The sequence below is a fragment of the Oncorhynchus nerka genome, linkage group LG18, assembly GCF_034236695.1.
Source record: "Oncorhynchus nerka isolate Pitt River linkage group LG18, Oner_Uvic_2.0, whole genome shotgun sequence".
In the NCBI taxonomy this organism is placed as follows: domain Eukaryota; kingdom Metazoa; phylum Chordata; class Actinopteri; order Salmoniformes; family Salmonidae; genus Oncorhynchus; species Oncorhynchus nerka.
This window is the reverse complement of record NC_088413.1, coordinates 26155253-26212538: the sequence shown is the minus strand read 5'-3', so window position 1 is coordinate 26212538 and position 57286 is coordinate 26155253. Positions and strand designations below refer to the sequence as shown.

General features: G+C 43.3%; 1 protein-coding gene across 1 annotated transcript; it reads right to left on the bottom strand.

The window, feature by feature from the left end:
• Positions 1–21423: 21423 nt before the first annotated feature.
• Positions 21424–31409, bottom strand: LOC115123532 (ATP-binding cassette sub-family E member 1). The gene is made up of 19 exons (XM_029652878.2): positions 31274–31409; positions 30255–30408; positions 29950–30035; positions 29731–29828; positions 29491–29608; positions 29103–29240; positions 28918–28987; positions 27218–27314; positions 27037–27126; positions 26529–26650; positions 24844–24917; positions 24438–24585; positions 24297–24356; positions 23856–23914; positions 23491–23601; positions 23074–23216; positions 22744–22866; positions 22248–22359; positions 21424–22106 (listed from the first exon to the last, which is right to left on the bottom strand). Exons 2-19 carry the CDS (start codon positions 30355–30357, stop codon positions 22059–22061), a joined length of 1800 nt encoding a protein of 599 aa, XP_029508738.1. The 5' UTR covers positions 30358–30408; positions 31274–31409; the 3' UTR covers positions 21424–22058.
• Positions 31410–57286: the final 25877 nt, after the last annotated feature.

The window sequence follows — 57286 nt, the reverse complement described above, 5'->3', positions numbered from 1 at the left end:
GATTCATCAAACCATCTCATTAATACTGCATGCTAATGCATGAAAATAGACGTTAGGGTATCAGGCAGGCAGCAGGCAGGCTGGAGGACAGGAACATTAAGTTTAATTTCCTCTCTCAGATTTGTGTGAGAGAGATGATACTAGACTGCAGACATAAACCCATTTTATATGTATTGACTGAATTGATAGATAGGCTCAATACATAGGCTAATAATAATTACTGATAGTTTACAATTGTGGGATAGTGCACCATAGCCAAGCCTACATCTGGAAGCCTGTAAGAAAATGAAGCAAAGAAGAATAGAATACACTAGAATATGACATGATAGACTACAATATAATATAACATACTGGAATAGAACAGAATAGGCCTATGCCATGATGACAGTGAACCTGTCATTATCATAAAATTACCATTGATATAATTGATTAGAAATAGGCTAAAATAGATCTTCCTTTTAAGATGAATGATGATAAATTTCGTAGAATTTTTACCGGTCAAGTTTGACATGATTATTTGGCAAATTGGAGGGAATAGCCAGAGACAAGCCGGTGGAACTAGATTCTCCTCAGGACTACTAGCCGCGGAGGAAAACCGCTGAAATTGGAAGTTACTAGCGCAGGTTACGTCACAGGGCTGGCGACAGAATGTCTGAGTGAGGCGAGAGCAAGCTGCACGTGAACGTGAAGTGAAATCTGGGAAAACAGTGCGATGCGCGAGCGTGTTGGGAGCAGTTGAGGAGGAAAGACAAGGACTCTCGGAGGAGCCCTGAATTAGAATAAAATTGTCTGCAAATTTGATTACTTTGCTGTTTTAGAGCAGCAACAGTGTCTGTTTGCTCTTTCTTGTTCTGTCTGTAATTTTACAGACTGCAACTCACTGTCCAAATACTGTAAATGAATTTGTTTGCAAAGCTGGCAGCCACCCTTAGGCAAATATTTGCATTATGGCACCATCATATCTGATAAACACAGAGATAAAACAATGCACATGTTCTGTTCCAGACAGACTATCAGTGTCAGCATAATTGTAATCTATTGTAAAGTGGCTGTTCCACTGGATGTCATAAGGTGAACGCACCAATTTGTAAGTCGCTCTGGATAAGAGCGTCTGCTAAATGACTTAAATGTAATGTAAATGTAATCAATTTATCAAACCTATTTGAATCAGAACCTTTACAAGTTATTTTGATGACTTGATTGCAAAAGAATGTGTGCATTTGCTGATATACACTATATATACACAAAAGTATTTGGACACCCCTTCAAATTAGTGGATTTGTCTATTTCAGCCACACCCGTTGCTGACAGGTGTATAAAAATCATGCACACAGCCATGCACTCTCCATAGACAAACACTGGCAGTAGAATGGCCTTACTGAAGAGCTCAGTGACTTTCAATGCGGCACCATCATAGGATGCCACCTTTCCAGCAAGTCAGTTTGTCAAATTTCTGCGCTGCTAGTGCTGCCCGGGTCAACATTTAAGTGCTGTTATTGTGAATTGGAAACATCTAGGAGCAACACAGACTCAGCACGAAGTGGTAGGCCACACAAGCTCACAGAATGAGACCACCGAGTGCTGAAGCACGTAAAAATGGTCTATCCTCGGTTGCAACACTCACTACTGAGCTCCAAACAGCCTCTGGAAGCAACATCAGCACAATAACTTTTAATCGGGAGCTTCATGAAATGGGTTTCCCAGGCCGAGCAGCCGCACACAAGCCTAATATCACCACACGCAATGAGTCGGCTGGAGTGGTAAGCTCGCCGCCATTGGACTCTGGACCAGTAGAAATGTGTTCTCTGGAGTGATGAATCACGCTTCACCATCTGGCAGTCTGACGGACAAATCTGGGTTTGGCAGATGCCAGGAGAATGCTTCCTGCCCAAAGTATAGTGCCAACTGTAAAGTTTGGTGGAGGAGGAATAATAGAATGGGGCTATTTTTCATGGTTCAGGCTGGGCCCCTTAGTTCCAGTGAAGGGAAATCTTAATGCTACAGCATTCTGTGCTTCCAACTTTGTGGCAACAGTTTGAAGAAGGCCTTTACTGTTTCATCATGACAATGCCCCTATGCACAAAGCAAGGTCCAAACAGAAATGGTTTGTTGAGATCGGTGTGGAATAGAATGACAGACTCCTAGATTATGGCGGTCGGTATGACACTGGCCTTTCATGGAATGTTTGACTCATCCTAATTTTGATTAAACTCATTTGTCTAATCATATAGTCAATGGATACCATATATTGTTCTTCAGGAAACTGTTAACACAAGAAAAGGAAAATGCATCTGAACTGTAATATCATAGTAAAAGTCATTAGAGATTTAATGAAAGCAGGACTACGGGAAGAACTGGGAAATAGAGTCAACCCCCTTATCTTCCATACGCTGTCTCACCACCACTCTTTCTAGTGATGTGTGTGTGTGTGTGCGTGTGTCTTTTTCTTTCCTGAGATGTTCTATGACAGGTCCTATTGTTAGGTCATCACACAGCTGGATACCTCGGAGTGACGGAGAAGAGAAAAGATCTATTGGAGAGGTCGTCACCTTCCCATCTCTCTTTACCACACAAACACAGGCACGCACGCACACACACACACAAACACACACTGCCTGTGTACTAAATAATGGAAAGTGTTGCTTTCTAAGCACAGATCTAGGATCAGCTCTTCCCGAGATCAACTCTAACCAACAAAAAAAAGGTTCAATGCATATCTGACCCAGACCTAAGATAACCTACTACATCTGACTCAGTCTTAAACCTATCTGACCACTCCTTAGTGACCAGTGACCACTGATCTAAAATAAGACGATAGGTGGGTAACCAAAGGTGGGAACCAATGGTTAGTAGTGTGAGTCATTGACATCACTGGTATAGTGAGTCTTATGATCCTGGTACACCTGTTTTCATCTTAAACCTGTCCGTCCACTCCTTAGTGACCACTGATATAAAATGACTGAAATTAGACGCGATAGGTGGGAACCAATAAGAGGTGGAACCAATGGTTAGTGACTGTGGGCATTTAATATCATACACTTAATGTTGTGGGCGCATGGCCAGCCACTTTGATTTCACTTAGTTGTTTGAGATCAGAGGTCATGAGGACAGCCGTGCCATTGGCCCATTTAAAAGCATTGGAACTCAGCCTGTCTCTAGGCTAGACGGCATGAGGAAGAGCATAACTGGAAGGTTGGATTGCAGCACAGCGTTCCATAGACGTCCATGAATTGGCACGGGCATCAGAATGCTCTACGACGAACGATGACAGACATGTGTTTAGATGAGAGTGAGAGAGACCGGGCGGGCGGTGTGAGTGGGGACGTTGCTCCCCCCCCACCGGAGGACTTTGGCAGGCCTGGTAGGTTTTTCAGTAACGACAGGCATTCTGGCAGGCAGTGTATCAACCAGCTCGCATTTCAAACGGGCGCCTCTCTTGACGCAGCTTTCCACTAGTCCTTCTAGAAATAATGTTGGGAGTGGTAATATTAAAACTGTCTCTCTACGGGCTGAGGGATTACTATCTCCATCCAGTCACTGCACAGCACAATGCCCTAAGCCTTCCTCAGTAGCATACTGTAACATTCAGGTGTCACTCACTCATGTCAGTGACCACAACAAGCATATTGCTGTGTATATATCATTGGCTATTGTCATCATGACATTTACATTTACATTTAAGTCATTTAGCAGACGCTCTTATCCAGAGCGACTTACAAATTGGTGCGTTCACCTTAAGACATCCAGTGGAACAGCCACTTTACAATAGTGCATCTAAATCTTTTAAGGGGGGTGAGAAGGATTACTTTATCCTATCCTAGGTATTCCTGAAAGAGGTGGGGTTTCAGGTGTCTCCGGAAGGTGGTGATTGACTCCGCTGTCCTGGCGTCGTGAGGGAGTTTGTTCCACCATTGGGGGGCCAGAGCAGCGAACAGTTTTGACTGGGCTGCGCGGGAACTGTACTTCCTCAGTGGTAGGGAGGCGAGCAGGCCAGAGGTGGATGAACGCAGTGCCCTTGTTTGGGCGTAGGGCCTGATCAGAGCCTGGAGGTACTGAGGTGCCGTTCCCCTCACAGCTCCGTAGGCAATGATCGATCATCAATCATGACTCTCTAAATTGCAAAATAACAAGGCAGATTCATGCACACACAGCTATGTACTGACACGTGCACACACATGGGATGCAACAACAGAATGCATCAGTAGTACCCTACTATGTCACTTCTCCAGTATGACTCACACCCCAGCCTGTAAGGACACAAACACACACACACACACACACACACACACACACACACACACACACACACACACACACACACACACACACACGCCACTCCTCACCCCTCTGATCTGATCACAGGTCCGCTGGTGATTGCCGTTTGTCTCTGAGGACAATGTGCTATTTGTGAACCCGCCGTATGTAAACTGAGATGGCAGACTATCGGCTGTGTCTAAAAATCACGGTTGGGGCTGGTCCCCTGCCCCCACCCCCACCCAACTACCCCCAGAAGAGGCCCCAAGGCAGGGCACCATGGAGGGTGGTCTGGGCTGCCCCTGTCCCCAGGGTTTGGCGGGTTGGGGGAGGGGGGGGTAACTTTTGGGGAGAAGCGTCAGCTGCCATGGTCACTTGGTGGATGAATGGAATAGTCAGCATCAGACAGCAGCTCACGGCTGTCAGTCAAGGATGCACCCTGAAGCGATGGGTTTGTGGGCTACAACAGAGAAGGGAAGGTGACACACTGGGCCTCTCCTAACTGTGAGATGTGTTGTATTTTATTAGACACATGCTGGTGAATTCTCAGATAGACCTTCACTTTCAGGCATCCATCTCATGACCCATCCACGTTTGGTGTTACGGATGTGATTAGAAGACCACAGAACATTCTTCAAGGCCTTTGGAGAGGACACAACGCGGTAGCACACAACGCTCATTCAGAAGCTGCATTAAGGGGAATGGGGTAATGGATATAATTTACGGAGGGTTATACACAATATTCTTGTGAGGTGATGTCAGGGGTGACAAGATGTACCGTGCAAGGTTCTCCTCAACCAGTTAATGGATCTTTAATAGAGGAAGTGGAGGAAATGGATGATGTAACTATAGCCTTGTGATGACAGAACACCCTAAAGCTAATCATCTCATACTGTACATCCAGCACTATTCTATCTCTGATATAAACACAGAACACAACACTGATATAGTACAGTACTGTATGCCATACTAAATATGGATCTGCTTTCATTGTAGGGGTCACAATGGGGCAAATATTCGAGCTAAATCTGCTAGATTACATAGATGTTGTTTTAATGGAGTGCAGTGATGAGGTCATCTCTCACGAGACACGCACGCACGCACGCACGCACGCACACACACACACACACACACACACACACACACACACACACACACACACACACACACACACACACACACACACACACGTGTACATCTGGGAGTTGAGAGAGAGCATTGTAAGCGATAGCATCATGACGTCACCTCCTTTCCTGGATTGGCCTCCAAACACCAGAACGTACTGTAACAGCAGCGGGCAAAAATAGATCACAGTTCCCAAACAAAGCGGTGATGACTGAATTTAAAAAATGTAAGAATCACTCAGGCAGTGGTTGGAATTAGATCATTAGGGTACGTTTGGGGTCGACGTCAATGAGTACAGAGTAACACAAGGAGAGGGGCAGCTGGGGAAGTCATTAGATATAAGTTACTCATTCAAATGGATCGTGATACAGATTTAGCTCAATGAATGAAAAATGATTTATTGTTACAACACAATGATGGTCTTGGAGTAAGTACACCCTGTCCAGTCGAAAATAATATCAGGTGATAACTGCACCATCTCAAAGCAGGTCTGGTAAGACAAACAAATAAAAAGGGCCGCTGATTTCCAGAACTTTGAGGCGCAGCACACAATTAAGAGGCATACAACCGAACGGTTCAATGAACATTATTACGTTTCACCTATCATGAAATGCCTGTTAAAATGTCAGTATGTGTGGGTATAGCAGGGCTGTTGAATTGAATACTTGTTAAAGAAGCAGGTGCTTGGGGACATCCCTCCCTTGCTTTGTTGACCTTTAGGGGGGAGAGAGAGAGGCGAGCTGCACCCACCTACCCAGACTGAATGATGATGTCATGCCACCCACCTCCAGACCAGTGGTGAGTTGATCTCTGTAGCACCACACCTTAGCCCCCCTTGGCTGCATGTAGCTGTGTCCTCACTGCCCTGCACCCGAGGGAGGCAGGTGGAGGAACTAGGAGGGAGGTGGTCGTGGGGTTAGGGTCAGGGGTAATGTGGTTACAAGCTCAGTTAACTGCTCCAATCCAATCGTTATTGATTAGGGGTTGTTGCATCATTTTACTCCCTCCAGGGCAGACAGACCACCACTCTTTCCTCCCTCGCTACCCCCTCCAATAGTCTAGGTATTCACCCCCTCTCTCATCCTGTAGTATCTCCCCCCTCTCTAGTATCTTCCCCCTTTCTCTCTCTAATATCTTCCCCTCTCTCACTCTTCCTCTATCTTCCCTCCTTCCCCCTCCCCCTTTCTCTCCTCTAGTATCTTCCCCCTTTTCTCTGTAATATCACCCCCTTCTCTCTCCTCTAGAATCTTTTCCCCATTTCTCTCTCTATCTATCTTCCCTCCTCTATCCCCCCTCTCTCCCTCTAATATCTTCCCTCCTCTATCTTCCCCCTCTCTCGCTCTCTCTAATATCTTCCCTCCTCTATCTTCCCCCTCTCTCGCTCCCTCTAATATCTTCCCTCCTCTATCTTCCCCCTCTCTCGCTCCCTCTAATATCTTCCCTCCTCTATCTTCCCCCTCTCTCGCTCCCTCTAATATCTTCCCTCCTCTATCTTCCCCATCTCTCGCTCCCTCTAATATCTTCCCTCCTCTATCTTCCCCCTCTCTCGCTCCCTCTAATATCTTCCCCCTCTCTCGCTCCCTCTAATATCTTCCCTCCTCTATCCCCCCTCTCTCACTCTAATATCTTCCCCCTCTCTCGCTCCCTCTAATATCTTCCCCTCTCTCTCCTCTAGTATCTTTCCCCTCTCTCCCACCCTCTCTCTCCTCTAGTATCTCCCCCTCATATCTTCTCCCCATCTCTTTCCTCTAGTATGTCCACCCCCCCCCCCCCCCCTCTCTCTAGCATCCACTCCTCTCTCCCACCTCCTTCAGTGTGCAGCGCCTAGGCCTAAGGGGGAGACCCGTCCCATCGATCATGGCCAATTACCACAGCAACCCTCTCAGGACAGCACAGTGACAGGCAGACCTGGGTTCAAATACTATTTGAAATTTAACATTTAACATTTAAGTCATTTAGCAGACGCTCTTATCCAGAGCGACTTACAAATCACTTCAAATGATTTATTAGAGCGTTATTGAGTTTGCCTGGAGTAATGGAACCAGTAGAACAGTCGCACAGCTGTAAACCCAGTCCATCTAGAACCACAGGCAGGCCAAATCAACAATTAAGTATTTGAAAGATTTCAAATAATATTTGAACCCAGGTCTGCTGTCTACAGATCTCCAATAACCTCTCGTCTACTGTATACTTCACTTTATGAGTCCTCTGAGTAGAATGGAGAGGATGGCTGAGAGATCGGTTGGTTAGTCCCCATAGGACAGTGATATGGGGGGGGGGGGGGGGGTCACCTTCTGTAAAATGACAGTGGCTGCATCTGAAATCCCACCCTATTCTCTGTACAGTGTACTAATTCATGCGAGCGGCCAAACAACCAATCTCTCCACAATCTCACCCAGACTCCATTTCAAATCAAATTATATTTGTCACATGCTTTGTAAACAACAGGTGTAGGCTAACAGTGAACTGCTGACTGATGAGCCCTTCCCAACCATGCTGAGAACAAAAGAAATAGAAAAGAAATGGATAGAAAAAAAGCCAAACAATTCAGACAGTGTCACCTTGTCGTGTACCAAGCTCAGAGTTTCCAAATGTTTCCTCCCATTTTCAAAGGGAGGAATCCCCTAGCCCTCACTCTGCTGTGTTAGTCATCTTCATTAACGTCGAACATAACGAACATCAACGCAAAACTCTATTTCTTAGTGTTAGTGGCTATTTAGCCCCATCTAGTGGTTGATTGCATGGTTGACTTTTAAACAGTACAATATAGAATTCTAGTTTGGATATTCTGTAATTTGCACCTTTAAAAGGAAAGATTCACCCATTTTGATTGTTATATTGTTTTTGTGCATCTGAGTTTGAGTTTATTTTATTTTTACAGGGACAGTGCACATTAATCAACGTTTCAGTAAATGTGCCGCAGTCCCTGGGTGGGTTATTAAAAACAATTACAATATAGACAATCATTGAGCAGTGAGCACACGCAGAGCAACATAGGACAAGCAAGACGTAGCATGCAGACAGAGCAACATGGAACAAGCAAGACGTAGCATACAGACAGAGCAACATAGAACAAAAAGCAGCATGACAAAATTCATATAAACAACAAAGTGTTTCCACACCTCACAAGCTACAGACAACAGACAACATGGAAAGAGGTAATACACAGCTAGGGATTATGTTCACAATTCTGATAGGTCTTTAGCCATGTCTTCATGCATTTTGTGAAAGTGTGACATGTGATGCAGCTATGTGTGTCTGATGGCAGTGTATTCCAGACATGGGAAGCTCTCACAGAGAATGCAGATTTACTAAAGGTGCTTTTCCTTAGGGGAACTATACAGTCACCTCTCATGGCAGACCTTGTGGATCTGCTGCCATATGTTTGGGTTTTCTGTTTAACAAAAATACTGAGTGGAGGGGGAGCCAGGCCATTTAGGATCTTGAATACAAGACATGCGTTGGTGTATTGCACAAGATTTCCCAACTCAGGAGCTCATGCTTTCTGAGGATGTAACAGTGATGATGGCGGTTGGGAGCCTGTTTGTTGACAGACTGAATGTGTTTTAATGTTGTACAGCAAGCTTGGGCCCAACTAGTCAAGCAGTATGTTAAGTGGGGGAGTATCATAGATTTGAAGTACAGTTTTGCTACCTCTGTAGTCAATTTCGTATAAATCTGAAAATAGCTAGGTTGAATTTGGTTATTTGAATTACCTTTTTCACATGCTTTTTAAAAGAGAGGTTGATCAAGTATGATGCCAAGGTACTTAAAATCAGATATCACCTGGAGCTTCTCCCCTGACACATAGACATCTGGCTCAGTAGCATCTGTTGCCCTCTTTGTGAAGAACATGCAAAGATTTTTTTTCACATTGAGATGCAAACACGAGTCACTGAGCCACTTTGTAACTTGGACCATTACCCTAGTGAGTTCTTATGCAGCTTGTTGTTTGCTCTTTGTATGCACATACAGTGGGGCAAAAAAGTATTTAGTCAGCCACCAATTGTGCAAGGCCCCCCACTTAAAAAGGTGAGAGAGGCCTGTAATTTTCATCATAGGTACACTTCAACTATGACAGACAAAATGAGGGAAAGAAAATCCAGAAAATCACATTGTAGGATTTTCAATGAATTTATTTGCAAATTATGGTGGAAAATAAGTATTTGGTCATCTACAAACAAGCAAGATTTCTGGCTCTCACAAACCTGTAACTTCTTCTTTAAGAGGCTCCTCTGTCCTCCACTCGTTACCTGTATTAATGGCACCTGTTTGAACTTGTTATCAGTATAAAAGACACCTGTCCACAACCTCAAACAGTCACACTCCAAACTCCACTATGGCCAAGACCAAAGAGCTGTCAAAGGACACCAGAAACAAAATTGTAGACCTGCACCAGGCTGGGAAGACTGTATCTGCAATAGGTAAGCAGCTTGGTTTGAAGAAATCAACTGTGGGAGCAATTATTAGGAAATGGAAGACATACAAGACCACTGATAATCTCCCTCGATCTGGGGCTCCACGCAAAATCTCACCCCGTGGGGTCAAAATGATCACAAGAACGGTGAGCAAAAATCCCAGAACCACACGGGGGGACCTAGTGAATGACCTGCATAGAGCTGGGACCAAAGTAACAAAGCCTACCATCAGTAACACACTACGCCGCCAGGGACTCAAATCCTGCAGTGCCAGACGTGTCCCCCTGCTTAAGCCAGTACATGTCCAGGCCTATCTGAAATTTGCTAGAGAGCATTTGGATGATCCAGAAGAAGATTGGGAGAATGTCATATGGTCAGATGAAACCAAAATAGAACTTTTTGGTAAAAACTCAACTCGTTGTGTTTGGAGGACAAAGAATGCTGAGTTGCATCCAAAGAACACCATACCTACTGTGAAGCATGGGGGTGGAAATATCATGCTTTGGGGCTGTTTTTCTGCGAAGGGACCAGGACGACTGATCCGTGTAAAGGAAAGAATGAATGGGGCCATGTATCGCGAGATTTTTAGTGAAAACCTCCTTCCATCAGCAAGGGCATTGAAGATGAAACGTGGCTGGGTCGTTCAGCATGACAATGATCCCAAACACACTGCCCGGGCAACGAAGGAGTGGCTTCGTAAGAAGCATTTCAAGGTCCTGGAGTGGCCTAGCCAGTCTCCAGATTTCAACCCCATAGAAAATCTTTGGAGGAGTTGAAAGTCCGTGTTGCCCAGCAACAGCCCCAAAACATCACTACTCTAGAGGTGATCTGCATGGAGGAATGGGCCAAAATACCAGCAACAGTGTGTGAAAACCTTGTGAAGACTTACAGAAAACATTTCACCTCTGTCATTGCCAACAAAGGGTATATAACAAAGTATTGAGGTACATTTTTGTTATTGACCAAATACTTATTTTCCACCATAATTTGCAAATAAATTCATAAAAATCCTACAATGTGATTTTCTGGATTTCTTTTCTCATTTTGTCTGTCATAGTTGAAGTGTACCTATGATGAAAATTACAGGCCTCTCATCATCTTTTAAGTGGGAGAACTTGCACAATTAGTGGCTGACTAAATACTTTTTGCCCCACTGTATATTACTGTATCATCTGCATACATTTGAACTTCAGACCCAGAACAGACAGAAGGCAGATCATTATTGTACAGGCTGAACAGGAGGGGCCCCAGTATTAAGCCTTGGGGCACACCCACATCATAGCTAAGAGTGGGTGACAGCTCATTGCTCACTCTGACACACTGAGTTCTGCCTTCAAGGTATGATTTCATCCATCTCAAGGCATCTGTGGAAAAGTTGAACTTGGACAATTTTGTGATGAGAATCTCATGGTTAACAGTATCAAAAGCTTTCCTTAGGTCCAGAAACACAGCCCTATCAACACCCTCTTTGTCCATCTTGGACTTTCCAGAAGAAAGCAGTTGGCCGTTTCTGTGGAGTGTTTCGCTCTGAAGCCAAACTGCATGGAGTGTAATGTGAAGGGGCTGTTGTTGGGGTGGGCAATCAGTTGTTCTGCTACACACTTTTCAACAACCTTTGACACCACAGGTATACTGATGGGCCTGTAGTTACTCACGTTAGCAGGGTCGCCTGATTTAAAGATGGCCGTTATTATGGCCGACTTCCATACCCTTGAAACACCCGAGACCAATAGATGTGTTGGTGACCTTAGTAATGGGGTCAATGAGTGACTCTGTACTTTTTAAGAAAGGTAGAGTCCAGCCCAAACACATATTTGGCTTTAGAGTTCTTTAGTGAGCTAATCACCTTGTTCACCTTTGACTCAGAAACCTCCCTTATGATGAAGACAGGTTGAGCGTCATTCACTAGTACTGAGCCCAAGAAACCAGTGGAGGGGTTCTGTGTCAGTACCCTGACAGAGTCAATAAAGTAGGAATGAAGGCGATTGCTATTTCGACTGCATCCTGTGTTAGATTGTTATTCACCATGATTTCTAGTCTTTTTGCAGTGTTACTATGGTATTTCCCTGTTAACATTTTTAGATTCTCCCAGATCAGTTTAGAATTTCCCTTTGCTTCACCAATTATGTTCATAAAAAAGTTTGCCTTGGCCTGTCTGATTTCTTTCATCACCTTATTTCTCAATATGGTAAACCTACAACTGTCATGCTCTAATTTGGATCTCAGGGCTATTTTTAGAGCATAATCTCGTTCTTTCATCAATTTCCAGATTTCTCCATTTAGCCAAGGAAGAGTGCACTTTTGGCCAGGTTTGGATTTGATTTTCTTTAGGAAACCATTTATTGTAGTCTGGATTGTGGATAGAAAAACCTGACTATCAGCTTCCACGTCTATATAGGACAAGGGATCATTCCAGTTAATTCCCTTAATTGCCTTTTCAAAATAGTTTAATTCACTCTTAGGTTTTCTTAGTTGATCTGGCTTTCTAACAGTAGAGAGGTTAAACCTGCTCTTAGACAGCTTTCTGGCTATAAGTGTCAGATTATGATCAGATAGCCCAGTAACCATATTGAATGATTTAGTCACTATCTCTGGTTTATTACTGAACACCAAATCAATGTGTGTTTTAGCGCAACAGGTCACCCTGGTTGGCCCTTTAACTAGCTGTGTAAGGTCAAAGGTATTAGTGATCCGTTTGAGGGTTTTCCTACAAGACTTGTCTTCATAATTAATGTTAAAATCTCCCATTAAGATGACCTCTTTCCCAAAATCCCATTCCCTAAGCATGTTATTAAACTGATCAAAAAACACACTTTTGGTGGAAGGCCTGTACATTCCAATAAGGGTAAAAGACATTTGGGGAGACAGGGCGGCAGCGTAGCCTAGTGGTTAGAGCGTTGGACTAGTAACCGGAAGGTTGCGAGTTTAAACCCCCAAGCTGACAAGGTACAAATCTGTCGTTCTGCCCCTGAACAGGCAGTTAACCCACTGTTCCCAGGCCTTCACTGAAAATAAGAATGTGTTCTTAACTGACTTGCCTGGTTAAATAAAGGTAAAATAAAAAAATAAAAAAATAAAACGTTCAGGCCAATACATTCTAGTTCATTATCACATGACCACTCAATTGGTTTACATCGGATATGTTCTTTAATGTAAATCATCACACCCCCTCCTCTTCCTTCAATCCTGTCTCTCCTGAAAACATTGTAGCCAGGCACAATCAAAGCAGCATATGGAGAGGTTTTATGGAGCCATGTCACTGAGAGGCAGAGGAAGTCAAGGTTGGAGTCTGTGAGTAGATGTTTAATTTGATCACTTTTTGGAATGACACTGGGAATGTTCAAGTGCCCCCCTAGTAGTCCCTTGGGCTTAGCTCGTGGGTCCCAGATGACTCGAGAGTGATTGACACATTGAAAAAAGTTAAATGTTCTGTGTTTTCTGATGGCTGGGTTTAGGCCGTTTTGTTTCGTTTAGATTAGGGGCAGTTCTGTAGCACAATTAACAATCCCTCCCGCTTGCACTGGATGCAGGGAACTACTTAAAACAGCTTGCGTACCAGAAGCAGAGTCAGGGATCGCATATAGCGACTTGGGTATGTTTGAAGAGTCAAAATCTATTCTAGAGCCGGGTGAGTCGAGAGAAACCATGGGACCATAGCACTCACCCACTTCCACAGCGGCGACGATCAGTGGGCGAGGCCATCCACCGCTTTCCACTCCGGTGAGTATCGCTGGCTCGGTGATGTTAGGCCCAGGATTGAGTTGCACTTCCCCGGAGAGCTGGAGGGTATTATTACTTGGCCATTATTCAGAACATGAATTAAAAACCATCTCTGAGCGATGTTCTATCTATGCTGGAAGTTATTAGGAATACAACGTTTTGATCATGAAAACATATATCATACATGTCCAGGGTTGGGTAGGTTACTTTCTAAATGTAATCCATTAGTTACTAGTTCTCTGTCAAATAAAATTGTAATCAGTAACGTAATTTTGGATTACCCAAATTTAGTAACATAATCTGATTACATTCTGTTACTTTTAGTTTACTTCCCCCTTAAGAGGCATTAGAAGAAGACAAAAATGTATGTTACTAATTGATTTATCCTTCAATAGATGTCGTTCAACATTAAAGTTTACATAGCTGGCCATATATGGATGTAAAATGTTACTTTAAGGGGTTGGTTGTGTAGGCTTCTTCTAACCCATCACTTGCTACTACATATATCAAGAGTACATTATATATTTACATTTAAAACCAAAGTCTATCAGAATTCCAGTCATTCCAATAAATGTTATACCCCTTGATTTTCAAGAATAGGACTTGGAAATATGGAAGTATAGATTAGGTCAATTGTTTTAACTGAACTACAGACTTATTAGCCAACCCTACTCTGTTTATGATTTTGTTGTCAAGGAGGACAGATTTGGCTCATTGATTGGAGTTGTTGAGCTCATGGAATGGCATGCTTTGAGCACTACTGAAAAGTCCCATTTACATGTGAAAAATGAATGCCATATGCTGCATTTGCTATAGGCCTATTGTTGACCTTTTTGTTGGTGACACTTTGATAATATGCAGCTGTTTAAAGGGCAAATACACAGATGAAACAATAAAATTGACATCCTGCCTCTGTTTTGGTAAAAGGCTGTGGGATGGGCCTGGAGAAATGTAACCACTCTCAGATTAATAGACAGAGCTATGGATGCAAGTGTAACAGATGTAAATCGTACTCTCCTTGCATTGCGTTGTGTTTTCTCCAAATAAATCACATCAGCCAGTGGTCCCATTTGAGCATCATGTATTTCTGTTGCTGTTGTTAAATGGGAAACAGCATGTTAGTTGTGCAGGGCTTAACGATATTGATGGCTGTCGATGGCAAAATCTGTAGCATGAAGACAACTGTGTTAGCAGTGGGCTTATGTGACCATTACATCGGTGTATTTATGGCAATCATATGCCAAAGCACATCCCAGAAAGCCCCTCAATCCCTAACAGGTACCATATACCCACACATGTATAAATCAGTAACGTACAGCAAACTTGTACACATTGTAAAATAGAAAACAGTATTCAGCACGTGACCTACCCCTTGCTTCAGATTTTCATACTGGGAAGACCTGATGTTCGCGATCTCCCCCTATCTGCAACCGGGGCCAATCACAACACACCTTATTGTCATCAGAGTTGAACGAACCAATAAGAACGCTTGAACATTAAATACACATTTCTTTAGAGGCAAGTGGAAACATAACCAACCCTGTTACATTCTCCCCTGCTGAATTACACTTGCATACTATAAAGAAACAAAAGGAGGTATGCAATATCTTGCAATACATATGTCACCAAACATTCCAGTGCAAAGACTATTCTCTAAAGATAATTAGGTGAATTCAAAGACCACGTAGGAAAACATTGATATATTCTATTTCACCTTTATTTAACCAGGTAGGCAAGTTGAGAACAAGTTCTCATTTACAATTGCGACCTGGCCAAGATAAAGCAAAGCATTTCGACACACAACACAGAGTTGCACATGGAGTAAAACAAACATACAGTCAATAATACAGTAGAAAAATAAGTCTATATACAATGTGAGCAAATGAGGTGAGATAAGGGAGGTAAAGGCAAAAAAAAGGCCATGGTGGCAAAGTAAATACAATATAGCAAGTAAAACACTGGAATTGTAGATTTGCAGTGGAATAATGTGCAAAGTAGAGATAGAAATAATGGGGTGCAAAGGAGCTAAATAAATAAATAAATGGGCTATGTACAGGTGCAGTAATCTGTGAGCTGCTCTGACAGCTGGTGCTTAAAGCTAGTGAGTGAGATAAGTGTTTCCAGTTTCAGAGATTTTTGTAGTTCGTTCCAGTCATTGGCAGCAGAGAACTGGAAGGAGAGGCGGCCAAAGGAGGAATTGGCTTTGGGGGATTTACCTAGCAGGTTCTTGTAGATTACCTGGAGCCAGTGGGTTTGGCGACGAGTATGAAGCGAGGGCCAGCCAACGAGAGTGTACAGGTCACAGTGGTAGGTAGTATATGGGGCTTTGGTGACAAAAACGGATGGCACTGTGATAGACTGCATCCAATTTATTGAGTAGGGTATTGGAGGCTATTTTGTAAATGACATCACATATGTCAAGGATCAGTAGGATGGTCAGTTTTACGAGGGTATGTTTGGCACATGAGTGAAGGATGCTTTGTTGCGAAATAGGAAGCCAATTCTAGATTTAACTGTGAGTCTGGAAGGAGAGTTTACAGTCTAACCAGACACCTAGGTATTTGTAGTTGTCCACATATTCTAAGTCAGAACCATCTAGAGTAGTGATGCTGGATGGGTGGGCAGGTAGCGATCGGTTGAAGAGCATGCATTTAGTTGTACTTGTATTTAAGAGCAGTTGGAGGCCACGGAAGGAGAGTTGTATGGCATTGAAGCTCATCTGGAGGGTTGCTAACACAGTGTCCAAAGAAGGGCCAGAAGTATACAGAATGGTGTCGTCTGCATAGAGGTGGATCAGAGACTCACCAGCAGCAAGAGCGACATCATTGATATATACAGAGAAGAGAGTCGGCCCAAGAATTGAACCCTGTGGCACCCCCATCGAGACTGCCAGAGGCCCGGACAACAGGCCCTCCGATTTGACACACTGAACTCTTTCAGAGAAGTAGTTGGTGAACCAGGCGAGGCAATCATTTGAGAAACCAAGGCTATTGAGTCTGCCGATGAGGATGTGGTGATTGACAGAGTCGAAAGCCTTGGCCAGGTCAATGAATACGGCTGCACAGTATTGTTTCTTATTGATGCTGGTTAAGATATCGTTTAGGACAGTGTCCCAGAACTTTTTGGAGTTTGTGTTGCAGGAAGCAAATTTCTGCTTGAAAAAGCTAGCCTTGGCTTTTCTAACTGCCTGTGTATATTGGTTTCTATCTTCCCTGAAAAGTTGCATATCACGGGGGCTGTTCGATGCTAATGCAGAACACCACAGGATGTTTTTGTGTTGGTTAAGGGCAGTCAGGTCAGGAGAGAACCAAGGGCTATATCTGTTCCTGGTTCTACATTTCTTGAATGGGGCATGCTTATTTAAGATGGTGAGGAAGGCATTTAAAAAATAAATAACCAGGCATCCTCTACTGACGGGATGAGGTCAATATCCTTCAAGGATACCCGGGCCAGGTCGATTAGAAAGGCCTGCTAGCTGAAGTGTTTCAGGGAGCGTTTGACAGTGATGAGTGGAGGTCGTTTGACCTCAGACCCATTGTGGATGCAGGCAATGAAGCAGTGATCGCTGAGATCTTAGTTGAAAACAGCAGAGGTGTATTTAGAGGGCAAGTTGGTTAGGATGATATCTATGAGGGTGCCCGTGTTTACGGCTTTGGGGTGGTACCTGGTAGGTTCATTGATAATTTGTGTGAGATTGAGGGCATCAAGCGTTGATTGTAGGATGGCTGGGGTGTTAAACCTGTTCCAGTTTAGGTCACCTAGCAGCAAGAGCTCTGAAGATAGATGGGGGGCAATCAGGGTCCAGAGCACAGCTGGGGTCAGAGGGTGGTCTATAGCAGGCGGCAACAGTGAGAGACTTGTTTTTAGAGAGGTGGATTTTTAAAAGTAGAAGTTCAAATTGTTTGGGTACAGACCTGGATAGTAGGACAGAACTCTGCAGTAGATTGCAACACCGTTCTATCTTGTCTGAAAATGTTGTAGTTAGGATGGAGATTTCAGAGTTTTTGGTGGTCTTCCTAAGCAAGGATTCAGACATGGCAGACCATCCGGGTTGGCAGAGTGTGCTAAAGCAGTGAATAAAACAAACTTAGGGAGGTGGCTTCTAATGTTAACATGCATGAAACCAAGGCTATTACGGTTACAGAAGTCATCAAAAGAGAGAGAGAAAACATGCCTGTTACACGTTCAGTACACTCAGTGACAATAAGAACCTCAGACAGAAAAACCTTAGCCTACTTGACCTCTGACTCATTACCTCATTGAAAGTTAAAAAATAATAAATAAATGGGCAAGAGACTTGGATTCTAATCCTACACACACACAGGTATTCTAATGAATTCTGTATGAAAAACCCTCTGTGTCTGCATACTCTCTATGAGTCTCACTGGGCGTTTCCTTACCCGACCAGCAACTGACCTGACAGAGTTATCACTACTTTTAACCTGTTCAACTACAACCACCATTGGTGGGTCACTGTCCACAGTCGGTGGGTAGTCAAGGTCAAGGGTTCTGCGACTGTTGCTGGAACTTGTGCCACCAGCGGCATCTTCAGAATGCCTTTCTTCCTCAGAGGGTTCGGACATTTATTCTCCAAAGGTTAGCTCTGACATGCTTGTGCCACCAGTGGCACCCTCCGAATGTGGTGAGTTCTGAGGGTCCCTCGCCAGTGGCCCAACTTCCAGCACGTGGGGTGGGGTCTCTTTTTTAGAGGGCTCCGACTGTGTTTCCTCTGAGGTCTGTTCTGATACCCACACACTAGTCCTCTCACCGATGTCCATTTCTGGTATATCGTTCATGGATGAGTCCTCCATCTCCTCACTCGGATCCTCACGGTCTCCCGTATTAGGTGTCTCCAAGGCAGTGTCAGGGAGAGGCAATAAGTTTACAGGCATTATCAGATTACGGTGGACCGTTTTCTCCTGGCCAGTCGACATGTTCTGTATCTTGAAGATGTGGATGTCACTATTCTTCTCCGTAACAATTTAGAGGTTGTTCTCCCAACGATCCGCCAGCTTCCTCTTTCCACGTTCACCCTTATTCGCCAGCAGCACCCGATCACGACCTCCACTGGAGCTCCTCGGATCTTCCTGTTGTAGAGGCCCGCATGCCTCTTCAGCTGTTTGGTTGCCGACACCTGGACCGTCTCAATGGCCTCCCTCAGGTCTCTCGTCAGGGACTTGATGTTCTCGTCATAGTCTACAACCTCGGAGTCTTGCAGCACAGTACCAAACATCATGTCGACAGGCAGACGTGGGGTTCTCCCAAACATCAACTGGAAAGGGGCGTGGCCCGTGGTTTCATGGACTGTACAGTTGTAGGCAAAGGTCAATGACTTCCGCTTCTGGGGCCACCTGTGCTTCGCTCTTGTAGGTAAAGCCCTGATCATGTTTCTCAGCATTCTATTGAACCTTTCAACTCCCCCGTTCCCCATCGGATGGTAGGGAGTTGTGTGCGACTTCTGGACTCCTGCAGCACTCAACAACTCAGCAATCAATTTACTTTCAAAGTTGGCCCCTTGGTCAGAGTGGATATGACGGGGAAACCATACACACAGAAGATGTTGTTCCACAGCTGAAGGCTCAGTCGTGATGATTTTCTCCAATGGAGCTCTGGCCTTTGGCTCAGGGGCCTTACTGAACACACACCTTTTGCAGGTCTTGACATACTCTCTCACATCCGACTCCAGACCATGTCAGAAGAACCTCTCTCTTCAAGTACAACGTCCACTGTTGCCCCTGATGACCGGCTTCATCTTGGACACCCTTCAAAACTGTCGCCCTCATTGAGGTGGGTACTACATACTGGTACGTCTTCTTTGACAGCGAACATTTGGTAACGCGATATAGTACACCCATTTTCAGAGTGAGCTTCTCCCAGGTCTTCAGAATCCACAGAGCCTCGAGTGGTTCATGGCCACATTCCCTCCTAGAAGGTCTACAGCCCCTGTCCACGTAGAAGACAACTCTGGTGAGTGCATTAACAATGTCCGCCAGGAAATCCACAGACACATCCTCCTTCCTCAGACTAGGTGAAACTGGCTCGAATGCACTGAGTTGAGGTAGCTCTAAATCATGTGGAAAGCGCAACACTTGCCTGTGTAATTGGCCTGGCCAGAGGTGTGGAAGTAACTGGAGAAATAGCTGCCCCCCCCACCCACTGGCAGTGAAGGGTTAAACATGAGAACTCCCCTACCTCTGCCAAAACGTTCCATTTAAAAAAAAAATATATATACATGTTATTTAAATATTAAGTCAAAATAAAATATCACAATCAATATGAACACTTCTATAAAATCAGCTTCAACATAATGCATTGAAAATAACAGTTCAGTAGTAGTCTAACAAGACCAAGAATCAACACTGAAAAGTAACAAGAAACGCCTTCATAAATAGAAAATGGCATCGCACTCACGACTGACCATCCATGATATAAAAATGGTTTTAACCATGTTATGAGGCTATATAATGTTTGTTTACATTTACAACGTTCATAAACATTGGAATAAAACAAGCTAATATTTTGGGTTCTCTTTATAAATTATATTCTTCAAAAATCAATGGATATATAATTCCAATTTATAAATCCAAAATGGATGTAGCCACTAGACTGCCCCTTTTAAGTCTATCAAAGGTGTACAAGTTCAAGCATGTGTCCATTAGGACAATGGATATTTTAAATTATCAGCATGAATTACATTGAGCAATAAAAGCCCCTTTTATTCAATAGGCTTGGATCCGCACTATGCAGTTGTTGCAAGAGCACATTTTTCATTGGCTGTCCACTGGTTTCAAAAGCAATGATTGATAGGCAGCTTAAATTTATTGAAATCAACCATTATTGGGTTAAAATATTTAGATTAGTGAACAGCCATCCACAACCCGTAAGGCGCAAATCACTAAATGAGAGCAGCAGTGCGATTCACATCAATGTGCTATCAATAATAAGTGATCTACGGCGATACGGATACTACACCACTGCTGTCATCCTTGCCTCCAAGCGTTTATTCAAATTGGTTGCCGACAGCAGTCGCACAATTGGAAGACAGGCTTTTCTAGGCTACAGTCCAAACTATTACTACTCTTTTCCCACGATCCATCAAACACATTTGGTGTGTCAAGAAACACACTTAAAGTCGACCTTTTTTTCAATGCTGATTTGAATGTCATTGACAAAACAGAAGTGGCAAAGATTTTTCGCAAATATCCTTTCTGAATTTAAAAGTAATCATCTAGTTTTTCAAAAGTATCTAATCTGATTACAATATTTTTACTGGTAATGTAACGGATTACGGGTAGTTTTTTTGTAGTCCCTTACATGTAACCGATTACATTACATGTAATCCATTACTCCCCAAAACTGTACATGTCAGATTTCAATACTGGCTGATGTCATAACGTGGGAGGTTGCGGTATTCCTACACCGAGAAATGTGTAATTTAACAGAGGGTCTCTATTTGTCTGCCTCTTTAGTCCAGGGTGTCGTTGCGAATGTCACACTGCGAGCCCCTGGTGAGATTTTAAGACTCCTACATGATAGTTGGTTTAGGCGATTTTACAGCTAGCTAGCTACTTCACATGCTAATATTAACTTTGGTATTATTGTATGTTACTACGTTTACTAGCTCGCCAGCCAGCCCATTGAGCGTTGCATGTTTTGTAGTTGACTTGAGCTGCAACAGATTTCCACATGTTGCTACCAACCTTGTAATGACAAAATAAATACTTGTTCACGAAAAAACATTCTAACAGTGTTATTTAAAGGAATTGTGGTCTTGGGTGGATTTTTCCTTTAAAGCTGTATGGCAACGTAAGAATTGCTCTGTAAATGCTATAAACTTGATTCTTAGTCTGGAGGACAAATTGAATTGTGGAATAACAATTATCATTAACTATAACACATTGACAAGAACTGTATAGACACTTTTAATTGTTGAACCGCAGAATATGAAGGTACATTGCCTTTATTCCAGTAAATAGATTATGTATTACTTCAGATGTCCATTTTCTGATGGAGAACCAACGAACTGCAGTAGTCTGCTGCTCTCTTGTGGACAACCCACAATTTCACTTTTAAAAAACTCCACCATACTCAGGAAATGGTGTTTATTCATAAGATACTATTTTAAAATGACATGAATTGAATGACTCTTTGATAAAACACTCCTTTGGCTCCCAAAGGTAGGTGTGTGTGGGCGAGTTTGTTTTGCATAGCCCTGTGCACACGGGTGGTTGAAGATTTCACTTTAGGACCAATGGTCTAATATGTAAACCCCAGTGCACCAGGCAATGCAAAACAAACTCACCCTGTGTGTGCACGCGTACGAATGACTCTGGTGGTCCACCCAGGTTGGGTCTCTAAGCCATCGGCCCAAGGGGGGGCCCAGTAGGGTAGGGCTACGTTCCAAATACCTACACTAACATCACTTAGAATGGAGCAATGTAGCATGGAATGCTAGTGTGGGTACTGGAACAGCCATACAGGTGTCAGGGCTTGAGGAGGATGGACATGGAGGTCTCTCTGATGGCGGGAGGGTTTGGTCCTTTAGTCGTCCAGGAAGAAGTAGTTCCCACTCTTCTTCTGTTCACAATCCTAGATAAACAACAGATTAGAGAGCAAATGAAATAAAATGGAGTGATGCTGAATGAAATTACTGAAAGTCAATACGTTTACTAAAGGCACAAAAGGGATGGAAATAAAAATGTAGGTTTTAAACACAGTATTTCCCTGTACCTTTATGGAATTCATCTTGTTGATCCTTGGTCGGAAGTTGTTGGGGTCTCTCCTGAACGTTATCTCCAGCTGTGATAGGAACTTGTTCATCCCTGCGAGTAAGGTCTGTGGCCTGAGAGGTCAAAAGATGACGGGCCCGTGTTACACAGTTGTTTAAGAGCTAAACATGGGTTCTAACAACCCATATCTTAGCATGATTTCAGTCTGTCTTGTCATGAAAATACCACTTTGTCAGACTGGAACATCAATTTCAGTCAGGATTTGACAGTTTTCTTAAAAATCACCCAATAAGCAGTTAGAAGGAGCTAAGAGTTCCATCAAGTTAGAGGAAGAAAACATTAGCCAGCCACCACAGATAAGAACAGCAGATATTAATAGCCACCAGATAAGAGCAGCAGATATTAATAGCCACCACAGATAAGAACAGCAGACGTCATGCTGCTGGGTAAATCAGTGGATGAGACTCATGCCAAATGGATGGGGATGGTTAACGTACGTGTTGGCAGCGGTGCTTCGCGAGGGAATACCGTCAAACACAATGACGCGGTCAGCCAGGTAGGTGGCCATGATGAAGTCGTGCTCCACCACAAACGCAGTCTTCTTGGCGTGGAGGATGAATCTACAAACAATGAATGTATCAAAATCAATGGCGTCCATTAAGGTTTGAGAGGTTGTAGGGTTTCTGTATTTCCTGTCAAACAACATATTCAGGGTTTGTGAATGGTACTGCTGTGAGCAATGTACAGCACGAGGTGGATCGCTTTGCTGGAGGTAGAAGTTCACCCCACCCTAACCACAGATCTAGGATCAGAGTGTGTGTGATTACCTTTTGATGACCTTGGCACACACGAGACGCTGCTCAGAGTCCAGGTAGGCGGAGGGCTCGTCTATCAGGTAGACATCAGCTGGTTTCCCCAGACACAGGGCCATGGCCACCCTCTGCAACTCTCCTCCAGACAGGTTCTGGACCTACAGAGACAAGCAGGGGGGTGCTCATTAGACACCAAACGGAGAAAAATGGACTGAAACAGGGAGTACCTGGACATGTCCAATAAGAAATGCTTGCTTTCATTCTCTGGTCCAGTGTGCATGGTCCATTGGGGCACCGTGTAGCAAAGTGATTTGCATCAGACATGTTTTATTCTGTTCTTAATGGACATGTTCAGGTAGTAGTAACGCCCCATTTCGCACTGTTGCAAAACATTCAATGAGAACTGAACACAACCCAGAAAGCACAACTTACGTCCTGGTCGATGATGCTCTCAATCTGCATAGGCTTCATGACGTCAGTCACAAACTGGGGGTGAGTGTAGGCGTCTCGGATCTTCTCATGGAGCAGAGCCCGCACACTACCCTACAGACAGAGGACATGAGGAAGTTAGTCAGGGGCTGAGGGGCACACTACCCTACAGACAGAGGACATGAGGAAGTTAGTCAGGGGCTGAGGGGCACACTACCCTACAGAGACAGACGACACGAGGAAGTTAGTCAGGGGCTGAGGGGCACACTACCCTACAGACAGAGGACATGAGGATGTCCTCATGAGATGAGGGGCAGGTGTCTGTTAAAGGTGTGTAGTTGTCAAGGCAGTGACTGGTTGGTACCTACTTTGAATTTGGGGCTGATCTTTTGGGGTTTGTAGCTGACGTTCAGGATAGGCACTTCCCCTTTGGAAGTAATAGAAAATGTTTTAGAAAAAAATGGACCGAGAGTGTACAAAACAATACCTAATATTGTGTTGCACAACCCCCTTTAGCCTTCAAAACAGTCCCACTTAAATATTTTGTCTTGCCCATTCACTCTCTGCAAGGCACACATACACAATCCATGTCTCAATTGTCTCAAGGCTTAAAAATCCTTAATTAACCTGTCTCCTCCCCTTCATTTACACTGATTGAAGTGGATTTAACAAGTGACATCAATAAGGGATCATAGCTTTCACCTGGTCAGTCTATGTCATGGAAAGAGCAGGTGTTCCTAATGTTTTGTACACTCAGTGTATATTAGAGTACATGGTTCCAGCAATTAGACGATGCAAATGTTATTTACCCCCTTCATCTGGTTTCAGACGGCCAGCCAGCATTCTGATGAACGTGGTTTTTCCCGTCCCTGAAAGAGAGGATTTAGAAATAAGTCATTATATGGAACTTGGTTGATAAAGACACACACACTCCTCCCCTGCCTCCTCACCGTTCTCTCCCAGCATGACCATGATCTCAGAGTCAGTGAACTCTCCTTCCAGGATCTCCAGGGCAAAGTCTCCCATGTTCTTCTTCATGTGGGGGTACTGGTAGTGGCACATCCTCTTGATCTCCTCCTCGTTGGCAGTCTCCGCCACCTAGTGTTGTATTACTACATTATTATGAACTGGACGGTTCGAGCCCTGAATGCTGATTGGCTGAAAGACCATATTCCACGGGTAAGACAAAAAAGATAACCTTTTTACTACTCTAACTACGTTGGTAACCAGTTTATAATACCAATAAGTCACCTCTGGGGTTTGTGGCACTGCGTTGCGTTGTGCATAAGAACAGCCCTTTGCCGTGGTATATTGGCCATATGCCACATATCATCAGGCTTAATTGTATCACATTACCTTGAACACCAGCGATATCTCCCTGAAGCGCAGATTCTCCGTGGGCACATAGCCGTCCAGGAAGATGTTGATGCCTGGAGAAAGGAGCGGAGGAGGCCTGGGGTTAGAGGTGAAGTAGTCAAGTGAACAGGACAGGTGTGCATTGGTTGTGGTGATATGCTCCACTGACAGATTGTGGGCGGCAGGGTAGCCTAGTGGTTAGAGCGTTGGACTAGTAGCCGAAAGGTTGCAAGTTTGAATCCCTGAGCTGACAAGGTACAAATCTGTCGTTCTGCCCCTGAACAGGCAGTTAACCCACTGTTCCTAGGCCGTCATTGAAAATAAGAATTTGTTCTTAACTGACTTGCCTAGTAAAATAAAGGTAAAATAAAAAAAAATACAATTTGGAGGGTAAGTGACAGAGGGGTGGTCTATGGGGTGCTGCGCTAGGCTACGGCCTTAAGGCTTTGAAATGTCTGTACCAGCAGCGGACCCATTAGAGTTAGTCCCCTAGTGGGGTCAGAGTGGGGGTTTACTGTAGCAGAGATCAAGTCGACAGATACTGAGGATATACTTTATCCATTGATATCAATGCAAATAATAATAATAAAGTACACATACCAATAGCCAGGGCGTCATTGTGAATGAAGTAAGAGGGTGGTAGAGGTAGTTTCGCCTTCCCTGACTCCAAAGGCCATAGTGACCGCTCCATAAGCGCTGGACACTCCTTACAGACCGCGTGGTGTTTATGGTGTAGTATGAAGTGTTTAGGGTCCTACCTTCCCTGACTCCAAAGGCCATAGTGACCGCTCCATAAGCGCTGGACACTCCTTACAGACCGCGTGGTGTTTATGGTGTAGTATGAAGTGTTTAGGGTCCTACCTTCCCTGACTCCAAAGGCCATAGTGACCGCTCCATAAGCGCTGGACACTCCTTACAGACCGCGTGGTGTTTATGGTGTAGTATGAAGTGTTTAGGGTCCTACCTTCCCTGACTCCACAGGTCACAGTGACCGCTCCATAAGCACTGGACACTCCTTACAGACCGCGTGGTGTTTATGGTGTAATATGAAGTGTTTAGGGTCCTACCTTCCCTGACTCCAAAGGCCATAGTGACCGCTCCATAAGCGCTGGACACTCCTTACAGACCGCGTGGTGTTTATGGTGTAGTATGAAGCGTTTAGGGTCCTACCTTCCCTGACTCCAAAGGGCATAGTGACCACTCCATAAGCACTGGACACTCCTTACAGACCGCGTGGTGTTTATGGTGTAGTATGAAGTGTTTAGGGTCCTACCTTCCCTGACTCCAAAGGCCATAGTGACCGCTCCATAAGCGCTGGACACTCCTTACAGACCGCGTGGTGTTTATGGTGTAGTATGAAGTGTTTAGGGTCCTACCTTCCCTGACTCCACAGGTCACAGTGACCGCTCCATAAGCACTGGACACTCCTTACAGACCGCGTGGTGTTTATGGTGTAATATGAAGTGTTTAGGGTCCTACCTTCCCTAACTCCAAAGGGCATAGTGACCACTCCATAGGCGCTGGACACTCCTTACAGACCGCGTGGTGTTTATGGTGTAGTATGAAGCGTTTAGGGTCCTACCTTCCCTGACTCCACAGGTCACAGTGACCGCTCCATAAGCACTGGACACTCCTTACAGACCGCGTGGTGTTTATGGTGTAGTATGAAGTGTTTAGGGTCCTACCTTCCCTAACTCCAAAGGGCATAGTGACCACTCCATAGGCGCTGGGCACTCCGTACAGACAGCAGATGAAGTCAGACAGGTAGTCCAGCACACTCAGGTCATGTTCCACCACTATGATGTATCTGGGAGAGTGGACAAAACAAGAGTCAAGAGTCTACAAGACAAGAAAAATCTGCTTCTACACCTGCATTGCTTGCTGTTTGGGGTTTTAGGCTGGGTTTCTGTACAGCACTTTGAGATATCAGCTGCTGTACGAAGGGCTATATAAATAAATTTGATTTTGATGGAACAGTGGATAATATTCAAGTAGGCATAAAACCAAAAGTAAACCAAGTGAAATAGGGAGGAACTACCAGGTTGGTGTTTACTAGGAATATAGCAGTACTGCCTGAATTTGTCCAATGAGAAACTATGGTTTTTCTTTTTCCGTTGCAAAACACTTTGCTACTGTATGCCCTTTTGAACAGGACCCAGGTTTCTAATGAGAGCATCATGTAATGTAACAGACCTGTCTGGGGAGATGAGGGAGCGGATGGTGACGGCAGCTCTTAGACGTTGCTTAACATCCAGGTAACTGGACGGCTCGTCAAACATGAAGCTGGAAGGAACCACATAAAGAGAGCCGCGTTAAGAACCACAACATATTCAGTCTTGGATGGCTTCCACTGAAGCTGGTGCTGTTGACTTACATGTCTGCTCTCTGGATGCAGACCACAGCGATGGCAAAGCGCTGCAGCTCTCCTCCTGATAGGTCCTCCACATTCCTCTCCCTGAGATGAGTCAGATCTGGGACAGGAGAGATTAAATAAACAACTGGCCAAATTGTATATTTTACTGACAACTTCACTGTAGAAGTGGGTCAAGTAGAGGTCGACCGATTAATCGCAATGGGTGATTAATTAGGGCCGATTTCAAGTTTTCATAACAATCGGTAATCAGCATTTTTGGACACCCGATTATGGCCAATTACATTGTACTCCACGAGGAGACTGCGTGGCAGTCCGACTACCTGTTACGCAAGTGCAGCAAGGAGCCACGGTAAGTTGCTAGCTAGCATTAAAGTTATCTTATTAAAAAGAACAATCTTAATATAGTCACTAGTTAACTACACATGGTTGATGACATTACTAGTGTATCTAGTTTGTCCTGCGTTGCATATAATCGATATGGTGCCTGTTGATTCAATGATAAATTACAGCCTATTTCGCCAAACGGGTGATTTAACAAGTGCATTCGTGAAAAAAGCACTGTTGTTGCACCAATGTGTACCTAAACATAAACGCCTTTCTTAAAATCAGTATATATTTTTTAACCTGCATATTTAGTTAACATTTCCTGCTAACATGAATTTATTTTAACTAGGGAAATTGTGTCACTTCTCTTGCGTTCTGTGCAAGCAGAGTTAGGGTATATGCAGCAGTTTGGGCCACCTGGCTCGTTGCGAACTGTGTGAAGACCATTTCTTCCTAACAAAGACCGTAATTAATTTGCCAGAATTGTACATGAATATGACATAACATTGAAGGTTGTGTAATGTAACAGCAATATTTAGACTTAGGGACGCCACTCATTAGATAAAATGCGTAACGGTTCCGTATTTCACTGAAAGAATAAACGTTTTGTTTTTGAAATGATAGTTTACGGATTTGACCACATTAATGACCTAAAGCTCGTATTTCTGTGTGTTATTACATTATAATTAAGTCAATGATTTGATAGAGCAGTCTGACTGAGCGGTGGTAGGCAGCAGAAGGCTTGTAAGCATTCATTCAAACAGCACTTTCCTGCATTTGCCAGCAGCTCTTCGCTGTGCTTCAAGCATTGCGCTGTTTATGGCTTCAAGCCTATCAACTCCCGAGATTAGGCTGGCAATACTAAAGTACCTATTAGAACATCCAATAGTCAAAGGTATATGAAATACAAATGGTATAGAGCGAAAGAGTCTTATAATAAGTACTTCTTACCTGGGAATACTGAAGACGCGTGTTAAAAGGAACTTAAACGTTAGCTTTTTTTACATGGCACATATTGCACTTTTACTTCTCCAACACTTTTTTGCATTATTTAAACCAAATTGAACAGGGTTCATTATTTATTTGAGACTAAATTGATTTTATTGGTGTATTATATTATGTTAAAATAGTGTTCATTCAGTAATGCTGTAATGTAATAATAAAATAATAAAAATGTAATAATAAAAATATATATATATAATTTTAAAAAACGGACAATTAATCGGGATTGGCTTTTTTTGGTCCTCCAATAAATCGGTCGACCTCTAGTCAAAAGGAACATTTTTTAAAACATAAATGGAAAGAGTTAAGATTACATATACACAAATTATAGACAAGAAGAGAAAAGACAAGGTGAGAAACCAATCTAAACTTACCAAGCTGCTCACAGACGATGGTCTCAGTCTTGGAGTCGTCTTTCCTGCTCAGAATGGAGCCCACAGTCCCCTAGTGGCAGAACACAGCACTACTGTTAGCCCGTCAGACAACAATTCTGTACAGATCTGTGTATCCCCACATTCATTTCTACAGGTCTGAACCCACACCCACAGGCTTGACTGACCTTGACAGTCTTGGGGATCTGGTCAACGTACTGGGGCTTGACGATGGCTTTCAGGTCATCCTCCAGGATCTTGGTAAAATAGTTCTGGAGCTCAGAGCCACGGAAGTAGGTCAGGATCTCCTGCCAGTCTGGTGGAGCCTGGTGGAGGAACGGGAGAGAATTGAGCTTTTGAAACTAGGGATAAGAGCGATGGTAACACAGCACAGTGTTTTAGTAACTAGTTGCATTTCAGTCATTTAGCTGACATTGTAAGGTCATTCTGCTGACATAATTATGCAGAGGGACATAAGTGACCCTTTAAACATTGTAAAGCTAGATAATAATGTATTAGACATCTGGCTACATTCTCTACAAGGCTGTGTCATAAAACTAATAGTTACACACTTACATCGAACTTCCCCAAGTTAGGCTTCTGTTTTCCAGCCAGAATTTTCAGCGCCGTAGATTTCCCGATTCCGTTGGTGCCCACAAGTCCCAGAACCTCTCCAGGTCTGGGAATGGGTAATCTGGAATGGAATATTGCACAAGTACAGTCCATGGATTCAAGAGAGAAACAAACATTCATTGAGATTAGGCCTACAGGTCTATGAGACAAACACAGCTCTCTTTACCTTGAAAAGTAACCCACCTATGCAACTTGAAGGAGTTGGCACAGTATCTGTGAGTTGTCTCTTTCTCGAGGTTGCTTGGCAAGTTGACAATAGACAAGGCCCCAAATGGACATTTCTGGAATTTCAAAAAAGAAGTCAGTGCTAAGTAATCAGGACTGAAGGAAAATGCATAAAGAAAAAACTACTCGTCCACATCTCCTATCAATAGCGTGTCAGTCATTTTGTTACGATTTTACCTTGACACAGATGCCACAACCGATACAGAGCGATTCGGAAATCCACACAATTTTGCTCTGAGCTGTGACTTCTATGCACAGTTTGCCTGCAAGACAAAAAGATTACAAAGATGAATGACAATTGAGTCTTGAAAAAAGTCAACATGGACCATTTCAACTGTACATAACTTGAGGCATTATTGTTTAGGCTACTGCCTCAAGACCCGGAGGAATTAGTTATAGTGTATGTGTCAGTGATATTATAATAGGCCTAGATTCAAGTACGAGGTTCAGCACAGTAGGAAAGGATGCAACACAAGTCTTACCCATCCGAACCACAGGGCAACTCTTTTTGCACTCTTGCCGGCATTTCTTTGGCTTGCATTTGTCATGATTCACAATGGCGATTCTGGTGTTTTTCTCCGACATTCTGCCTGCCTCTTGTCAATTCTTGGCGGAGCAGAATCCCTCCCCAGAGTACTGCGATACAGAGATATGAGAGTTTAGATCAGACAAGGGTTAGGCCTGTAGCGTCTGCAGAGACAGTGAGTCAGACTAATAACAGTTTGGATGATTGAATACAGAAATGGCCTGTAAATTACTATTTGTCTTTATTATGGATTTCCATTAGCTGCTGCCAAGGCAGTAACTACTCATCCTGGGGTCCAGAAAAATTAAGGCAGTTATACAATTTTAAAAACATTACAATACATTCACAACATATTTCACAACACATTAAGTGTGTGCCCCAAATCTGGGTGAGGCAAGAGAGAAGAATGTATCTAGCTATTTCTCTCTCGTATCCATCTCCCACTTCGAGACAAGAAAGCAAGATGGATAACGTTATAACTTAGTAGGTACAACTAGATAACGAGTAACACTGAAATATGAAACAATGATAGCGATTAGCAAAGAGACCGAGACTAGCTGAGCAGTGCGTATGCCACTGACAGTTTAGCTAGCTACATTAGCAAGTTTGTCAACCAACACTTAGTTTACCCTAGCTAGCTACGTTACCCTAACGGTAACTTCATCCAAATCAGCTGGCAGGCGACACTGTTGGCTATACAAACTAGCTAGCCAGCGTACTAGTATCAGTGACCTATAATTAAACACGTAATTTAAGTGTCAGTTATAAACTATCAAATGAACGAACAGCTGTCATGTGAAAACAGATGCGGCTATGATACACTAGCTAGCAAGTTAACGTTAGCTAGCTAATTGGCTAACGCACAGTGCTGACGTTTAAGCTAGCTCTGTTAGCTAGCTAGCTGGAAAAGCAGCCCATTAAAATGTTATTTGACAAGTTTGTCATTAATATAATTTATATATCAATCCGACTCACCCAGAAACACTCTTCGGGTGTTTCTGTCCTCCAGGTATGATATTTTTGGTTTTAAAGTGTCGTTTTACCACGGTGTTTTATTAAACAACGTGTTCACAACAGGGACAGAACGCCGGGAGAAAAATGGCGCTCCCATGCGTAAAGTTTAGCGACGTCCAGCCATGCGTCGCTGTGACGTAGGGAATCTACGAGAATAAAAAGTGGGAATAGGTTATTTGAGGTGATGGCAACGCAGAACATCTGTTAGACATTCATAAAAATAAATTGAAGTGTATGATCAGAAATGTTTAATTGAATTTGTGAGGCCTTCAATGTAAACTCAAGCTGATGTATAATTTTACCTCTAAGATACAATGGCTTAATTTAATAAATAAAAGTGTGTCAATGGCTTCACCATGCCATCAAATGAATAAAAGGGAAATATGTTACTTATCGAAAACAAGTTATTTTAACTACATAGGCCCATTGATGCTAAGATGTTTAGAAATATGAATCATAATGTATTTATCATATAGGAAAATGTATTTTGAAGGCATCTCTGGCTGCAGTGCAACTGGTGTCTTCATGGCACATACTGTATCAAAATGCAGAATGAGACAAAGTGAGTATCCTTAAACCACCATAGGCCTACTCAAATCAGACCAAATGTAATTTAATTGGTCACATACATATATTTAGCAGATGTTATTGCGAGTCTAGCGAAACTTTTGTGTTCTTAGCTCCAACAGTGCAGAATATCTAAAAAAATACACAACAATACACACATCTAAAACTAAATGAATGGAATTAAGAAATATTGAAATATTAGGATGAGCAATGTAAGAATCCGGAGTATCTGACCAAAATGTGTGTGGACACCTGCTAGTCAAACATCTCATTCCAAAATCATGGAATGAGATGGTCCCCTCTTTGCTGCTATAACAGCCTTCACTCTTCTGGGAAGGAAAACGCATACCAAGTCAGTTGTACAACTGAATGCCTTCAACTGAAATGTGTCTTCCGCATTTAACCCGACCTCTCTGAATCAGAGAGGTGCGGGGGGCTGTCTTAATAGACATCCATGTCTTCAGCACCCGGGGAACAGGGGCAGAACAACATATTTTTTACCTTGTCAGCTCGGGGATTCAATTCAGCAATCTTTCGGTTACTGGCCCAATGCTCTAACCACTAGGCTACCTGCTGCTAGATGTTGGAACATTTCTGCGGGGGACTTGCCTCCATTCAACCACAAGAGCATTAGTGAGGTCAGCACTGATGATGAGCGATTAGGCCTAGCTCGCAATAGGCATTCCAATTCATCCCAAAGTTGTTTGATGGGGTTTAGGTCAGGGCTCTGTGCAGGCCAGTCAAGTTATTCCATGCAAATCTTGACAAACCATTTCTGTATGAACCTTGCTTCGTGCACAGGGGCATTGTCATGCTGAAACAGGAAAGGGCCTTATCCAAACTGTTGCCACAAAGTTGGAAGCACAGCATGGTCTAGAATGCCATTGTATGCTGTAGCATTAAGATTTCCATTCACTGGATCTAAGGGGCCTAGCCCAAAACATGAAAAACATTATTCCAGAACATTATTCCTCCTCCACTAAACTTTACAGTTGCCACTATGCATTGGGGCAGGTAGCGTTCTCCTGGCATCCGCCAAATACAGATTTGTCTGTCGGACTGCCAGATGTTGAAGCGTATATTTTTATAACTCTAGAGAACGTGTTTCCACTTCTCCAGAGTCCAATGGTGGCGAACGTTAAACCACTTCAGCCAACGCTTGGCATTGGGCATTGTGATCTTAGGCTTGTGTGCGGCTGCTCGGCCGTGGAAATCCATTTCATGAAGCTCCAGATGAACAGTTATTGTGCTGATGTTGCTTCCAGGGGCAGTTTGGAACTCTGTAGTGAGTGTTGCAAATGAGGACAGATGATTTTTACGCGCTACGCATTTCAGCACTCGGCGGTCCCGTTCTGTGAGCTTGTGTGGGCTACCACTTTGCGGCTGAGCCATTGATGCTCATAGACGTTTCCACTTCACAATAACAGCACTTAGAGTTGACCAGGGCAGCTAAAGCAAGACAGACATTTGACTGACTTGTTGGAAAGGTGGCGTCCTATGATGGTGAAAGTCACTGAGCTCTTCAGTAAGGCCATTTTACTGCCAACTTGTGTCTATGGAGATTGCATGGCTGTGCGCCTGATTTTATACACCTGTCAGCAATTGGTTCGGCTGAAATAATAGACATTTTGGACAGTATGTGGATAGAATATTTAGTAAATCTGAGAATACTATATGTAAAGCAATAGTTAATTAGGATGGCCTTGACTAGAATACAGTATATACCTATGAAATGGGTAAAACAGTATGTAAACATTATTAAAGTGACCAGTGTGACCATGTCTATGTACATAGGGCAGCAGCCTCTAAGGTGCAGTGTTGAGTAACCGGGTGGTAGCCGGCTAGTGACAGTGACTGAGTTCAGGGAAGGGTACTGGGGGGAGGCCGGATAGTGATGGCTGTTAAATAACAGTCTAATGGCCTTGAGATAAAATATGTTTTTCAGTCTCTTTGTCCCAGTTTTGATGCACCTGTACTAACCTCGCCTTCTGGATGATAGCGGGGTTAACAGTCAGTGGCTCGGGTGGCTGAGGTCATTGATGATCTTCTTGGCCTTCCTGACACCGGGTCCTGGAGGGCAGACAGTGTGCCTCCAGTGATGCATTGGGAAGACCGCACCAGCCTTATTCAACGAATAAAAGACTGGACGATCTGACCAGAGAGGTCCAGGACCTGAAGAACAGCTTGCAGTTCTCCCAGGGTCAGCTTGATGAGTTGAAACAGGAGAATGGCAAGATGACAGCAATCTGTAAGTCATCGAGAGAGGACATCAGTTCTGTATGTGAATCCTTGAATCCATGAAAACATTGACGGATAAATCTCAAGGGACAATCAATGCGGAATAACATGGTTGTGGATGCAATTGTAGAATCTCCACATGAGACCTGGACGGAGTCTGAGGACAAAGTGAGGGCGCCCACAGGACTGGAAAACCCACTACCAGCGTAAGTGACAGGCCCAGGCCGATAGTGGTCAAGTTCCTGAGGTTCAAGGAGAAGGTAGCTGTTCTGGAAAGTGCCAAGAATTTGGGAGGAACATATACTGTATCTTCCTCAACGAGGACTGTCCTGAAGCTGTGCACCAGAAGAGGAAATAACTTTTCCCAGTCATGAAAGCTGCCAGAGCGCGTGGGGACATTGCTTACATCTGCTATGACAGGCTCATTGTCCACCCTCCCTCCCAGAAGTCTGGAAGGGATGAGAGAGCCAAGCTTATGGGTTCGTAGTTTCAACCCCACAGCACACACACAGCACACACACACCAATTGATTAATGGACCGTTGAATGTATATTCTTTTCTCTTGCTTTGTTTGCTCTTTTCCATATTATGTCTATCTCTAATAAGCTACACAGGAAAGGGCTGTAAATATCCCATATTAATATACGTGGCCTTAGAAATAAGGTTAAGGAAATCAATAACTTGCTAACATCAGATAACATTATTATATTAGCCATTTCTGAGACTCAGATAATTCATTTGATGATACAGCAGTAGCAATACAAGGATATAACATCTATAGAAGAGACAGGAATGCTCATGGGGGAGGTGTTGCTATATATATTCAGATCCATATCCCTGTAATGCTAAGAGAAGATCTTATGTCAAGTGTTATTGAAGTGTTGTGGTTGCAGGTTCACATGGCACATCTAAAGCCTTTTCTTTTGGGGTGTTGCTATAGGCCACCAAGCGCTAACAGTCAGTAACTAAATAATATGTGTGAAATGCTTGATAGTGTATGTGATGTAAACAGAAAGATATACTTTCTTGGGGACCTGAATATTGACAGGTTTTCATCAAGCTGTCCACTCAAGAGGAAGCTTCTCACTGTAACCAGTGCCTGTAGTCTGGTTCAGGTTATTAATCAACCTACCAGGGTGTTTACAAACACTACAGGAACAACATCATGTATCACATGTGTACTGTCACGGCTGTTGGAAGGACTAGACCAAGGTGCAGCATGGTAAGCATACATTTTCTCTATATTCAAAAATGATGCCGACAAAACGAAGAACAAAAACCAAACCGTGAAGCTTTGGGCTATGTGCACAAATACTTATTTTCCACCATAATTTGCAAATAAATTCATAAAAAATCCTACAATGTGATTTATTTTTCTCATTTTGTCTGCCATAGTTGAAGTGTACCTATGATGAAAATTACAGGCCTCTCTCATCTTTTTAAGTGGGAGAACTTGCACAATTGGTGGCTGACTAAATACTTGCCCCACTGTAAGTATGGTTCTCAATCAGAGACAGCGATAAGACAGCTGTCCCTGATTGAGAACCATACCAGGCCAAGACATATAAATATAACATAAAATAAAAAAAATAAAAAAACATAGACTACCCACCCCAACTCACGCCCTGACCAACCTAACACAAAGACATAAAAAGAAATTAAGGTCAGAATGTGACAGTACCCTCCCCCCAAAGGTGTAGACTCCGGCCGCAAAACCTGAACCTATAGGGGACAGTCTGGGTGGGCGTCTGTCCGCGGTGGCGGCTCTGGAGCGGGACGTGGACTCCACTCCACCATTATCTTGGCCCACTTATGTGGCGCCATTGGTGCGGCGACCCTCGCCGCCGACCTCGGACTGGGGACCCCTAAAGCAGGCCCCGAATGGACGGGAGATTCCGGCAGCACCGGACAGGCGGGAGACTCCGGCAGTGCCGGAGTGAAGGGCGATTCCGGCTGCACCGGAGTGAAGGGCGGCTCCTGACTGACGGGCGGCTCTGGCAGCTCCTGACTGACGGGGGGCTCTGGTAGCTCCTGACTGACGGGCGGCTCTGGCCGCTCAGGACAGACGGGCGGCTCTGGCAGCTCAGGACAGACGGGTGGCTCTGGCCTGCCGAGGCGCACTGTAGGCCTGGTGCGTGGTGCCGGCACTGGTGGCACCTCAGGGCGAGTGCGGGCAGGAGGCACAGGATACACTGGGCCGTGGAGGCGCACTGGCGGTCTCGAGCGCAGAGCTGGCCCCACCCGTTCTGGTTGGATGCCAGCTTCCCCCCGGCAAATTGGGGACGCTGGCATCGCGCATACCGGCCTGTGAATACTCAGCCTCGGTACCGTGCGCATCACCCCATAGCACGGGGCCTGACTAGTCCCATGCTCGCCACGGTAAGCACGGGAAGTTGGCTCAGGTCTCCTTCCTGACTCTGCCACACTCCCCGTGTGCCTCCCCCAAACATTTTTTGGGGATGCCTCTCGGGCTTCCTTGCCAGCCGTGTTCCCACATACCGCTGGTTCCTTTCTCCGGCTGCCTCTGCTCTCCTAGCTGCCTCCACCTGTTCCCATGGAAGGCGATCCCTTTCCGCCAGGATCTCCTCCCATGTGTAGACTCTCTTGCCATCCAGAACGTCCTCCCATGGCCAGGAGTCCACCTTACCATGCTGCTTGGTCCGTTGGTGGTGGGAAGTTCTGTCACGGCTGTTGGAAGGACTGGACCAAGGTGCAGCATGGTAAGCGTACATTTTCTCTTTATTAAAAAATGACGCCGACAAAACGAAGAACAAAAACCAAACCATGAAACTTTGGGCTATGTGCCCTGAACAAAGACAAAGTTAACTTCCCACAAAACAGTTGTGGGGAAAAGGGTACCTAAGTATGGTTCTCAATCAGAGACAACGATAGACAGCTGTCCCTGATTGAGAACCATACCAGGCCAAGACATAGAAATATAACATAGAAAAAATAACATAGACTACCCACCACAACTCACGCCCAACTCACCAATAGAATGTATGGTAGTGAGAGTTTACCCGCTCGCCTATGAATTCTCAGGAGGCAGCCCAACCTCCGCCACCCTTTTCTCCGTCTTTTCTTCATGCAAATGACGGGGATTTGGGCCTGTTCCAGGGAAAGCAGTATATCCCTTCTTCGAACTCGTTAAAGAAATAAATATATAAAGAATGATGGAAAAAAACTTTGGGGTCCTTTCAATTAAATTATGGGCAGAAAGACAAATTCAACTCCACTTTCATCGAATCAGATGGCTTATTCATCACAAAACCATTTGATGTTGCCAATTACTTTAATCATTACTTCATTGTCAATGTGGGCAAATTTAGGCAGGAAATGCCAATAACGAACAGTATTCTTGCATAAAAAGTTAGTGTGGGAGAGGTGGTAAAATCAATAATGACAAACCTCCTGGCATTGACAACTTAGATGGAAAGCTACTGAGGATGGTAGCTGACTCTACAGCCACTCCTATCTGTCATATCTTTAATCTGAGCCTGGAGGAAAGTGTTTGTCCTCAGGCCTGGAGGGAAGCCAAAGCAATTCCGCTACCCAAGAGTGGTAAAATGTCCTTTCTGGTTCTAACAGCAGACCAATCAGCCTGCTGCCAGCACTTAGCAAACTTTTGGAAAAAATTGTGTTTGACCAAATACAATGCCATTTCTCTGTAAACAAATTAACAACAGACTTTCAGCATGCTTATAGAGAAGGGCACTCAACATGTACTGCACTGACACAAATGACTGTTGATTGGTTGAAAGAAATTGATAATAAGAATATTATGGGAGCTGTACTGTTAGATTTCAGTGCAGCCTTTGATATTATTGACCATAACCTGTTGTTGTAAAAACAAATGTGTTATGGCTTTTTCCATGGAGTGGATTCAGAGCTATCTATCGACTAGAACTCAAAGGGTTTTCTTTAACCTGTTATAGATGATGCGAATTTTCGCAGCTTTTTGTTAAAAATCGCGCAACATTTCAAAGTCCTGCTACTCATGCCAGGAATATAGTATATGCATATGATAAGTATGTGTGTATAGAAAACACTCTGAAGTCTCTAAAACTGGTGTCTGTGGCTATAACAGAACGTGTTTAGGAACGTGTTTAGGAGTAAAAATCCCAGGGAAAAAAAAATATATTCATCCGCCAGTCAATGTATTGTCTAAGGCGACAGAAATTAATGAGGTTCCCAATACAATGCCTACAGCTTCCACACGATGTCGCCAGTACTGGCATTTCATGGCTGCTTTATCCTTGGTTAGTTGACGTATAGGCACTTCCTGTCTTGGGGCGCACCGCAGGATGTTATGAAAGTGAAAACATGGACGATGATTTCAAGACTTGTTGCTATCGAATACAGATCGCCCCGTGATCAATTTGATAGATTATTAACGTTTATTAATACGTAAAGTTGGTTTAGAAAAGTAGTTTGAAGTGATTTGTAAAAGTTTATAGGCAACTTTTGTAATTTTAAAAAGTGACGTTGCGTCTTGTAAAGGGGAATATTCCTGGATCAGACCGGTCTTCAGAAAATGACATTTTGGCTATACAATGACGGATTTAAATCGGGAAAAAGACCCAATTGTGATGTTTATGGGATATATAGGAGTGCCAACAAAGAAGCTCGTCAAAGGTAATGAATGTTTTATATTTTATTTCTGCGTTTTGTGTAGCGCCGGCTACCGCAAAATCTGTTGTTTAGGTGACGTTCAGATATTTTGGGGGGTGCATGCTATCAGATAATAGCTTCTCATGCTTTCGCCGAAAGGCATTTTACAAATCTGACTTGGTGGCTAGATTCACAACGAGTGTAGCTTTAATTCAGCACCTTGCATGTGTGTTTTAATGAAAGTTTGAGTTTTATCAAAAACTATAGGTGGCGCTCTACAATTTCCACTGATTTGGTTCCTGCACAGGAACACTCATCCATGGAGTGGATTCAGAGCTATCTATCGACTAGAACTCAAAGGGTTTTCTTTAATGGAAGCTTCTCTAACGTCAAACATGAAAGTGTGGTGAAATAGCATTTCTATTTTTACCAATGACCTGCCACTGGCATTAAACCAAGCATGTGTGTCCATATATGCTAATGATTCAACCATATATGCAAACTCAGCTAATGAAGTCACTGAAACCCTTAACAAACAGTCTGTTTTGGAATGGGTGGCCAGTAATAAACTGGTCCTGAACATCTCCAAAACTAAGAGCAATGTATTTGGTACAAATCATTCCCTAAGTTCTACACCTCAGCTGAATCTAGGAATGAATGGTGTGGCTGTTGAACAAGTTGAGGAGACTAAATTACTTGGCGTTACCTTAGATTGTAAACTGTCATGGTCAAAACATATAGATTTAATAGTTGTAAAGATGGGGAGAGATCTCTCCGTAGTAAAGAGATCTGCTTTTTTGACACCACACTCCAAAAAGCAAGTTCTGCAGGCTCTAGTTTTGTGTTATCTTGATTATTGTCGTGTGGTCGAGTGCTGCAAGGAAAGACCTAGTTAAGCTGCAGCTGGCCCAGAACAGAGCCTCACATCTTGCTCTTCATTGTAATCAGAGGGGCTGATATAAATACTATGCATGCCAGTCTCTCTTGGCTAAGAGTTGAGGAGAGACTGACTGCATCCCTTCTTCTTTTTATAAGAAACAGTGTGTTGAAAATCCCAACTTGTTTGCATGGTCAACTTACACACAGCTTTGACACACACACTTACCCCGTCAGACATGCCACCAGGGGTCTTTTCACAGTCCCCAAATTCAAGACAGCGAACAGTATTATATAGAGCCAAATAAACAGCAAACCTGGTTTCAAAAAACAGATAAAGCAACACCTCACAGGACAACGCCTCTCCCCTATTTGACATAGATAGTTTGTGTGTATGTGATGATATGTAGGCTACGTGTGCCTTTATACAAATGTTTTATGTAGTTCTGTCCTTGAGCTGTTCTTGTCTATTAATGTTCTGTATTATGTCATGTTTCATGTTTTATGTGGACCACAGGAAGCTTTTGCAACAGCTAATGGCGATCTTATTAAAATACCAAATAATGGAGAGCCCTGAGGTTGCGGATGGTGCAGTTGCCATACCAGGCGGTGATACCCGACAGGATGCTTTCAATGGTGCATCTGTAAAGATTTGTGAGGGTCTATAGGGGCAAGCCAAATTACTTCAGCCTCCAGAGGTTGAAGAGGCTCTGTTGCACCTTCTTCACCACACTGTCTGTGTGGGTTGACCATTTCAGATTGTCAGTGATGTGTACGCCGAGGAACTTGAAGCTTTTCACCTCCTCTTGTCCAGATGGGATATGGCAGTGTGCAGTACGGTGGCGATTGCATCATCCGTGGATCTATCTATGGATCTATACTGAGCAAAGAGAACTGTGTAACCTCCAGTATTGAGCTAATATGATTTAGCCCTCAGTCATCCAGATGTGGCACATGGACATTGAGAGTGACAGCCACTCCATTGTATCCCTGGTGTTTAGAGCAAAGTGCTACACAATAAACACACCAGCACACAGTACTGGGAGCTAGGCAACGGGTCCCCTGAACCGAATGCTCTCAAGTCTATGTGTGACATCATGACACTGTCAGCAGTAGAGCTAATAGCTAAACAATAGTAGAGCTGTACTTGATTACTTTTTGGACTAACCTTGTAATGATGATATTAGATGAAACTAGGAATGTTATTAGAGGCTGAGCATTGACAGTTTACTTCCTGTAGGACCCAAACTCTAAACTGCCATTGTTTGCGCAAGTCATGGATAGTGCAGTACTACTTTCCTCTCTCTAGGTGTCAGCGTTCACTAAGGAAACCAGCCAGCTTGGTACTGGATAGGATGAATAGTCTTTCCTATAAATTTGACAAAAATGAATTATACATTACAGGTACGCTCTTTATGGTGGTGAAGTTCAATTATTATTCAAAGTACTGCAAATTGTTGTTGAATATCCCATGTCCCTTGTGTGTTCTAGTTGAGACATTGCAAACTAAGGGTCTCTATATTGTCCATTGAAATGACTCAGTTGCTATATTGTATCTAAAAGTATATCTCAGACTGAGGGGAAATTCCAAACCCAGAGAGTCAAGGTCTGTTTAGCAGATTTCTATGTAAAAACAACAGGCAGAAAAACAGTTGAAATAGAAATAAACCATATGTGGTTTTCTTAAATTGTAGTGGTGTTTGGGAGGTCTTTGTGGAGTGAGGTTTGTGCTTATTGTGTAAGCTCTCTTTTTAGCTTCATTTTGACAAATATAAATGAAGAACACTCAAGACTGAAATAAGATTAATACATCTAGATAAAGAATAATGCAGACATTTATTTTCTAATTTCACAATAATTAGAAATTCTATACTGGAGAAACCCTTTTCTCTCTAGGCCTCTACTACAGTAGGAATGGATATTCTATTCTCATGGGACAGAGAATGTGTGTGTGTGTGTGCGCGCACATATGCGTGCATTAATGTGTGCGCGCATGCGTGCCTGTGCACACGTGTCTGTGCGTGTGTGTATGTCCCTGCGTGTGTGTGTCAGAAGCAGAGGGGTGAAGGTTAATTTATGACTGTTTATTTCCCCATGCCAGAGGTAAGCAGCAGCCCAGATTAGTGTTAACTGCCACCCAGTCTCCAGCCTGGTTCAGAGAGCCACCGCGGCCCTCCAGCAGCAGACTATTGGGGCCCGGCCTGCGCGGGGGCCGACTGGGGACTGCTAATCTAGGCCTGAATAGAGACCCCACCATGGCCAAGTCCCCGGGCCACTTATCGTCACATCACAAGCCCAGGCTGTGTGGCTGGGGATCTGGAGCTCTGTAGCTGGTGGGGCTGGCCTGGGCCGAGTGGATGAGCTAATCGCTCTCCTCGGAGGTGTTGGGGAGGGGAGCATAGGAGGAGGGGAGGAGGAGGGATGGGGAGAGAGCCGGCCGGACCACCCACCCGGAGGATTCAGAGGCACACAGATTCACAGCCCATTCTGTGACCCGCCGCACCGCCCCGCTCTAAGACAGGGCCCTCCCCAATTGTTCCCCCTGCTAACACGCAGAGGGGCAGAGGGAGGGGGTAGGAGGGAGAGGAGGGGGGACTAGCAGTAAACAGCGGGCCGGGCTGCCCTCCTTAAGCGGCACAATGGGGCTGAATTCCGTCAGGGGCTGGAGCACTTCTTAGAGTGGCCTGCCTGGCTGCCATCAGGCTGAATGAAACATCTGTGGAGGCTATGCTGGAGGGGGGAAATGCTATTTTGTTGTGAGCCACACTGACAACCTGTTGTTCCCTTTTCTCCCCCCCCCTCTCTTCTTTCGTTCCGTTTCTTGCTTGGCATACGCGAGCGAGCATACAATATGAATAGTTTTACGGGGCAGAGAGAGGGAGGGACATGATTTTAAATGTTTTGTTGAGGGACGCAGGACTAGTTGGCGGGTGGATACATATTTTTTCCACATGCGTATAATTCACACATATTACAAACTCATGTACGGTTTTACTGGCTTTACAGGAAAGTTTTCATGTATATTTTGGGTGGACATTCCTTTGAGAGAGAAATTCTGGAGACCACACTGAATGCAGCATTCAAAGTAAACATGTTTTAAGTGCTTGAAATGCAAATGCCTTACAATAAAACGACCAAGAATACATTGTGTACAGTTTTCCCCCATCATATGTACTGTGTATGCACTGACACTACTCTATATATTCACTCTAGCACCATTCCTGTATGTTGGAGCCTGCTGGTGTCCTTTCAACATGTCTCTCTACAGATGTAGGATCTTAATTTGATCACTCTCTTGTTGCTGAGAGTTTTCCTGTATAGCAGGAAATGCAAACTGGTGGTGCATTCAAGGTTTAAAAAGGCTTTTAAAGTTTGTTATTTCCACTTTAAAATGTTAATTATGTTAATTATAATCCACATAATAATTCACATTTCCTGTTGCTGCAGGATAATTTTCTTACTGGCTCAAATTAAGATCCTAAATCTGTAGTGTACAGTAGCATAAACTCACATGATCACAATCTGCCTCTCAGGAGAGCTTGTAGTCCAGCAATCAATCATCATCACATCACCTCTCCAAACTTGACCACCTTCCAAGAAATCACACACCATTCACCAACCTCCACCCCACACCACCGCACCTCACCTCACCCACCCAAACCCAGTACCTCTACCTCAGCCATACTCCCTGTTCCCCAATGTCCTGCTGGGATATGATGACAGAGTTTCACCCCCACGGATCAGGGCTGAGAAGGAGAGAGAAAGAGGAGAGAGAAGTAGAGAGAGCGAGAGAGACAAGGACCACCAAGACATTTGATTTAATTGAAGAGAAAACAAAGACCCCTTACTTCCTGGTCACCCATTTTCTTTAATCAATTTACTCTCTTTTGGTCCTTATATCATCTGTAATTACTTTCACCTCACCCACCCCCCTGTCACCTCAGTTCCTCCAGGGGTATAAGCCTCCACACACTGTGGACCCTGCTGTGCCCACCAATACCTTCAGCATCAATACTGGCTGGCCCACAGACCCTACGGCCCCCTTCGGCTCCTCAGCCTTCTAAACAATGGAGAAAGAAAGCTCTACTGGCTCCAGAACCCCACAGGGTAACCCCTGCCCACCTACTCCGCACAAGGAGCAGGACTCCCCCAAACACACACACACATAAGTCACACATAATACGACACAGACACCCGGGATGGGGAGAATGGAGGTGCTGCTGCGAGACCACTTTAAATACCAGCTCAGCTTGTCATCACTGGGGTTTGACCTTACAACACTTCTAATGCTAAGAGGTCAAGAAGCTAGAGCATTCATACCTCCCACCCCTCACCCCTTCTAACCCTCCCCACCCCCCACCCTCACCCCCAGCCTGGCTGCCCTCCGTAACTCGGTTCTTTCAGGACCTCTCTACTTTCTCTGCTGTTTTCTTGACATGATGGTATTCCCAACACTAAACAATAAATTATCCTGCAAAAAAATCCTCTACTTCCTTTTTCTATGAAAGCTAAATATACATTCTGAGAAACAGAAATTCTAAGAAAGATTCATTAAATTGTTAATAGGAATTAAGAAGATTTATGCTGCCTGCAAGAGTTTAGATACAGACGAAAATACTCACATCGCCCAGCAAATGCACTTTCCTTTTTTGGACTTCATGTTCTCCAAATATGACCACCCAGAGAAAAGATATGAGCCCTATACCACCCACATACTAGTGAATGGACACACACACACACACACACACACAACACACAACACACAACACACAACACACAACACACAACACACAACACACAACACACACACACACACACACACACACACACACACACACACACACACACACACACACACACACACACACACACACAGTCCTGTTGGTGTAGTTGATAAGAGAAACCTGCTGCTTTCAATATTGGCATCGTTGCCTCGTTCAGACAGGGAAGTGAAACATCACATACACCCACCTAAAAATAATAAACTATTGGAAGAGAGGAAAGGTGATGTCAACAAGTATTATAATTGGAGTGAAGGAAAGACAAAGTTGAGCATAATTTCTTTTTTTTATGATAATAGAATAGAATATGAAACAATAGAATGTGAAACAATAGAATAGAAAATATTAAAATAGGAAACAATAGAATAGAAAACAATAGAATATGAAACAATAGAATATGAAACAATAGAATATGAAACAATAGAATAGAAAATAATATAATATGAAACAATATAATATGAAACAATAGAATGTGAAACAATAGAATAGAAAATAATAGAATAGAAAACAATATAATATGAATCAATATAATATGAAACAATATAATAGAAAATAATAGAATAGGAAACAATAGAATAGAAAATAATAGAATAAGAAACAATAGAATATAAAACAATAGAATATGAAACAATATAATAGAAAATAATAGAATAGGAAACAATAGAATAGAAAATAATAGAATAAGAAACAATAGAATATGAAACAATATAATAGAAAACAATAGAATATGAAACAATAGAATATGAAACAATAGAATATGAAACAATAGAATATGAAACAATAGAATATAAAATAATATAATAAGAAACAATAGAATATAAAACAATAGAATATGAAACAATATAATATAAAACAATAGAACATAAAACAATGGAATATGGAACAATGTAATATAAAACAATATAAAACAGTAGAATAGGAAAATGTTATTGTCCACTCCATTTGGCAATAATATTATGATACAAATGGCAGTGATATGTTGAGATCACTATAGCTACATAGATCCACTGAGAGGGAGTTCCCTTGGAGAAAACTGTGCTGCCTGGTGATAGTCTCTGTCCCTGGCCTTGGGGACCAGCCACTGTCTGTGTATCCATGTAGATAATGGACAGATGTGTTTAAATTCACTTACACTGACGTGATTCACACACACACACACACACAGCCGCCACCATGGGCCATCCCAGTCTACCCAGCAGATAACACCTAGCAGTATCTCCACATGGTCGGACAGCCTCGCTTCAGGGACCACCATGACATTCATCAGTGATTACTGCTGCGAGGGAAAATGGATAGAGGAAGGTGCGAGAGAGAGAGAGCGACACGAAAGCAAGAGAGAGAGACAGAGCGAGACAGAGAGAGCTAGAGAGCGAAAGAGAGAGACAAAAAGAGAAAGTGATGGGAAGGAGAGAGACGGGAAAGAGGAAGGAGAGAGAAAGATCTATATATATTTAGATAGATAGAGAACGAGAGAAAGTAGAGGGAAAGCGAGAGAGAAAGAGCAAGATGGATTGTATGTACATATGGGCATGAGAATGAGGACGATGCAAGACTGTTGAACAAGTTCAGCTGCTCTGAGATTTTGACGAAGGTATGACAAACAGTGTGCTGGGTGGCAGCGCACATAAACACACAGACAGACATACAGTACCAGTCAAAATGTAAGGTTTTTCTTTATTTGTACTTTTTTCTACATTGTAAAATAATAGTGAAGACATCAAAACTATGAAATAACACATGTTAAATATTAAATATTTGTCATAATTTTTTATTCTTCAAAGTAGCCACCCTTTGCCTTGATGACAGCTTTGCACACTCTTGGCATTCTCTCAACCAGCTTCACCTGGAATGCTTTTCCAACAGTCTTGAAGGATTTCCCACATATGCTGAGCACTTGTTGGCTGCTTTTCCTTCACTCTGCGGTCCAACTCATCCCAAACCATCTCAATTGGGTTGAGGTCGGGTGATTGTGGCGCCCAGGGCATCTGATGCAGCACTCAATCCATCTCCTTGGTCAAATAGCCCTTACACAGCCTGGAGGTGTGTTTCTTGGACCAATCAAGTCTCATCTTCTTATTGGTGTCCTTTAGTAGTGGTTTCTTTGCAGCAATTCGCCTGATTCATGCAGTCTCCTCTGAACAGTTGATGTTGAGATGTGTCTGTTACTTGAACTCTGTAAAGCATTTATTTGGGCTGCAATTTATGAGGCTGGCAACTCTAATGAACTTATTCTCTGCAGCAGAGGTAACTCTGGGTCTTTCTTTCCTGTGGCGGTCCTTGTGAGAGCCAGTTTCATCATAGCGCTTGATGGTTTTTGCGAGTGCACTTGAGGAAACTTTCAAAGTTCTTGAAATTTTCCGGATAGACTGTCCTTCATGTCTTAAAGTAATGATGGACTGTCGTTTCTCTTTGCTTATTTGAGCTGTTCTTGCCAAAATATGGACTTGGTCTTTTGCCAAATAGGGCTATCTTCTGTATACCACCCCTACCTTGTAACAACACAACTGATTGGCTATAATGCATTCTGATTTGTTTAACACTTTTTTGGTTACTACATGATTCCATATGTGTTATTTCATAGTTTTGATGTCTTCACTATTATTCTACAATGTAGAAAATTGCCCAAATAAAGAAAAACCCTGGAATGAGTAGGTGTGTCCAAACTTTTGACTGGTACTGTTTAAACACACACATACACATTCACGCAGCACACATCTGCTGCGGTACCATAACTCAACCACTAAGCTTTCTCTGACTAAATCTGAAGAACTTTGGCATTTCAACCAGTGATATAGTTCATACACATGCTTCAGCTTTTCACACCCGTTTCCTAGGAGACACAGAGAAAGAGAAAGCATATCCAACTGGTGTTGTAGTGTCAATGACATACTCTAGAGATGCAAGGAGCGACACTGTCCGTTCTAATCTCTTGCACATATCTTTGGTTGGAGGAGGCAAATTGCACAGCTTCTTTCCTAGGTCAAATAAAATATTCACTTCCTTCATTGTACTAGTCCACTAGTCTCTATACATCACTGTTACAGACAGAGAGTACACATGATGCATTAGGGTGGGATCTCTGCTGCTCTTCTCATACAAAATGGCCATTGGTCCAAATAGACTTCAAAGTAGTTCCTCTTCTATGGGTCCCCACTGGCTGCACAGTGAGATGTCTGTGATGCAGCCGCCTATGTAACGTTCCCATGTGTGTTTATGAACAATACAGAGAGCCTTGGGTGTTCATCACATTATTCTGGGCTCCTGTAGGCCTGGAGGCAGCATGACTCTATAGGACTACAACTCCACGTGGCCTTTTCCTGTAAGCCCAGAGAAAATACAGACTACCTCTGAGAGACGTGTGTGTGTGTGTTTGTCTGTGTGTGTGTGTGACTTGTGTGTGCATATGCGTGTGTGTGACGTGTGTGTGTGTGTTCGTGCGTGCGTGTGTGTGTCTGGAGGGCTGGAGAGGAGCGTCTGTGTGTGTGGGCCACATAGAGTACTACAGGGGGAATGACTTCATTGCTGTTTACTGTAACACATGACATGACCCATCCAGGTCATTAGGCCCAGCAGCCTTCAGCAGCACTTTAGCTTGTTAGAAGTGGCGCTGAGGGTCTGGTTTACTGCACGTATGACTGTGAGCGACACAGTGGGTGAATATATTTGTATTTGTATTTATTGTGGATCCCCATTAGCCAAGGCAGCAGCTACTCTTCCAGGGGTCCAGCAAAATTAAAGCAGTTTATAGAGTTTTAAAAACATTATAATACCTTCAGACTGTGTGCCATCAGGCCCATACTCCCCCAATACCACATACAGTGCCTTGCAAAAGTATTCACCCCTCTTGGCTATTTCCTATTTTGTTGCATTACAACCTGTTATTTAAATAGATTTTTATTTGGATTTTATGTAATGGACATACACAAAATAGTCCAAATTGATGAAGTGAAATGAAAAAAACAACTTGTTAAAAAAAGAAAAGAAAAGTGGTGCGTGCATATGTATTCACCACCTTTGCTATGAAGCCCCTAAATAAGATCTGGTGCAACCAATTACCTCCAGAAGTCACATAATTAGCAAAGTCCACCCGTGTGCAATCTAAGTGTCACATGATCTGTCCCATGATCTCAGTATATATACACCTGTTCTGAAAGGCCCCAGAGTCTGCAACACCACTAAGCAAGGGGCACCACGAAGCAAGTGTCCATAGGAACACATTAAGCCATACACTCCACTGAGCTGGGATTTACGGAAGAGTGACCAGAAAAAAGCCATTGCTTAAAAAAGAAATAAGCAAACACATTTGGTGTTCGCCAAAAGGCATGTGGGAGACTCCACAAACATATGGAAGAAGGTACTCTGGTCAGATGAGACTAAAATTGAGCTTTTTGGTGATCAAGGAAAATGCTATGTCTGGCACAAACCAACACCTCTCATCACCCCAAGAATACCATCACCCCAGTGGCAGCATCATGCTGTGGGGATATTTTTAATCGCTAGGGACTGAGAAACTGGTCAGAATCGAAGGAATAATGGGTGGCGCTAAATACCAGGAAATTCTTCAGGGAAATCTGTTTCAGTCTCCCAAAGATTTGAGACTGGGACGGAGGTTCACCTTCCAGCAGGACAATGACCCTAAGCATACTGCTAAAGCAACACTCAAGTGGTTTAAGAGAAAACATTGAAATGTCTTGGAATGGCCTAGTCAAAGCCCAGACCTCAATCCAATTGAGAACCAGTGGTATGACTTCAAGATTGCTATACACCAGCAGGAACCCATCTAACTTGAAGGAGCTGGAGCAGTTTTGCCTTGAAGAATGGGCAAAAATCCCAGTGGCTAGATGTGCCAAGCTTATAGAGACATATCCCAAGAGACTTGCAGCTGTAATTTCTGCAAAAGGCGGCTCTACAAAGTATTGACTTTGGGGGGGATGAATAGTTATGCACGCTCAAGTTTTCAGTTTTTTTTCATTTATTTCTTCTTTGTTTCACAATAAAAATATATTTTGCATCTTCAAAGTGGTAGGCATGTTGTGTAAATCAAATGATACAAACCCCCCCCAAAATATATTTTAATTCCAGGTTGTAAGGCAACAAAATAGGAAAAATGCCAAGGGGGTAAATTCTTTGGCAAAGCACTGTATTTACAGTACAAAATCCATGTGTACGTGTGTGTATAGTGCGTATGCAATTGTGTGTGTGTGTATGGACCTATGTTCGTGTTTCTTCACAGTCCCCGCTGTTCCATAAGGTGTTTTTTAAATCAAATTTTACTGCTGGCATGAGTTACTTGATGTGGAATAGAGTTCCATGTAGTCATGGCTCTATTTAGTACTGTGCGCCTTCCATAGTCTGTTCTGGAATCGGGGACTGTGGAGAGACCTCTTGTGGCATATCTTGGCATGGGTGTCCGAGCTGCGCACCAGTAGTTCAAACAGACAGCTCGGTGCATTCAACATGTCAATACCTGATAAATACAAGCAGTGATGAAGTCAATCTCTCCTCCACTTATGAGCCAAGAGAGATTGACATGCATATTGTTGATATTACCTCTCTGTGTACATTCAAGGGCCAGCCGTGCTGCCCTGTTCTGAACCAATTGCAATTTTCCTAACTCCCTTTTTGTGGCACCTGACCACACGACTGAACAGTAGTCCAGGTACGACAAAACTAGAGCCTGTAGGACCTGCCTTGTTGACAGTGCTGTCAAGAAGGTACTTAATACTTTTCCCCATCTTAGCTACCGTTGTATCAACATGTTCTGACCATGACAGTTTACAATCCAGGGTAACTCCAAGCAGTTTAGTCACCTCAACTTGCTTAATTTCCACATTATTTATTACAAGATTTAGTTGAGTTTTAGGGTTTAGTGAATGATTTGTCCCATATGCAATGCTTTTAATTTTCAAAATATTTAGGACTAATTTATTCCTTGCAACCCACTCTAAATCTAACTGCAACTCTTTGGTAAGTGTTGCAGTCATTTCAGTCGCTGTAGTAGCTGACATGTATAGTGTTGAGTCATCCGCATACATAGGCTTTCCTCAAAGCCAGTGGTAATTCATTAGTAAAGATTGAAATAAGTAAATGGGCCTAGACAGCTGCCTTGGGGAATTCCGATTCTACCTGGATTATGTTGGAGAGGCTTCCATTAAAGAACACCCTCTGTGTTCTGTTAGACAGGTAACTCTTTATCCACAATTTAGCAGCAGCAGACAATGATCGAGAATGTCAAAGGCCGCACTGAAGTCTAACAAAACAGCCCCCACAATCTTTTTATCATCAATTTCTCTCAGCCAATCATCATCAGTCATTTGTGTAAGTGCTGTGAGGAGTATGAAAGATCGGACCAAAATGCAGCGTGGTGTGTCCATTTGAAATGTATTACAAAAACATAGAAAAAAGAACATAGAACGCCCATCCTAGTCACATCCCGGCCTAACCAAAATAGAGAATAAAAAGCCACTATGGCCAGGGCGTGACAGTACCCCCCTCCCCAAAGGTGCGGACTCCGGCCGCAAAACCTGACTCTAAAGGGGATGGTCCGGGTGGGCCTTCTTACGGCAGCGGCTCGGGTGCGGGACGTGGACCCCGCTCCACCTCAGTCTTGGCCCACTTAGGCGGCGCCTCTGGACTGAGGGGCGCCTCTGGACTGAGGGGCTGCGATTCTGGCGGCTCTGGAGTGAAGGGCGACTGGAGGCAGCGAAAGGTGAGTGGCGGCGATATGAGGTAAGGCAGCGCAACAGGCACGAGAAAAAATTATCTGGCAGCTCCTGACTGACGGGCGGCTCTGGCCGCTCCTGACTGACGGGCGGCTCTAGCCGCTCCAGGCTGCGTCTCGTGCCTGTTGCACTGCCTTACCTCATATCACCACCACTCAGGTTTCGCTGCCTTCAGGCGGTGATATTCCCCAGCCTGACTCCAGGGTCCCTTACCGTCTAGTATCTCCTCCCAAGTCCAGGAGTCCAGAACCCCCTGCTCCTTGTTACCACGCTGCTTGGTCCGTTGGTGGTGGGTGGTTCTATAACGGTTTTCCTCCTCTTCATCTGATGAGAAGTATGAAACGCAGCGTGGTAAGTGTCCATTTTAAATTTATTACAACTGGTCACAAAATAACAAACTTGAAACAACGAAAATCAAAACAGTTCTGTATGGTGAAAACACAGACACAGAAAACAACTACCCACAAACCATAATGGGAAAACAGGCTGCCTAAGTATGGTTCTCAATCAGAGACAACGACAGACAGCTGTCCTTGATTGAGAACCATACCCGGCCAAAAACAAAGAAATACAAAAACATAGAAAAAAGAACATAGAACGCCCACCCTAGTCCCACCCTGGCCTAACCAAAATAGAGAATAAAAAGCCTCTTTATGGCCAGGGCGTGACACCTTGTTGTCAATTTGTTTACTGTAAAATAGCATTGTATCTGGTCAAACACCATTTCTTCCAAAAGTTTACTAAGGGTTGGTAACAGGCTGATTGGTTGACTATTTGAGCCAGTAAAGGGGGCTTTACTATTCTTAGGCAGCGGAATTATTTTTGCTTCCCTCCAAGCCTGGGGCACACACTTTCTAGTCGGCTTAGATTGAAGATATGGTAAATAGGAATGGCAATATTGTCCTCTATTATCCTCAGTAATTTTCCATCCAAGTTGTCAGACCCCGGTGGCTTGTCATTGTTGATAGACAACAATCATTTACTCACCTCTTCCACATTAACTTTATGGCATTTAAAATGCCAATGCTTGTCTTTCATAATTTGGTCAGATATACTTGGATGTGTTGTGTCAGCATCTTTTGCTGGCATGTTATGCCTAAACTTTCTAATCTTGCCAATGCAAAAATCATTAAAGTGGTTCAGTTGGTTTTGTGATGAATGAGCCATCTGCTTCAATGAATGATGGAGCTGAGTTTGCCTTTTTTCCCCCAGAATTTCATTTATGGCACTCCAAAGCTTTTTACTAATATTCTTTATTTCATTTATCTTGGTTTCATTGTGTAGTTTCTTCTTCTTTTTACTCAGTTGAATCACTTGATTTGTCAATTTGCATTAAGTTTGCCAATCGGTTGTGCAGCCAGACTTATTTGCCATTCCATTTGCCTCATCCCTCTCAACCATACAATTTTTCAATTCCTTATCAATCCACAGGGATTGAACAGTTTTACAGCCATTTTCTTAATGGGTGCATGCTAATTAGCAACTAGAATAAGCAATTTCATGTCTCTTTGCTCCTCGTTATACACCACGGACCAACAGATATTCTTTACATCAATAAAATAGGAATCACTTCAAAACTTCTTGCATGACCTCTTATACACTATATTAGGCCCAGCCTTTGGAACTTTGGTTTTCCTAGATATGGCTACTATATCGTGATCACTACATCCGATGGATCTGGATAATGCTTTCAAGCAAATTTCTGCAGCCTTAGTAAAGGTGTGATCAATACATGTTGAGGATTTCATTCCTGTGCTGTTTGTAACAAGGTTGAACAATGTTGCAGGCACTGGTTACAGTTTGAAGCTTTTTCTTGAGTGGGCAGCTTGATGAAAGCCAGTCGATATTTAAATCACCCAGAAATATATACCTCTCTGTTGAAATCACATACATTATCAAGCATTTCACACATGTTATCCAGATACTGATTGTGGCCTGAAGTGGTCTTGAGTTCATTCATTATGAACAGGAAAAGAGAGTTCTGTTCTGGTGGGGGTGGTATGTGTCACAGGGTGCCACACTAGTGCATGGACACATATACCCACACACCAAACTCTGAGGGGGAATAAATTATGTGAGGATGGCTGGGGGGTGGTCCGGAGGTGGGATAGGCCCCTCTACCATAGATTGGAGAATTTAGAATTCTTCTCAAACACCTGAAACAGTTTTTTCCCTGCAATCTAGAGCCATAATCATTCTGCTTAAAATGGAACTGACATAATTTTAGTAACATTAAATCTGATTATAATCTGTTAATATACACCCCCAGGAATAATATAATTTTAGATCATTAGAACACATTTACCAAAAGCCACAAAATACACTTGAATGGATTTCTGAAAATAAGTCATTTGAGAACTTCACAGTCCTACAACCATGAAAAGGTAGGCTCTCTCTCTCCCTCAGTTGCCTATGCACACCAACTAGCTAATGCTAGCCAGAGCGAGATGAGCTAAAATCTAACGAGTTAACATTAGATAAACCCTCTCAAACTTTTTCACCTAGTTGGCCATCAAAATTGCACTGATAAACAATGGGGAATCGTAGCCTGCTCGGCCTTCTGCAGCTTGCCTGAGAATGCATGCTTGTCCCAACCCATGTTTTGACAACTGAATGGGAACTCGCCTGCCTCCCAGCCAATTTGCCAAATACATTTGGTTGACAACTAAGAGATATGCTAACTGTGAATAACAGTCATTCAAGTTCAGCATCGCTAGCTAGCAAAGCGATTCACATTTCTCGCTAGCTAACCAAATGACACCTGCATATCTACCTGTAGCCACTGAAAAATTATACGAGTCGGAAAAGTTGGTAACTCACTCACTTCCTCCAATGACATGACATTTTTTTTAGCTTACTAAATAAATAGGTAGGTATATACAGTGCCTTGCGAAAGTATTCGGCCCCTTGAACTTTGCGACCTTTTGCCACATTTCAGGCTTCAAACATAAAGATATAAAACTGTATTTTTTGTAGCACTGTGCAAGCGATAATATTGAAATGGAAGGAGTATCAGACCACTGCAAATCTACCAAGACCTGGCCGTCCCTCTAAACTTTCAGCTCATACAAGGAGAAGACTGATCAGAGATGCAGCCAAGAGGCCCATGATCACTCTGAATGAACTGCAGAGATCTACAGCTGAGGTGGGAGACTCTGTCCATAGGACAACAATCAGTCGTATATTGCACAAATCTGGCCTTTATGGAAGAGTGGCAAGAAGAAAGCCATTTCTTAAAGATATCCATAAAAAGTGTTGTTTAAAGTTTGCCACAATGCACCTGGGAGACACACCAAACATGTGGAAGAAGGTGCTCTGGTCAGATGAAACCAAAATTTAACTTTTTGGCAACAATGCAAAAGGTTATGTTTGACGTAAAAGCAACACAGCTCATCACCCTGAACACACCATCCCCACTGTCAAACATGGTGGTGGCAGCATCATGGTTTGGGCCTGCTTTTCTTCAGCAGGGACAGGGAAGATGGTTAAAATTGATGGGAAGATGGATGGAGCCAAATACAGGACCATTCTGGAAGAAAACCTGATGGAGTCTGCAAAAGACCTGAGACTGGGACGGAGATTTGTCTTCCAACAAGACAATGATCCAAAACATAAAGCAAAATCTACAATGGAATGGTTCAAAAATAAACATATCCAGGTGTTAGAATGGCCAAGTCAAAGTCCAGACCTGAATCCAATCGAGAATCTGTGGAAAGAACTGAAAACTGCTGTTCACAAATGCTCTCCATCCAACCTCACTGAGCTCGAGCTGTTTTGCAAGGAGGAATGGGAAAAAATGTCAGTCTCTCGATGTGCAAAACTGATAGAGACATACCCCAAGCGACTTACAGCTGTAATCGCAGCAAAAGGTGGCGTTACAAAGTATTAACTTAAGGGGGCTGAATAATTTTGCACGCACAATTTTTCAGTTTTTGATTTGTTAAAAAAGTTAGAAATATCCAATAAATGTCGTTCCACTTCATGATTGTGTCCCACTTGTTGTTGATTCTTCACAAAAAAATACAGTTTTATATCTTTATGTTTGAAGCCTGAAATGTGGCAAAAGGTCGCAAAGTTCAAGGGGGCCGAATACTTTCGCAAGGCACTGTATATATATAGATACGCTAGCCCAAGGGTGTCAAACTCAATCAATCGCACGAGCCATACTGAAAAAACACAACGAATTCTAGGGCCAGACGTAGCCAATGTTTTGTTTTTAAACGTGCATGTAGCCATTGTTTTATTTAAAAAAAAATCCCTTTCTAATGTCCACTTAGGATGCTGTATATAGCATTTTAACATATTAAAAAAAAGAGATAAATTATATTTGATATGCTTGCAGATGTGCAAACATTTAGCACTGCATGGATCACCAGTGCGATTGAATGCAGCCTTGCTGTATGGTGCACTTAAAATGTATTGTAGTTGAGTAGCCAGCCGAGGCTACTGCTCAAATGTTGCTGTAATAGGCCTTCATGTTTGTCCTTTGCATGGTGTTTTGTTGCAGGTGATGTTTTTTGGTTATTGTCAAGCAAAACTTTAAATACCGAAGCCAGAAGCCAGACTGCAACATTTTAGTGTCAGCAGCAATTTCAGTTGAATTCACTGATGCCGCATCAGGCTGTAACTTCATAAAGTAGATGACTCAACTGTTGACTCATTTATACTTGCTTGTGTGTCCTATTCGGCCCATGGGCCTTGTGTTGGATACATGTGAGCTAGCCTATTAGCCACGTTATGGCTGACTTGTGTTTATTGCCCTTGCTAGTTTGATTGTGTTGACATTCCCAGCCTTAGTTACAGTCGTCCTTTTTTGTCCTAAATATTGAGTCATTGAAACTGAAACAGTGCCTCTCGAATGGGTGGAAGCAGCAAACAACGTACCAGGCCAGCTGTGTTACAACCTGATTGCAATATCTTTGGGACTACCAAGAAATGTATTGGTGAATTATATGAATCATGCATTGAACTGCATCTATCTATTCTGCCAACAACGCCTTACTGTACGTCATGGAATTTCGAGTCAGGTGCGATTAGAACCAATTTTTAAAACCTCTTATGAAGTCGGTTTTGAAGCATAAACTGGGAATTATGGTTTTTTTGACTGATATGATTGTCTGTTTGTTTCATATTTGCAAAGTAGTTAAAACACTGTCAATTCCACTTTAATTATATGTCCAAAAAAAACTTACAAAAAACACGTCTATTTTTCTGCACATCTAAGCATACCTCGAGCTCCTAACTGGTGGTTCTTTTTTAAAAGAAACTAAATATTCTTCTCTGCATCTCTGCTAAAATCTGGGTAAAAGATTGAAGTTAATGTGAGTCTTATTCAGTACATTTAGTAAATGTTTGCTTTTCTAAAGTCTACCAACCTTGCCAGCAGGCATGCCAGCTAAGATAGTTAGCTACTCTAACAGGCTTGATAGCCTGAAATGGCTTCTTGGTAGCCGCTTTTAGCAACGCTAGTATTAGCTTGCAAAAAACCTGAATAGTCCACCGGTTATAAAATAACATTTCAACTAACTCTGTAGATTGTCTGTAGGCTTGGAAAATAAACATTTAATGGAACGTAATAATTAAACGGAAATAAGCATAGAGGAAGTGGGTCTACAACAGACCCACGTTTGGAAAGTCTGTTTTTATTTCTGTTCTATTAGATGATTCTTCTTAATTTCCCCACCCCCCTATAAAGACCAGCACTACAGACAATCAGCAGTGTAAGTTGAAATTAAATTTTTAAGTTCTGGCTTCTGCGGACTATTCAAAAAATATTTTAAGCTCATTTCTAGCACCGCTAGTGTCTATCTTTGCTAAAAGCAGCTAGCTACTTAGACTAACTAAAGCCAACTTCATAAAATTGCTAGCTGGCTAGTAGTATTAGCTTGCAGAGAAACAACAACAACAGGACAAATCTGAGGGGGGCACGTGACCCTGTGCCCCCTATGGACATGACGCCTCTATACACTCACACACACACATAGACAGAGAGAGAGACACAACAACAACACAGGACAAATATGAGGGGGGCACGTGACCCTGTGCCCCCTATGGGCATGACGCCTCTGCACACACACACACACACACACACACACACACACACACACACACACACACACACACACACACACACACACACACATAGACAGAGAGAGACACACAACAACAACAACAGCAAC

Coding starts and splice junctions, on each gene's coding strand:
- LOC115123532 (XM_029652878.2), bottom strand. CDS start 30,357: ATGTCGGAGAAAAACACCAGAATCGCCATTGTGAATCATGACAAATGC. Junction 26,651..27,036: donor TCCCTCATCTCCCCAGACAG/GTCTGTTACATT, acceptor CCACTCTCCCAG/ATACATCATAGTGGTGGAAC. Junction 24,586..24,843: donor AGATATCGCTGGTGTTCAAG/GTAATGTGATAC, acceptor ATACAACACTAG/GTGGCGGAGACTGCCAACGA.